A 72,089-nucleotide genomic window follows, 5' to 3' on the forward strand; every position below is an offset into this window, starting at 1 on the left:
TCTAGCTGCACACTGGAGATGGTGGCAAGTGGGGAAGGGAGGGTGCAGCAGGCAGGCTGCTACAGAGTTGGGGATAAGGCTTGGGGACTGAATTTGGAGGGGTAGGGGCAGAGGTGAAGAGCATCAGCTAGCCTACCTGCTTCCCTGGCTGGAGTACAGTATTTAAAACATTTTATGACACTGTGTATATGACCTTAACTTGGGGGAAAAAAAAACAGACTATTTGAAACTTCTGGTGTAAAATTAATGTCATAAAAATTACTACTGGGATATTTCATAATCTAAAGCATTTTCCCAATTTAATAAGCCTCTATGATTTATTTTAAATGCCACATACTTCAAGAAATCGTTTCCACGTAGCCAGTCTGACAGCGAGGGGAATAGTCTACAGAGATACTTGTATCCTTCCCTTTGGCTATCAGACTGTTGAAACAGTAGTCCCCAAGAAACTAGGGTCCCCTGCCCCCAGCAAAGGCTGGGGCATGGTGTCAACCAACACGGGAGACTGTCAAGAGGTTTCACACAGGGCTAACGACTCCTCAGAGCAGCATGCAGGGGAGACTGGAGCCATGACAGTGACCCGGAGGTCCTCTATTTAAACCGGAAACCCAGGGCAGGGTTTGCAACGAGAGTTTGTGCCAACCATGCCTCCTTGTCAGTCTTATCCCCGCCCCTGCCCTCATCCCCACTGCCACAGATTTGCGCACACAGAAAACCAGTCAGAATAATGTTGTTCTCAGTAGTGCACCATATTGTCTGAACTTTGGTTTGTACCCCCACTAGGCTCATAGGACCCTGGGACATAAGTCGACACAAAGTTATCACATTGGTTGCTCATTCTGCTTCACACTTGCTTAAACTCTTGGTTGTTTCCAAATTTATTTCAGTCATAAAGTACCTGGATATTATGCCTATCTTGTTGGAGTACCATAAAATATTGATATATTTAATACATCTTATAAACCAGGGACAACTCTACTAAAAGAAAATATGGCTTTGTGCTTGCTATAAAATATAACAGTACAGTCAGGGGCACATTTCCTCCAAAATAAGGAGCTATGAAATGAAGTGCTTGGCGATTTCATACTTTCGTCGGTACATGTTTGCTTCAGACGTGCATCTTTTTGTCATCTTATGAAAGGCACTGAAGGGGCCGGACAAGAAGGCTCAGATGGTAAAGTGTCTGGTGCACAAGGATGAGGGACTGAATTCCCATCCATAGCATCCTCATGAAAGCTAAGTGCAATAGGACAACAGTGATGTCTGTAATCTCAGTGCCGAGAAAGGAGAGACGGGCAGATCCCTTGAGCTCATGGGCCAGCCAGCCTAGCCAGCTAGATGACCTGAGGATTCATTGAGAGACCTGGTTGGGGGAAAAAAGGGAGGCATGGGGAGGAACAATCAAAGACACTGGATACCGACCTTTGGTCTTTACCTTGGTGTATGCCCAGAGTGTCTGCACACCTGCACAGATCCAGATGAACATATATGTACCATATGTATGCATAAGAGTAAACAAGAAAATGAATAGTACTAAACACTAGTAGCATAAGGAATATGTGAAGGATAAAAATTAAAAATGCAGAGAATTTTAATAGCTATTTTTCCCTCTTTTAATCGTTTATAGAGAAACAAGGAAAAAATAGGCTACCATTGATTATTTTTGACAGAATACCTCATTGGTGCTATTTCTGGGGCAAAGCTGAGATACAAAAGCATGATTTAAAATCACCTCTCTAGTCCTGTATGTGTATGCGTGTGTGTGTGCATGTGTGTGTGTGTGTGTGTGTGTGTGTGTGTGTGGGTTGTCCCAAGAGCCATGGTGTCACCTCTCAAAATAGTTCCTGAGCCCTGAAAGATCGTAGTAGCTCAGTGCCGGTTATATCCCTCGCTGGTTCCTGTCCCGAACATCCAATGTTGTGGCTGATGGACTCATTAGCTATCTTTCTAACTATCCCATTCAATCATTCAAAGTGATCAAAATGATTTTGTTTTAAAAATAATTTTCTGTTTATTTTTATGAGGTCTAGTGGTTTCTGGGGGGCGGGGAAGCACCACTGGCCTTCTACTGACTTAAAAGCCAGAGACTCAGAAAAAGCTTAATGGTAAATAGTATACCAGCAATTTTGGTAAACCATCATCTCCTCTGCTAGCCAAGGGAGATCTTTCTGTCTCTCCCTGTGTCTGTCCTTGTTTCTCTCTGCCTCCCCTTATCTCTCTTCTTCATTGTGATGGTTAATATTGGTTGTCATCATCATTGAATCTGGAATCACCATGGAGATAAACCTGCAAACACATCAGTGAGGGATTACCTAGAGTCTCAGCCTCTGGGCATGCCTGTAAAGAATCCTCTTGATTAGGTTAATGGGAGTGAGAAAACTGATCTAAATGTGAGTGGCGCCATTTCTGGGCTAGGATCTGGAGGTGTAGGAATGGAGAAGGAGGCCAGCCGAGCGCTAGTGTTTGTCACTCTCTGCCTCCTGGCTGTGGGTGCAATGTGACCGGCTGTCTCCTGCTCCCTGACCTCTCTGTCATGACAGACTGCAACTGTGAGCGGAAATAGACCCTCCTTGTAGTTGGTTTTGTTGGGCATGTTATCACAGCAACAGGAAAAGTAAGATATTTGTGTATTCGTTTTTCTCAGGGGTCCCCCTTATGCTTGCACAGTATCATCAGGATGAACAAAATAACAATGCAATCACTAGTCATGACAATGCTGAATGTTTCCTGTAGGCTGTCCTGTGAAAAAGACAGCAACCATTTAGATCTTCAGTCCACACACTTCATTCATCTCCTACCACATGCCAGCTACCTCCCCTCCATGCGGAGGATCTGAAGGCCCAATAGCCTGAGTTCTGTCTTCAAGGACTTCTCTGTCTTAAGAAAGTCAGGCAAACCTGACCGACAATTTTACCAATATATACTGGCTATGATAGAAGCTACTTAAAGGAGATATGGCCAAAATGGTGTTTCAGTTGCAGATATAATTTGCTTGTTTTGCTAAATACAGGTATTTATGGCATTAAATTAACTCTATTTTACAGAAATCAAATGTTTGGTGATGTGACTGGCTATAGAGTTAATTTTATTCTCTAAAGGGAATTTTATTAAAAATAGTTTGAAAAGAAAGCATGGTGGCTTAGTTTTGACTTTTCTGTTTAAGCAGAAGGCATGAGGGTCTCTTCTAGGTGAGATGTGTATTTGGAAACACTGTGAGCAGATACATGTGTCCACTTCAAGAAAGAGATAAATATCACCTTCCAAATGGAAGGAACTCTTGAAAAGAGAGAACTTGGCAACTCTCATATTTCTTGTAAAACAGAAAACTGACTTTGAAAAAAACACATTATTTACCATAAACTGTTTACACACACAAGCACATAACACACATACACACACATATACAATATACATATATAACACATACACATAACACACTCATATACACACATATACACAATATACATATAGAACACATACAACTGCTGTGGAATATTTCTTTACACTGTGTGAATATATGTCACTGTGATTGGTTTAATAAAGAAGCTGACTGGTCAACAGCTGAACAGAATAAAGTTAGGCAGGAGAGCCAGACTAGGAGAATGATGAGATGAAGGGCGGAGTCAGAGAAGAGTTGCCAGCCAGATGCAGAAGAAGAAGGAGATGAATTGCCATGCTAATAAAGGTACCACCTTGTGACAGAGTGTAAATAAAGAATATGGGTTAACATAAAAGGTAAGAGCTAGTTAGTAATAAGCCTGAGCTATTGGCCGAGCATTTATAATCAATATAAGCCTCAATGTGTTTATTTGAGAGTGAATGCAGGACAGGAAAACTCTACCTACAGCACTAGATACACAATACACACAACACTCTAATACACACATATACGTAACACACACGAACACATTTAAGACATATACACACAACACATACACACATACAAACATGCCCAATGCACTCATAAACACACACACAGACACACAGATACACAGATACACACACACACAGACACACACAGACACACACAGACACACACACACATACACACACACCGTTTCTATTTCTATTACTCAGAATTTATCTCCCTTCTATCTGCTACCTCCAACTCCCATCTTCTTATTAAATCTGTCTGTGGAGATGCTTCTAGGTTAGGTCCCCTTTGGTATGGATTAAATTTCCAAAGCACATTTTCATTTCAGCCCCCATGCTGAAAGAAGCCAAGCACTGCAAATCACATAGGTGGGGAAGTGCAGGAGCCGAGGCAGAACTGAGAAACCACTTGGAATAGTGTCTGATAGGTTAAGAAACTGCATGTCATGAGATCAGGGAAGTGGCTTTCTATCCATCCTTGCCCTTTGGGAATTATTCTCATCCTTGTGCTGTGAACCAATTGAGGAGATATAATTGAAATGAGTCTCACTGAGCTGTGTAGCACAAATCTCAAACCTGTGCAGCAGTGAGGCTTTCTTGACAGGAAGGGCTGTATTATTAGCATATTTCTCAAGGAGTAGCAAATACGCATTTTGCTTTTTTTTTGTGCACAGAAGAAAGAGTAATCCCTTGTGGTTCTTACAGTATGTTATTTTTAAACTGTAGTGAGACAGTTTTCTCTATGGACACTTTGGGGTCAATATAGTAATAAATCAATTTTTTTCCTGAGGATCTTCCATGGAAGAACTTTGAGTTCTTCCATGGAAATTTTCTTAATTCTCATGAGAAAGGAACAACATCTAAGGAGAGATATTGGGCAATAGGAAAACTACTGAGTTAAATCAGTCTGTGTACTATAAAGATGTGTTGACCTCAGAATGGAAACCAGGATGTGTGTTATGTTGGGGAGGGGGTTCACTTTTGTTTCCACAGGAGAAAAAAAAAAAGCAATGGATACCATCAAAATTAATAAAGATTCAATTCAAACAGGAGAAATCTCTTAATAAGGAGAAGTGACAGTTCATCCACCAATGTGACACTTAAACAAGTTGTAAGAAAAATTCACTAAACAAGGGTCAGGGCAAGGTTCCATTTTTGTCTTTAAAGGAAAATAGAAATACCCATCTTCAAGAAATAAAAAGACCTTGGACATCTAGACTTCTAAAGAAGAAGGGAAAACTTCCAGAAAAAATTACCAAGCAAAACCATCTGACCTAATGGTACCCTATAGAGATATAGGGTAAAATCTCACTACCTAAACATTCGTATCTCTTTACTTCTAAGAAAAGTTATAGTCCTGACTCAATTATAAATCAAAGCTGGTTTGGAGTTGGAGTGTGGCTCTCTCCTTCTCTAAATCCAAGCATGTTGTTAAAAGAAAAAATTAAGAGTTTCTGTCTCATATCAGAAGAGCCACCTGGTGTGAGGCAGAAGAAAACCAAAAATCTAGGGACTATTGTCAAAATTCTATTTCTCCCCATACTTATTCTTGACTCTTTGGAACCTTTCTTTAGATATAGTGCTATCCTAAAATTTAAACTTTCTGTTTTGATATTAATAATGTTTAAGTTTTCCACAGTGAACAATGAAATTTGTTAACAGCAATCTCTGAAGTCTCCAGAAAGAAGATGGGGCCCCACAACAACAATTTTACCTGGTTCATAGTGATACCATTGAGTTGATAAACACCACTCAAAGACTTTGGGCTACAAACTACTCAAGACTATTCCAAGGTGGCTAGCTGAGATGGTCTACCATCTTACACCTCTAGCCAGAACTTCAGATAAGCTTTATCCATTACTGTGTGACTGGTTACAAATGCTACAGCTAGTCCTAATGAGATTTAACCATTGTTTTAATTTATTTTTTACAGGACCCCACAGAGATACCATCACCTCCTAGACAGCAGGAAGCAATTCTAACAAAATGACACCTCCTCTCCTAACAGGTTTTTATTTTCTCAGGGTTATGAATAATTGTCATCTGTAAGGAGTTTGTTATAAGTTGTAGTAGGGTTGGGGGTGGAACAATAGTTTAGACTCAGGAATCAGTAACAAGAATCATAAAAGATCTTATTAATAAAAAAGCCAGAGCCAGATATTGGGGTGAAAGCTGAAAGATCAGGGAAACAGAACAAGCCACAGCCAACCTCACCTTACCAGCTTCTCAGCCTCCAGAGTGAGACTTCCTGTTTACTCATGCCTTATATACCTTTCTGTGCCCTGCCCTCTTCCATCCTTCCTAGTGCTGGGATTAAAGGGTGTGTGCTTCCCAAATACTTGGTAGCAAATGCATGATATCTCAAGTGCTGGAATTAAAGGTGTGTGCCACCACTGCCTGGCTCTGTTTCCAGTGTAGCCTTGAACTCACAGAGATTCAGAGATCTCTGCTTCCTGAGTGATAGGATTAAGGGTGTGTGTCACCACTATCTTGCCTCTATGTCTAATCTAGTGGCTAGTTCTACCCTCTGGTTCCCAGATAAGTTTATTAGGGTACACAATATATTGGGGTACACAATATATCACCACAGAAATCTCTTTTGGAAAAGAAAAAAGGGAGATAGGATAGGGTAGGAAGGTAGATTATTGTATCTACTTGTAAACTAATTTAGCAACTATCAGCTTTAGATAATTTACATTGATATGGATTCTTGTCTATTGATAAAAATGTAAAATTATTTTTCTATTCCTGTTTAAGATTATTTATATATTGATACAAATACAAAACTATATTTGTCATATTATACATTTGTTCCTACTTCTGTTTAAAATATTTTTGTATATTGATACAAATTAAGGTATTGTTGTCATATTGTACTATACATTTGTACCTCAGATTAAGATGCTTGTGTATATTGTCATAAACTCAAGGTTATTGTCTTATACTGTACATCTGTCTAGATTGTTTATTTTTATATTGTGAAGCCTTAGTCTTTGAGCTATTTATGTTGGTAAGAGTTACAGGTTAATAATCACCCATGCTTGTCATACTTATAGTTATGTTAGTTAGGTTTTCTAGATGTACAGAGATATATATTAAATGAATAGGTAATCTTCAAACACTTCACAGAACCAGAGAATATGACATTTAAATGTTTTAATAACTTAGAATTCTGTTGACATGAGACACGATTGCTTGTGGCAGCACTGGTCTATTCCTGAGAGGATGTTGGACTTCGAAGACACTCCACATGGAGTTTGTCTTCGTGGCAAAAGTGGTCTGCTGGGCAAAGAACTGCCCTTGCCTTGACTGCTGACAGTAAGAACACTGTCCAATCTGGATGAGCAGGACACAAGGAAAAGCAACTGCCGAGCCTTGCCAAGACAGGGTAGGACAGTCTTTCAAAATTTCCTGCTTCTGAAAATGGTCTGTCAGATATTCTAGGCCTGTAGCCAATAGTGGTTGCCCCAACACTGCAGAGAAACACTGCGTGACTGTCCAGGCAGCCAGTTGTTTCTGTTATACCTTGCATGTTTCAGAAGTTGCTTGTTTTCACTTCCTGTTTACTCAGGTAATATTATTTTCCTTCTCAGGTCTTTGATGGGGTTGAAAACTAGATAGTTACAGTTACAATCCTCTTGTATTTTAGGTAAGAGCATATCAGGTACAAGACTTAGATTCTTCAGGATAGGACAGCTATTGGAGTAATCTCTGTAACTCGCCAATTACCTTTGGCATGGGCATTTAGTACATGTTTCTTGCTCAATGTTTTTTTTTTTTTTTTTTTTTTTTTTTTTTTTTTTTTCTGAGACAGGGTTTCTCTGTGTAGCTTTGGTGCCTTTCCTGGAACTCACTCTGTATCCCAGGCTGGCCTTGAACTCACAGAGATCCACCTGCCTCTGCCTCCCGAGTGTTGGGATTAAAGGCATGCGCCACCACCACCTGGCTCAATGTTGTTCTTGTTGGTTGTGGTTCCATTTTTGTTTATGTTATTACCTTTTCTTTCTTCTAGACAACACTTGATAATTGTTCTTATTGTATATAGTTTGTAATATTTAGAATATTAAGGAAGTTTAGAACTTCCTTATTTAGACAAAAAGGGGAAATGTTGTGGGAATTCACTCCACCAATGACTTTGGGGTATCTTGCCCAATAGAGGTGTAGTTTTTTCTGGGTACACGACTGCTTAAAACTGAGGAGGGGGCATGTGCTCTCTCTCTCTCTCATGGGGTGATCGAAGACCAGACAGCTGGTTCCATTCACCCCCGGGCAGAATGGAGGAGGACAATGATGGTTGTTTACTTTGTCCTGTATCCGTGAGTGTACTTCTCCCCATTTTATATCTTAATAAATCCTTGATACCCTTTAACAGACTCTTGTGGATTCACTCACAAGTGGCGCCCAACCTGAAGTTCTTTCTAGGGAAAACAGCAATTGTTACATACAAGAAGAGCTTTTCAAATAATATGCAGATTCTAGATGTCAACTAAATTGTTTAGGTTTAGGTTTTTAAGTTTGTGAGGCTTTTATGAGGCTTTATTTGTGAGAAGGGAAATAGACAGGGAGAGTCTCACAGACTCAAGAGTGTGCTTCTGCAAGAAAGATTCTGAGGTCTCAGTAAGGCTGTCTGGTGTGTTTTGTAACTGCTGATATCATGAGGAATATAGTATATTATATGATAAAACTTTTCATTTGGCCTAAATTTTTATTTTCTCTTTTCTTCTAATTTAAAGAGGAATAAAAACAGTTTTGTGACTCATCAAAAGTACTTTAGGGCCAGTGAGATGCTGAGGGGGACAGAAACACTTGTAGTGTAAGCCAGATGACCCAAGGTAGCTCCTTAGAAGCCACAGGGGAAGGAGAGAATGGATCCTGAAAGTCCTGTGACCTCTACATGTATGACATGGCATGTGCATGTCCACACACACATACACGCACAGATCATACACACACCACACAAATAATAATAACTACAAAACATTTTAAAAGTATTGTGGACCCTGGACATTAATTGCCAGGTTCTCACGAGACATGGGCAGAGTGAGTTATGTAGAAATACACAGAATGGAGTCTTTATGGGCACAATATGGACTGCACCAGCAGTCCTTAGATCATGAGACACAGGCTCATTTGTTTCCTCCATGTTAAAGTAAATGAAAAAACAGGAAGTTCTTTCACACATACACTACAGCAGGACGTACACTGCAGCAAATGTGCACATTAGTGACTCTGGGAACGCTAGCCGTCCACCATGTTCCCTTAAGCTGAGATGCTGTTTCCTGTGTTGAATGATTTCCTTGTAAATCTATATACTGGCTCGAAAACAAGATTCTTGCTCACTTCTTCATATGAATTGAAACATCTATTTGTATTCACTGTGCCTTTGAAAAGTTCTATAGTTTAGACCGATTTGACCAACCTGAATTATATACGGTACTCTCAGGTTACAGTCCTGGTCACCTGTCCTGGTGAATTCACTGATCAAGGACATTGAGAGATGAACATTATTAATTTAAAAAATCAGAGTGGGGGGGTAAAGAATGGTAGATAATAGTCATGTGGGCTGGGGAGGGAAATGAATTATTAGCCATGTTAAGATATCTCCAATGACTGAGGATTCATTTTAACAATACCGTAGGGAAGAAGTTTGCGTGTTGTGCAGAGATGTTCCATTATGTAGTGCAGAGATGTTCAATTCCAGGACAGCAGTATTTTAGTTCTCTAGCAGAAGAGTGTTCATGTACATGAGAGAGAGACCTTGCAAGGTTAAACACTTCAACATGTATCTATTGGTCACTTAAATGTCTTTGAGAAATATCTATTTGGGTTATTTGCCCAGTTTTAATTGGAATATTTGAATTCCTGCTATGAGTTGACTTCCTTATACTTTATGAATATTAACCCATTATCAGTTGCATGGTTTCCAAATATTTTCTGTCTTAATCCACTCAGATACAAAATACCATAGGTTGGGCGATTTATAAATAATGCAAAATATTGTTCATAATTTTGGAGGCACCAACAGATTCCGTGGCAAAGGGTCCCTTTCTGCTTCAAAGATGGTCCTTGTTGCTGTGTTCTCATGTGGTATAAAAGCAGCCAGGTTCTCTCAAGCCTGTTCATACTAGCACTTTCCAGATAATGACAGCGGAACTGTTGGAACACACTTGATAACTATCTCTCGAAGGCACTACTCTGTAATACCATCATCTTGGTGGTGAGATTTGTGAGACATTTTCATTCTGTAGTCTGTCTCCTCACTAGACTGGTTCTTTTGATGACAGGTATTTTAGCTGTGTGTAATCCCACTGGCCCGTTTTTATTTTGGTTGTCTGTGATTTCAGGGTTATATTTGAGGAAAAAAAAAATGCCAAAGAGCTCTCACTCCATCTTCCCTTTAGCAGAGTCCAAGTGATTGGTTGAAATCCCTAAAATGTTTGAGTTGGTCTTTGTCTATGGCTCGTCTTCTTACGCTATGGTGGGTGTCAATCCCTTGTGGGTTTATGTAACTGAATATGGGAAGTCCCAACAGTGAGAGGTTTCAGAATACGCAACAATCAAATGGAAATCAAACAAGTAATGAATCCTGTGTTCCTGCAAAGCTTGGTTGGGTTTCATCGAACAAGTCCACTAGACTGGGGTCTGAATCACAGCTCTGCGCTGCAGAGATCACCACATCACATTGAGCTGACCAGGGATGCCTCAAGCAAGGCAGCTCAAAATGGAGTCCACTGTGCCTTTTACTGAACACACAGCTCTCTGCTCTTTAGAAACAAGTTTATTTACAGAAAACAATGAAGTTTAATATTTCCTTATCATCATTCTCCTGCATGCAAGTTTGGAGTTAGCATATCTTTGGGTTGTATTGTGTCAAAAAGTTTGATTTAAAAGAACTTTTACTGGAATTGCTGACTGAGATTTCATTAAAAAAATTTGTTGCCGGGCGGTGGTGGCGCACGCCTTTAATCCCAGCACTCGGGAGGCAGAGGCAGGCGGATCTTTGTGAGTTCGAGGCCAGCCTGGTCTACAGAGCGAGATCCAGGAAAGGCACAAAGCTACAAAGAGAAACCCTGTCTCGAAAAAACAAATAAACAAAAAAATGTGTTGAGTGAGCACCAGGCATGGTCTCACCCACCAGCCTGGTCTACAAGAGAGTTCACGTCAACCAAAACCAACCAACCAACCAACAATCCTACCTACCAGAAATGAAATTTGGCTTTGAATTGGCAGGGCTTGAGAGCAGCTTGCCAACAGCCATTATGAACTCTAACTCTCTGGAGCTGTGAGTCAAAACAGGCTCTTCTCTAAGTTGCCTTGGCCATGGTGTCTTATCACAGCAGCAGCTGATCCACATGCCATGTACAGTAGCTCTTAGAGTCACATCTAGTCTCTTAGCATCTGTGACAGTATGAAGGTGAGAATAAGCATGTCTTTGCAGAAAAGCAAATCTATTATTTCTTTGATTTTGTGTACTTGGTTGTTTGTTCCATATCATGGTTCATTTAAAGTTGTCTTTAGGCAAGGAGGTCCTCAAAGTTCCCCTTTCCATGAGGACACAGCGTTAGGTATCATTTAACTTGCCCAACAAAATGGCTTGGTGCCTTGGTTAGGAAAAAACTAAGAGAATGTCTACAGGCCTATTTCTGGACTCCTGTTTTGTTCCACTGTTCTTTTTATCTAGTATTCTTATGCTACCATAGTTTAATTATTGTGCCTTTACGGTGAGCTATCTCTTTAACAAGAAACTTTCAGCTGGGGGATAGAGAGATGGGTCAGTGGCCAAGAGTAATAGCTGCTCTTCCAGAGGACCCGGATTCAGTTCCTAGCACCCACATGGTGGCTTACAACCATCTGTAATTCCAGTTCCAAATCTGCTGGCCATGGGATACTGCACACAAGCAGTACATTTACATATATGCAGGTGAAACACATAAACTAAAAAAAAATTAGAAGTTTGTTACAGCTATACTAAATCTTTTCTATTGCTATATACATTTGTAAACATCATTGTCTATTCATTATCTACTTTACACAAACCATTATCAGTAGAATATTTATATTATTTTTACCAGCTTTATGGTATAACTGATATATAACAAATGGAGCCAAACATATTCACAATATAGTTAACAAGCCTTTACAAATTTATATACTTGTAGAACCAATACCACAATAAGGGTAGTGAATGTATTCATATTCCCATATAACTTGCCAATGTCTGTGGGAAAAAAATCCATTGGAGCTGATATAGTACAGAATCTATAGAGCAAAACACTGGAAAAATAGTTTCTACATTGTCTATCTATGTAGCTGTGTGTATGTAAAGATGTTTTCACTGCACACATAGGACACAGAACCCAGCCAGCAACCCGTGTTTCTCATCTTGCTCCGGACTCGGTCAGGGTTCCACTATCTTCAGGAATTTTAAATTTTATTTCTTTTTGTTTGTTTGTTTGTTTGTTTTCAAGACAGGGTTTCTCAGTGTAGTTTTGGTGCCTGTCCTGGATCTCACTCTGTAGACCAGGCTGGCCTCGAACTCATAGAGATCCGCCTGCCTCTGCCTCCCAAGTGCTGGGATTAAAGGCATGCGCCACCACCGCCCAGCTAAATTTTATTTCTAATTACGTGTGTGTGTAAGGCCACAGGCTATGTGCACCTGAGTGCATGGACCCTGTGGGGCTGGAGTTACAGGCAGCTGTGATCGCCCTCCACTGGGAATCAAGGTCAGTGAGCTGTCAGCCATCCAGCCTCCTCTCCAGCCTGTTTCTCCAGCCCTCTTCTCAAATGTCAGCATCTATTTTTAAGGCTTTACATGAACAGAGCTGTGTGTGCATGTGTGTGTACACGTGTCTGTGCACACATGGGTGTGTGCGCACATATGTATTTACCTACAGTCCTCAACTTTTTTTTTTGTAATTCTACATTATCAATTTCATTATCTTTGAGCACATCAATAATTTCAATGTTGCTGTTCAAACGTGGTTTTTTTGCTCAATCCTTTTTCTTAAGCCACTTTGAAGGCCTTTTCCAACAGTGTTCTGGTTTAAGTAGGATTTCCTACTTACTTTAAAAAACAACCCCCCCCCCCAATAATTTTAGTTTTGTTCAGCAAGTTAGTTCTGTAATGACTGGAAATAAAATTTTAAATTTGTTTAAAAAATTAGGATCTTGCCGGGCGGTGGTGGCGCACGCCTTTAATCCCAGCACTCGGGAGGCAGAGCCAGGCGGATCTCTGTGAGTTCGAGGCCAGCCTGGTCTCCAAAGCGAGTTCCAGGAAAGGCACAAAGCTACACAGAGAAACCCTGTCTCGAAAAACCAAAAAAAAAAAAAAAAAAAAAAAAAATTAGGATCTTACTTTATATACAGCTTTACAGTTTACTCCAAAAGTTAAATTGTGAGATATTTTCCATGCAACTATGCATTCTTCTGTTTTTGTGGGTATATAAAAAAAGAGCAATTTACTCAGCCTGATGTTGGTTTTTGTGATTTCCTACTCTAGTAAGTGCTATACAGAATGCTTTCATTATTTGCCCCATGGCATCACTGAATTAATGAATGTAAATCAGATGTCTTCAGAGAGTTGGAGATTATTTCCCCCCAAGGGACCTAAGCAGACAGTAAAATCACAACATTTACTTGAAAATAAAACAAATGGGTGATTGATGCTTTACCAACCCCATTTATTTAATAACCTTCTAATATTCTTTCAAAATTGTGGCTGTTGAGATCACTAGCAACCTAACAAAACACCAGAACATGACAGACCATTAGCTCCTGAGACAGGAAGTAGGGCTTTCAGTGTGTGCAATTACTCCGAGAGGAATATGAAGCCTATCATGCCAGCCTTTTGTGAATCTGAGTATTTCAATACTAAACATGTAGATTCTCTCTTGGAAGCTAATATTAAGTAAGAATCTTTATGTGGAAGAACATATGCTGATCATTACTTTCTTCTAAAGCTTAGAGGAGGGAGCAATCGGCCTTCAGTTTCTGCTATCCTTAAACACAACACACGAGATAGATAGGATGTCTCTCATGCAAGAACACTGTTGCTTAAGCTGATGCCCAACCTGTCCATTTGTGAAGGGGTGCCAGGGAGAAAGGTGCAACACCACTATGTCTTGTTAAACATGTACTTGCTTTTCTTTTTAAAACAGCACAATGCCAAAAGTAAAACTTTGAAATTGCAGTACGAGGAAAATGGTGTGTCTGCAAAGTGCAGGCCAATGGCAAAGGACCCTTCTATTAACTTAGCTGGCCAGATTGCCACCACATCTGTTACTAGTGCTAATCTTGCATTTGGAGAAGCATGCTGTTAAACAGTATGACTGTCCAGAGAAGCACCTTTCTAATACCAATTTTATCATATTCATACAGTCTGTCTATTAGTCTGCATTAAGATTGTCTTTAATAAGTTACTTTCCCTATCATATTAGTTAAAACAAACACTCTGCATTTTTAAGTAGTTTGCAGCTCTTTGAAATGATGAAAAAAACAAAAAACCTCTACAGCCTGTTTCCTATAAAAATATGCATAGATAATTAATAGTCTATCATTGCTAATGAAATTTTGCTGTTAACAAAACCCTTCTCTACAAAAACCCCCTTCATTTTGAAATATTTAAAATCTGAGTAAAAATAGTATTTACTTCACTGACTACTTTTCTGGGTCCATCTATAGGCTTCTCCATCAAGTGTAAGTTATTTATGGCTTACAGCATACAGAGACAAGACAGGGTAACCCTAGTAATGCCTCACTTTATACCTTCATTTGAATATATAATTTAAAGACAACTATGCAATTTCTCTAAGTTTAATTTATTTTAATATTCTATTCTTTCTATGTATTAGATAATCAGTTACTGGCTTCATTCAGACAATACTTCATCCACCTAACACTATCAAAGCAGTTCAACTGGACATCTTGGGAGATGGACACTGCCAAGTTTACCATGCACAGAGATAAATCACACACAGCACTTGTTTTAGGAGAGGTAAAGTTTACTTAGACATCAGCAAAGACAACACCATTTCCATAGTCTACAGAAATACAGTAATTTACAGCTGGTTTGGTACATGGCCCCATGTTAAAAAACAAAGCTAATGGGAAAAGAAATGGTTCATCCTATTTCTCTGCCATTTATCATAATTTAATAGGTACATCATTATGTTCTGGAAAATGGCTGCATAGATTAGAATCCTAGGGCTGCTGGTTAATATACATCATCAGATAACAAGAAGAATAGAAAACAAATAGGTCCAGATACACAGTAAGCATGCAACCTAAGCTATTTGGAAGAAACAGGATGGAAATCAGTGAAAACTGAAAACTCTGTTGTTATTGCACCGCCAGTACTTAATGTCAGTACATATGGTATTTTACATGGCACAGAATTTCCTCTTCAAATAATGCTTGGCAAATTGGATCAGGTTGATCCAATTTCTAGAGCAAATTTAAATTCAACTGAAGGAAAACTCCATTAGATATGTTCCTAAATATTCTACATAATCCATAAAGTACTGAAATTTCATGTCTACTTGTCACCTCCAAATTGAAACAGATTCATACTTTGTACCCTATAAATCTGCATCGCTGCTGTAGCAGCACCCAGCCGCATGGGAAGCCTGAGGACAGGACACATGGGCAGAGTGGAGGGCAGTCTGAGTGTAGACGACGCAACGGTGAAGACTAAAGAGAAGAAGGAGATAGGCAACTCCTTAATTTTGCTATATTGATTACATGTTGAAATAGTATTTTAATAGATTAAGTTAAATAAGATATTATTAACGTTAATTACACTTCTTAAACATCGCTACTAGAAAATTATAATTCCGTTTTGGCTCACATTACATTTCCATTGAACACTACAGTCATAAACAATACATGATTATGTTACTCTTAGAATTTACATTTAATCTTAGCCAAAAGTCCAAGTGATAACCTTAGAATTTAGCATAATTCCATTAGTCCAGGATACTAAGCCCCCAAATATCATACGTGTACTTTGCACATACCTTTTTACAAGATTTATTCTTATTTCCCTCCAGGGTATACATCACAAGAGATTTAATCCTTTAAAAACTGTGGATTGCTATGCATAAGAGCTAAAGGACTTCAATACAGACTGAGATAGCAGGAAGTACTATCAGTGAAGACAGTGTCTCCCAGAAAACAAGCTAGACGAACACACACTTAATGCCTGGGATCTGACGGTGCACCTTGAATCACAGGAACGCGCCCAGTGTTAACTGCAGCCTACTGAATGCTCTTTTAGGGAAATCTACGAGCAATGTAAACTTAACACAGATGGCGACTTCTAATAGTAGAATATAGTATCTGAGATCTATCTCTTCAGTGGAAGTCCCTCAGTTTTAGAATGTTAAACTAAGCAATTAACTAGCATACAAAATCCCGAGTTTAGAAAAAGTCATTGCTGTACTTTTAAAGTCTTTCTTTTTGTTTCTGTAACAGTATAGAAATATTTGGCGTACTTAGAATATCTCATCTTTTATTTGTTTCTAGCTCAGAAACAGTAATGTGATCTAGTCTAGGGTACACTCCATTACTCTCCTAGAACAAAATACACCAAAATCAGTGCTGTCTACAGCCAGTGACATGCTCATGCATCAGCAAGCTCACTGGAAGGCAAAGCCATTGACATTTGCACGACACACATGCTTCCTCACAGTTCAGGTAGGAATGCGTGTTTCAAAACTGTTTAAATCTTTTGCATCAGGTCATCTGAATTGGTACTCAAACTACAGTATCATTGATAAAAATTTCTTCCTCATGTCAAACACAGTCTGAGAAAATTAGGTGAAGTTATCCAGCACAACTTCCTATTTATCATTATCACATTTACGACACCGAAAGCAACTGGGAATTAGGGCAAAATAAAGAGCCTCTGCCAGAAAGTGCTGGATAGGCTGATACATCCGCGGGCTGCAAAAGATGGCCATAGCTCTTTTAAGAGTTCTTCTGCCAATATTTTAAGACATTTATTAAATGTGTCTTGCACAAGCTACTGCTTAAACTTTTTATAGCTCCTATCTTCATACCATGGTTTTATTAAACAATATTTTTATGTTTCTAACTGCAGCCTAAACAAACATGTAATAATTCATGTCATGTAATAACATTTTTCAGGGTTCAACACATCACTCTACAAATATATTCTCCAGTGAAGAGAGGGCAACAGTCTCTTTGGTGAGAGCTGTTAGCTGTGAGAACAAAAGCTGAGTAAGTACTTCATATCTGCACTCCATCTATACCACTCTTTAACAACAAAAAGCTGCCTGCTTCAAATACATGACATTGGAGGTGGGAATAAATGAGTTTCCAGGAGAGTCCACATTAGCATACTTCCTCACGGCACATTAAAAAAAAACACCTCGTATGTATTATCCATCACTTTATGAACATGAACAGCTATCTGCTGTATACTGCACAGTGCTGTGAGCAAAGTGACTGCTAGGCATGAAATGAAAGCTGATTCCTTAAAGAGATGGAAGAAAAGCAGAATAATATGGTTTATAAACCACCCAACCCCAAACTGTTTTCACAAATATTTAAATAGGGCAAATGGACACTTAGGTCAGTTTCCAACTTTGCTAGAGGAAGTTGTCAAGAAAATTACCTTAAATAAGAACACTTTGAGCAAATATAAAAATAAAATTCATGGGATAAAATCTTTTGTTAAAAAAATCATCATGTATGTCTAAGCTTCAGATCTCTTTAGATATGTGTATGTGCACACACATAATTTAGATACCTAAAAAGAACCTCAACTCTGGTTGCAATGTTATAAAATCTTGCTTTTATATTTAAACTTGATAATGTATTTTTCATACAAGACAGTATGGTTCATTCACAACTAAGAATGTGGACAATAATAAGAGAGAGAAAGTTGTTAATACTCCTTCTCCAGTATTTATCAGCTCTGACTTGTTGGTTTCCCACAACATGGCAGGCATTATGTGATGCCCTGAACATGTCTGGGTCTTGCATCTCACACTCACAGAGAAAAAGAAGTCTTAGAATCAAAACAGCTGTCAATCTGCAAAACAACAGTAATTGTTTTCCTCAGTATGATTTCTAAAGGCTGAGAATGTCAACTGAAACAAAACAGAATCTTCTCCACTTCCCCAAAGTGGAAAGAGAACACAGAAATTCTCTTCATGGTCGACATTTATGATAACATTCACAATACAAGCAGCAAGACAGTATGTATTAGCTTTTACATACTAATGTTCAATAGCTAGCAATGTACTTAGCATATTTTGCCTTTTTGTTTTGGCCACAAAATATAAAATTTTGTTCTAAATTGATGAAATCTTCTACACCCTGAGGAACAACAATGAACTAATAATGTCAGGCTCAGCTTTGTGACTTGTGCTGTTGTTCAGAAAGCACAAGCTTCATACAGTTAATAGCCTTTGAAGCATACTATTCCATCAGCGGAGCAACTTAACTGCCCTGTATTCGTAAGTGAACAGTCTCTAGTTGTTCCACGGTAACAGGGACAGCCTAAGAGGGTAAAGAAGTCAAAGTCGAGAGCCTGAGAATTCCCCTCACACCCTAAATCCACACAAGATAGATACATTGGTTTCTGCATCAATTATGAACACAATAAGAGATATATTATTCAAGAATTCTCTGCAAAACACTTTGGAATCTTTAAAGAAAAGTTATTTGCTATCGTGAAATATGATGGTCCTACCCTCCCCTTTCACACACAAATACATAAAATTTGAAAAAATCATTTTAGTATTTACCACTTTTCTTTTGGTATTAGCAAGTCCTATTTTTCCCCTTTTAACTGACCTACCCCATGCCTGGATTTGGGAGGGAGAGAGGGAGGGAGGGAAGGTCTTCTGAGTAAGGCGAAGGGTCCCTTGGGACAAGCACCTGCTCTCTAAGGTGCTCCGGGTGCCTGCTTCCTTTGGAGCACAGGTGGTACAGCCTTTGTGCACACACTGCCCTGTAATCATGATGCCTCCCAAACTCAAAACATTAGTGGTCAAAGGGAAAGAACGAATTCTAAGTCTCGGTGTTCTTGGAAGGGCACTCAAAAATTGTCAGTTAATGAAATATACATCACAAGATCCTGTCTTCTCCAGTCAGTATCCCACTGCATCACAACGAGCTGTCTGATACATTTCTATCTTGTTAACTAGCTAAACAAAAGAGTTCAGTGTAAGACAACCTTGTACCCACATGGAGGCAAGAAAGGCACTCAAGTTAACATGATATACAGTTACTTTAAAGAAGACACTGCGTGACAGGATGTGGAATTCTTGGGGTGGCTTTTTCTTGCTCACTGCTTCTATGAGACCGAGTTTGCTGAAGTTTCCTGGTACTCCAACATGCTTCTTTAATAAGCAAGAGCTCATTACAGATCATGTGTGTCGGGGGTGGGGGAGCATACATATTGCTAGGGTTTGTAGTTTTATTTAAGACAAAAGATATGGTTTTTACAATGTTCAAAATTTTTAGAATAAAGCATTTAAAAAATTTAGAGTACAATTTTCTAACAGCAAAATAACAGTAAACCCAAGAAGCTTTTTTGAAAATAAAAAAAGAGGATTATTCATTTTACAGCTGAATCTTCCCTAACTTAGGGAGCCAACTGGGATGCCTGTATGGTGTTGGTTCCACGCCTAAGTTACATTTGGCTCATGCCAGACACAACCTTGTGCTGTGTAAGAGAAAACTGCAAGACTGATAATTTGTAGTAAGCTCTACATACATACACACACACACACACACACACACACACACACACACACACACACACCCCGCATGAACTGAGAGGATGTGAGCATTAGCTAAATGACAATGTCTACCACATATACTTTCTATAGACTGCTGCATATAAACTCAAAAGCTTGCTTCTACATTGTATGTCACGTAGCCCTTATTGGAAACTATAAGTGGCTTTTGGTGATAATCTGTACACATTTAATTCTATGACTGATTAATAAATCTGAGCCTGATCCTCAGCACCAGCAAAAACAAAGGGAAAGAATTAATAAAGCGTTTAGCTTAAGTTAGAACTGTGCCATGAGAGTAAGAAATGTTAGGGCCCAGAGCTTCTATAGAAGTAACAGGGGTTAGTAATAGATATAAAATCCTTAGGTTTAAAAAATGGCTCACACAGGTTCAAGGAGTACCTAAAAGGTCCACAGTTCAAGTTGGGGATCGGGATGACTCCTGTATAGATACAGACTAACAATTCTCTAAATCCAAGCCTTATTCTAGCTGCTCAAATGTGCCTCTGGCTCTGTATGCAAGATCTGCTCTTCAACATCATCTAGTGAAAGAAAACAATATTCTTATCAAATGGATCTTATTGACTCTGAGAGTTTTTAGTGTAGACAAACAAACAGTTTAGAGAATTTTAGAGCTCTATCTCAAGGCTGAGAGTTAACAAGTCTAAACAAGGTAATGAAGACACCAAATTTAAATCTCACTAATTTTACATGTGGGAGCTCCCCTTAAGTATTAACGAAGGTAGCCCACATCACTCACTTATAATTAATTAATTTCCTGATCATGATTCCATCATTCATGACCAATCTTTCCCTTCTTCAAAGAGTGAATTAGTCAACTTAATAGTATTAAGTCCTTATAATGTGCAAGGCATATGATACAACCTGAAAATACATTACCAAAATACACAGACTTAAGAAAGGCAGGGCGGGGCTGTGGCAGAAGCCCGGATCTTACCACTTTTTGCGCATCAGTAGCTTTCCTGATCCATAGGATGGTATAATGGCCTGCTAATTTCCCAGTAAAAATCAGACACAATGTGTCAGTCTAAACCATCTTTTCTTTTTAGCAACAACTTATGTCCAGAAGAATATGACCACACAAGCCCCTAGATTATACATGTTCTTTCTATTGCATTAGTTCATTTGGTCAAAGACACAGTAGCTTGTTAGAGAGGGTAAATGGTAAACGCTCAGGGAAAATATACAGGGAAATCCTAAGTCCTGTGAACTAACTCTTGCAAATGCTGACTTCAGAAATAATGTAGCACAGAAAAGCCGCACACAAACAGGATCTTTTAGATATCTGTATTTTTACTACCTACTTCCAACCATACTAGGAAGAAGAGACCATGGTATATTAGAGGACTCCATGGCTTCTGGGAGGGGTGGGCTGAGCCTTGGCAGACATAAGAAGGCAGCTAACACCAAAGATGCCCAAGACGCTGAGTAGGAGATATAAAAAGGCATGGACACTATACAGATTTAGTTGATGTTCATATAGCATAGCCTATGCTCATGTCCTGACACACTACATCAACTATAAGTCCTATAACTTGGGAAACTAAAAAGGATGCTGGGGGAAAAGGTAATACCGAATAAAGACAGGATTTGGCAGCAGGAACTGCTGGGTCATTTCTACTCAATCTCAGAGGAGCTAAACATCATGTAACTGTTTTCCTATAGAGACCCATGTAGAACTTGAGGTATTTGATGATTCAAAATATGCTTTGTATATAGAAGGCTGTGGAATTATGTTCACAATGTCGAGTATTTTATCATCTAAATACTATAAAACAGTAAAAATAACTGCTCCAAGAGAGTAAGATCTTTGTACTGCTGTCAGTAGAAATGTTTTTTTTAGTATCCTAAGTGTGTCACTCAGCTCAGCAGGCTGCCACCCAATAAGACCATTATGCCCAAGTTAAAGTTTTTTTTTCCCCTCTTAATGAAGTGTGCCTACCTCAAGTGCAAGTTCCCACTAGGGTGAGACAAGAGTGGTTTGCCTTTCCCCTTGTCCTTCTACCTACACTGCACAGTACCAACTGCCAAAGAGAACATGCCAAACGTGAGGGCTGCGCTTATTTCTGTAATCATTGCTTACATTCTACACACGCAGACGAGAGACAGCTTCTACCACTGTGCAGGCTTAGTTTCATGTCAATTTGACACAAGCTACATTCATCCGAGAAGAGAGAACCTCAATTGAGAAAGTGCCTCCTATAAACAAGCCTATAGGAGATTTCCTTAATTAGTGATTGATGGGAGAGGGCCCAGATCACTGTGAATGGGGCCACTCTGTGAGCTGGCATTCCTGGGTGCTGTAAGAAAGCCAGATGAGCAAGCCATGGAGAGCAAGTCAGTAAGCAACACTCCTCCATGGCCTCTACATCAGCTCCTACCTATAGGCTCCTGTCCTGCTTGAGTTATTGCCTCAGTGATGGACTATTTGTTACCCGGAAGTGTAGGCAAAATAAACCCTTTCTTCTCCGAGCTGCTTTTATTCATAGTGTTTCGCCACAGCAATAGAAACCCAAACCAAGACAACCATTAAAAGGGAGTATGAGAGTGACATCTCTTATTCATACTTCCTGTGTTTATAGACAGGTATTAAATTCATTGACCAAAGAGAGATAATAGCTTCAGTGGGCATCCCTGAAAAAAGGACACATGAGAAAAAAATATGGACCAGTGAGTGATGGATAAAGAGAAGGGATGCACAGGGGAATCACAGCTCATCCGAAGGGGTGGATGGAGAAGAGAGACGGAGACGGTACTTGACCCATTTCCACCCCGCTTCACCAACGTGAAAAACACAGCCCTTGTTATTGAGATATAGCTATATGGACTTTGGTACTTATCCCTGATGATTTTAGTATCAAAGTGTTTCGTTTGATTTTAAAAGTAAAAATTGAATTAATGCTCAAAACTAGTCTTCCTCCCTGGATTTTGCCAGTAAACTCTGACTAGCCACTTGACAAAAACTTTGCAGTTTATCCAGTATAACATCAGTAACTTAAATTTTTAAAAAGGAAGCTTTCTAGGACTACATTTCTATGTAGATTTCTCCCACTTTTCATGAGTGATTTTAGAAGGAAAAAAGTAGTAGTAACTAAAAGTGGCATTTCTGTTTTTTTTTTTAAAAAACAATTTATTTTATAAGGGCTGACTTACTGTTTTGGCATATACCAAATATGAGGTAAAAACAATCTATCAAAACTAGTAATAAAAATAATTTTCCAGTACTACAATTACATAAACTCTTAAATTAGTTTAGTTTCTTTTAAATAATCATTTAAAAAATAGATTACATTGGAAGCATTTTTTTTTTTTCTATATAAATTCTAACACTCCTGGCTTTGGTTCTCTGAGTCGGTAACTGGAGAACATGCTTGAGAAAGAGGTGGCTCACAGTTTCACATATCCACCCACCTAGCCATTTTATTCTCAAAACTGCAATTAGATCAAGTCCTTCTGCACAGGTACTAATATTCTTAAGCTGAACTGCAACTTAAATTGTCAATTTCTAAAGAAACTGCTTATGTAGCAACGGAACTGAGGTGGGTAAAGGTGTGCGAACCAATCTCAAGAACCAAATGAGAAGCCCAAATACTGAAACAGAAAGGGCATGGAATCAAACAGAAAAAAAAAAAAATTAAGACTCATTGTGTAGCAAGAAGGAACTATACAGTTATTCTGTACCCAAAGGAATGCCGGCTCTTAACAAAATAAATAAAACAAAAGGTTTCTCACAGACTTTTAAGCTCTAGATGAAGAATACATAGTTAGCCAGTCAGTTCATGCAACTATGGCATTGAGAAAGGAAAGCAATATTGCACTAAAAGGGGAATTTCTTAGGATGAATCCACCCCTTTCACTGACTCAAAGTCACCAGCCATTTCCTGTATGCATTGGCATACCTGGCTTGCTCTACATTCCGACAAGTGGATAATACTTGATCAATAAACCTGTGCTCCATCTCTAGGCCTAGAGAGTCTGGAGCTGGGGTCCGTTTTAGGCGCTTGGTTTCCTGGGAATAGCCTTGTTTGCTGGAGTCATTCAGTCCGTCCACTTCCATTGCCTGAGATAGTTGAGGGCTTGCGGGAATCAGGTGCAAGTCATTCAAAGCCCCCCCAGAGCAGTCTGCAGGTGACAGGTGAGTCAAACTGGGAGGAAACCTGCCATTTAAGTGATGTTGAAGGTAGAAAACATGCCGCCTGTGATGGGGGATGGGGGATGGGGATGGAAGAAAGAACATCATCACAAAACTGAAGATTTCCAGGCAATACCTTAAAGTGGATAATTTAAAAATATACAGTATTCGCTCACACCCAGTTCATAATCCAGAGCTGTCTGGGAAAGGAGACAAGTGACTTGAAAGCTCAGGGTTCAACCCTCACTGCTGATCTGTGGGAAAACAGTCTTGCTGTAAAGACTTTTTAGTAAACATTTACTCAGATCACAGTGAGTTTTCAGTTCTAATTCTAACATGAATTAGAAACAATAAAAGCTCAATATTCTCCATAAATAATTACATAAAACAAAATACCAATTTCATTTACAATCTTAGAAGGAATCTTCTATTGCATTTATTTATGCACATGCGTGTGTGTGTGTGTGTGTGTGTGTGTGTGTGTGTGTGTGTGTGTGTTAGATGTGGGTACAGAAGTCAGTTCTCTCATCCTACCAAGTTCTATGTTCCAACTTCTAGGGATGGAACTTAGGCCATCAGGCTCGCTGGCAAGCGCCTCTAATCACTGAGCCATCCCACCAGCCCCTAGTCTTTTTTAAAACTCGAAGAACACACTTGTGGCAGTTGGTCTTATTTAAGCTCTCTCCTAAACCTCCACTTTAGTCTTACATATCAGTATTCGGTGGAGATATGCTAGGCTCTGAGCAAAGCACATAAAAGATACCACTCCGGTTTTCAATCTACGAGCAGCCATCACCTGGAATTGCTTATTAAAATGAAACCTGCTCTGCATGATCCCCAAACAGTTTTCACGGGGCACACATCTGCTACACAAACTCTGACATGACAGATGAGGTTCTAAGCTGTTATATCTCATCATTCATTCAATGTCTGAAGTCTCCAGGCCTTGCTACTGTGAAGAGGAGGTACAACAGAGCAACACTGTCGCTAACAGCAGCCTCATGTCCTGTCTCTCTTAAGGCGGCCTTGCTGTGAAGAGAAAAGATCACTGTCTACTCATGAAGGTCTACAAAAAGGAAAGATAATGTCGGCCTTCCTGTACTTAGTGTGGATTAGCAGCTAACAGACCAGCTAAGCAGTCCAGGAGAAAGACTAGACTGGAAAAAGGGGTGGGGACTCAGTAACTCAGGAAGTACAGACTTTACAATCTTTATCCTGCCTAGCACAGACAAGTCTTTTGTTTCTAGACTGAATCCTACAACCTGAAGTAGACTGGGGACTTAGATGGAGATACTTCCAAATAGATAAAGATCCAAAATAAAGGAAGCAAAGTGTTAACTCACCTGGACTTCATTCCAGGATGAAGTTTATAGGATCAACCGTACTCATACCCAGGTTAATACAACTGCTGGCCTTTCTGATTGTTGGCATGCTTAAGATAATTAATGTGCAGACCACTAGAGTAGGGAAAACGATAAAGCTTACCTTCTATCCATGGTCTAATCATTAGTCTCAATCATGACTGCATCAAAATGGTCTGGAATATTTTACTTTTCTTAAAAACCCATGGTAGCACTCCATCCTGATATGCTAATTGTCAGGCTTTCCAAAGAATTATGAAATATTTTTATGTTTGTTTTGTTTCTAGACTATTTTGGAGGTAACACAAGTCATTCTGTTGTATACTTAAGGGTGAACCTAAACCACAGGTAAGCAAAGATGTGTGTGAGAAACCTCATATTAACAATGGTAATGATATGAACAAAAGCCCTTTCTCAGTCAGGAAACCAGATGACCATATTTACGTTCACAGACAGAAGCCAGCTATAACAGGGTCTGCAGTCTCATAAAGACACACCCAGTTAATCATAGGAAATGGATTTTCTCTTCTCTTACCTATGACACCAAAGGGTTTCGTGTCCTGGATAGGAATCAATAAGATCTGTGCAGAAATCTACTTCTTCTTCCAGGAGCTGGGTAAGATTTACCCTCGGGTCCTCTGTTGAAGCTGTTGCTTCTTCATCTTTTGGCTCATTTTTCAAAGAGTTCTGCTGCAGTACAGAAGTGTCCATCGCAGTCTGGCTAATCAAAGACTTCAACAAAAACTGGCGATAGTGAAATCCACTGTGGTCTGAGACATGCATGGACGCCCAGTGTTTAGTAGAAGACAGCTCATCAAGAAGGATCTTGTAAGAAGAAAGAGGGAAGTGAGGAGCATTACAAAGGCTTTTCCTTCCCATCACCACCTGTGCTTTCTTTGATTCACTGTCACCAATCTCTTGTCTACAATGTCCCACATGATGTTCTCTTAGAAGCTCAATGCATGCTAGCATCCCTTGTCACTTACAAAATGAACAGCATTTTTTTTTTTGAGCACAGAGTTTAAGGACTTGTATTCTTTCCCTTCACCTTACTACACTGTAAATGGCCAACAAAGAAAACCAAATTCGAAATTAATGAATTTTTGGTTATTTATTTACAAGTAATATTATTAAAGAAGGGAAAATACACAACATAAATTCAGAGGTGATTTTGATTCTTATTACATTTTATATTTACATTCAACTGTATGGATAGGCACTATACTTTCAGAAAGAGACTCTAACTGCTTTTCACAATAAATGACATAAAGGCAGAGACTGTGTCTGTTTGTTGCTGCTTCTTAATTCGAAGAGCTAAGCACAGACTATGATGCACAAAAACTAGGATTTCCCAGGGGCTCACAAGTGGGGCTCTTTGCCTCAAACTGATGGTAATGAATAAATGGAATGCAATTGGGTTCTAAAGTATTTAAAACACTGTATTACAAACTGATGAATTTCAAAAGGAATTTATTATTTAACTTTGAGGCAAGAGCAACACATGGATGAAAGTTTTTCAATAAAACCAACTGAATTATTTTAAAAACAATCTTAAAGGGGTGGGGGTGGGGCGCGCCTGAGTTGGTGAAGTGCTAAGTTGAGGCCCCGAGGACAGATCCCTAGCACCCACAGAGAAAGCCAGGCACAGGGAAGCAGATCTGCAACCCTGTGTTCGGGAGGCAGAGACAGGAGATCGCTGTCTGTTGGTTAGTCTAGCCCCTTCAGTAAACTCCAGGTCCAGTGAGAGACGCCATCTCCAGACGGTGGGGGCTGCTATGTGTCTCCATGGGAAAAGCATTAGCTTCACAAGCATGAGGACCTGGGTTCCAGTTCCCAGTGCTCATGGAGAAAGCCCCTGCACATGCCTTTCACCCCAGCACTGGGGATCAAAAACCGGTAGGTGCTAAGAACTCACTGGCCGACCAGCTAGCCAGAAAGGTAAGTTTCTGGTATATGACAGATCCTGCAGCCAGGCACTAAGATAAAGAGTAACAGAAGAAGACACTTGACTGCTTGCTCTGGTGCACACAGACATGCATACCTGTCCACTCACACATCTACAACACACACACACACACACACACACAGAGAAAGGGAGGGGGAGAGAAGTAATTGGAATGATAGCAGAAAGCAACTGAAAGACCCCCAAATCAACCCCTGGCCTCTACATTCACACATGTACATGTACATGAGTATGTCCTAGATTAAGACTTTTTAAAGGAAAAAATAAAAAACCTACTCTATCCTTTTTTCTATGTGTAAAGATGCATATTAATTCAAGAAGAAACAAGGAACTTCAGGGCATTTTCTTATTTTAAGTTTTTTCCTAAAAAAAAAACAAAAAACAAAAAACTAGAATAAAAAGTGTATAGGGAATGATTCAAAAACAAAGACAGTAATTACTTTTAAGTGACTTTAAGAAGACAAAGGAATGGTTTAAAGTCAGGCACTGACAAAAATGAATGTTTAGAATATACCTTCAGTGCCCTTATTCTTTTCCAACCTCCATATAAAAAGGTGGATAAGTAAACACAGCAGCAGGACTATGGAACAGAGGGGTTGACTGGTTTAAAATGAAATACTGAAAACACACATGCCAGCAGTCATACATTTCTAATCATTTTTTGTTCACCCATTATACAGGTGATTGTCCTGGTTAGGTTTTGTCCACGTGACACACACTAGAGTCATTTAAGAATGAATCTTAATGGAGAAAATTCCTCCATAAGACTGGCCTGTAGACAAGTGAGGTGCCCGTCTTGACTAATGATGGATGTGGGAGGCAGTGCCACTCCTGGGAAAGTGCTCCTGCATGGTGTAAATAAATAGGCTGAGCCAGCTATGAGGAGTAAGACAATAAGCAGGGTTCCCCCAGGACCTCCGCTTCAGTTTCTGCCTGAGTCCTGCCTAATTTACTGGGTTGACAGTATGACCTGAGAGTTATAAGATGAAATAAACCCAACCTTAACCAAGGCAGTGGTAAAAATGATCATTATAGAAACAGCAACAATATGGGAGAAGAGAAAATCACATCACACATTAGCCCAGGGGAGATAACTTCTGAACTGATTCTATTCGGCTTACATTAAAAGCACACTAGTGATGGGTGATCTTCACCAACAACAGAGCTGGATTTCTAAACAACATGGAAGCACACTTCTGGGTATGCCTATGTGGGTATTTCCACAATGATCTGACGACGGGCAGACCCATCCCGAAGGTGGGCAGAATCATCCTGTGGGTTTGGCCCCAGACCTAAGAAGAAAGCAAGCTGAAAAGCAGCTTTCATCTTGCTCTGCTTCCTGACCAAGGACACCATGTGGAGCTGCCTCAAGCTCCTGCTGCCCTGCTTTCTCCTCCATGGTGGTCCAAGTCCCCGACACTGTGTGTGAGGTAGAACCCTGCTCCCGCACGCCCCCGCTTGTCAGTGGACAGGACGGCTGCGGACTGAGCCTTCTACAGCAGCACCTTTCACTATCACACAGCATCTCACCCTCAAGACCGGTTTCGACTCTTCCCTGCTTCTATTCCCGTCTGAGGAATTCTTACACGTGACACTATGTGCACGCCCAATCATGTATTTAGGAGAAATGTTTAGAAGTTTATTTGTTGGGACAAAGAGAACAACTTTATAAGATTGATGACATATATTATTATAAAGTGCCCTCCTGAAAGGCTGTACAGTTTATCTTTCTATTGGAGGTACATTATTAATGCCTATTTCTTAAACTCTTATGAAAACTTTAATCACTACTAATTTATTAATACTATCTAAAAGTGGTTTGTGTTTAGTTATAAGAAAAGCTAAAAGCTTTATGTTTGGTTTTCTTTTGTTACTTCTTTATGACTAACATGCTTGTCTTGTTCTCTTCATTTATGAATTGCCCAATTTACTATCAGCAAGTCATCTATTTTTCTTATGGGCTTTTTAAAGATATTTATACATGAAGGAGATATTAAATCTCTACTTTTATGATACATGTTGTAAACATTTCTCAGTATATTATAATATGTAATATACTATTACAATTAATTTTTCTTTTTTCTGAGTTTATTGAGGTGTACTTGATAAAAATGTATGCTCTTTTGATACACACTGTAATCACAGGCTTGCATGTGTACACTGTGATATTATACAAACCAAGATAAGGAACACAGGCATTACTTCACAGAGTTTTCATTTTTTGTGTGAGACTATTTTTAAAAAATCCCCTCAGTAAATTTTAGCTACATACATAAGGCACTATTCTTTTTAAAATGTATTTATATTTGTGTCTGAGTGTATGTACGCACACCATGTGTGTACTTGTGCCCGGGGCAGTCAGAAGAGTGTGTCAGATCCTCAGGAACTGGTATTACAGACAGTTATGAGTCACCCTGTGGATGCTGGGAACCAAACTCCAGTCCTATGCTAGAGCAATGAGTGCTCTCAAACACTGAGCCAACACTTCAGTCCCTACATATGATATTATAATTCTGGTCATTAAGCTGTGTGAGATCTTTGGAGCTTATTCGTTCTACCTAACTATAATTTTGTAACTGTGACCTTTCTTTATCCCTCCCTCAACTTTTCCAACTATCATTGTACTCTGCTTCCAATGAATTCAAACTTTTCTAGATTTTACATAAAAGTGAAATCATACAATATTTACACGGCACATTGCCCCCCAGGTCTCTATTTTCTTCTCAGATTTTAAAAATCTATTTACAATTCAGTTTATATATAAAAAGATCTAAATTATTTTTTAAAAAGTCAATCCAACTTTTTCCAGTCATCATAAACCGAGATTCTTTTTTTCTATGTGACATGCTATATTTAATGGTTATTAATGGACTCTTCACATAATTATATATACTAGGATTTATTTTTGGAGTTTATTATATTTTTATTTTATTTTTGAAAAAGTTCTATGTTTTAATTACTTAACATAGTTAAATATCTAATGGCATAGTGTCTAACTTCTTAGCTGTTTTCTAAGCTTTTCCAATCAATTTCAAAACCAAACTTTGAAACTGATATATAAACCAATATTTAGAGTATATTCAGAACTGTGTAGACATTATTGCTGATTTCAAATGTTTTTATACACAGACACCTGCAAAAAAAGCCCTCTATTGCCATGGGGATTCACTTCCCATTCCCTCCCTAGTCTCAGACACTTAATAATCTTTGAGCATCTGAACTTACTAGATCAGTAGAACAAAATGGTATGATTTTGAATCTGGTTACTTTAAATCATGTTTTGAGACTCATCTACATCACACAGCACTCCAGTATTTCATCCCATGATTATGGTCAACAGTCCATTTTATCAAGGCTCACCTTTGGTTTTCCTTTTTTCATATGATACACATTTGAGTTGTCAACAGTTTGGGGCTAGGAACATTCTCACTCACAGGATTTAGTATGAACATGCCTCTAATTCTCCAGAATGGGGCTGTAGGAGCATAAATAGCCATTTTTCTTTCTTCCAAGAATACAACCTACTAGTTTTAACTGTACCTGGTCTCTCCCATATACAGTAAATGTATGGTTTTCTCCCTCTCTCTCTCTCTCTCTTTTTTTTTTTTAAAGGGAATGTTAAGCTGCTTTCCAAAGTGATGTCACTAGATTACATTCCTACCAGCCATATTAAGGGCCACTTCTCATATCCTCAGTGACATTTGCTACTATCTGCCATTACTGTTACCATTCTAGTTGGTAAGAAACAGTTTCACTCACTGTAGTTATGATTTGCATTTCTATCCTTTGTTAATGATGTAAAATTATTTTGTATCTTTATCAGACATTTGCACATCTCTATTTTTTTCAGTGACATAATAACAACTTTTAATTGGCTAGTCACAATACATTTTGTTAATTTATATTATTCTACTCCCCTTCAAAAATAATTTTTAAAATATCATGTTTCTACTCCATAGTACCATTAATCATCCAGTACTCTCTAACTTTTCTTCATACTAAAACATTATTATGCTTATTACTAAAAAACAAACAAACAAACAAAACAAAACCATAACACTATTGTACACGTGAACACGTGGTTAGCATTTACTATGTCCCAGGCACTGTCCGACCACTCATAAGTATTTTTGTTTCAGTAAACACCAGTATACTAAAACTGTGTAGTCTATACTATATTTACTTTTATGCCAATAACCTACTATAAACATTTTTGTTTAAATAATCTAATACAGTATGATCTTTAGTAGACTAAAATATAGACTGTAACGTTAATGAATCCCTTACTCCCGACCGAGGGCAAGCCTCTCTAATTTTCACAATTACAAATGCTTGCACCTATCAGATCTTTATATTTCATAGCCAGTGTTTACTAAGTAAGAACACTATGACAATCACTCGATGGGGATCCTCCTGTTCAGCGTGTCCCACTCCACCGGATAGCTGTTGAGGAATTTCCACCATACTCCTTTCACAGGCAGGAAAATGAGGGTGAGAGAGGCTGGGTAGCTTCCGTGAGGGCACACGGCAAGTTGGTAGAACAGCTAGAGTACACATTAGGTCTGAATGATCACTGAGTGGCACCTTTAATCACCATACCATACACGCTGTCTCTGCCATTGTTTCTTTGCATAAGATCAAGTCCACAAACCACTACTGCTATGACTCTACCTACTTTGAATGTGATCTTGTTGTCTTTTATTAGAACAGCAACAACTTTTCCAGAGCTCACTGCCAGCCTCTCACCAGGACTGGACATCAGGCATTTTAAGATACTATTTTCAACTTTCTATCCTTGATAATGCTAGCTCATTTTATCTACTTTGCTTTTAAAATGTCTTTATTTTATTTTTTTTATTTTGCAGAACTAGCGCTTGAGTCTGGTGCTGTACCACTCAGCTATCTGTTCTCTAACCCACTCACGTCTGTTTTGAGATGAGATTTCACTAAGGTGCCCATCTGTATCACCTTTCAACTCACTATGTGGCCCAGGTTGCATGCTGCCTGCTCTCCCGCCCAAGCTTCTGCATAGCTGTGATTACGAGTGTCACCACACTCAGACTTACATGCACTTCTAAGTTGGTCTAGACAACTGGTACTTTTGTTAACTACTTCCTCTCAGAGACAAAGCACAGAGCATGTTCCATCTGAGCCCAAGGACTTATAACAACAGAAAGAGGACTAAAAAATAAAAATAAAAAATTCAGTACATTTTACTGAGAACAGAAAAAGGGAAAGAAAGGCTAGCGGAGGGTGTCAGTGATGGGAAACACAACAAATCCTCCTAAGTGCAGCTCAAGGAAGGGTGACTAGATGTGAGCTCAGAAGTAGATCCAGGCAGCTGAGTCAAAACCTCACCAATTAGCTATCAATCTAAAATAAGATGGTCTCAAATAACCAAGAATTTCACCTTGGCCTGTTGCCTCTGACATTATGAGAATGGGCTAGCAGGAAAGTTTCCAGTAACATCTCATCTGCCAATTCTCCCCCAAGGCCCCGCCCCCACCATCACACCACAGAGCAGAGGTGAGGAGCTGCGGTACTCCATATCCCTGACAGCACACATGACCTGTATGTCTCTAGACTCAGCAGCTGTTTCTAAGGAACCATTTCTGGTGCTCCTGACTGGACCCAGAGCTCCCCAGACCTTCCAAGGGTTACACTACTTTCTAACTGTGGATTAACTCTCTCAACTAGAGCTCCAGATGGTATAAAGATCAAGTAGCCCAGCACAGCAGCTAGGAATGATAGCACTTAAGTATTTCTCATGAATAAACTGCACTGAGCCAATCAAGCACACTAGCAGACATGTCTGAAAGGAACCCAGCACTCTCTTCACAGTAACTCAGGCAATCCTCACACTAACCTCCAGGCAGAAAGTAGAGTCCTTATTTGAAAAATAAAATCTCAAGGACTTACTTCCCATGTCGAGGTCAAACATGACCTCAGGCTGATGCGATGCTAAGCCTCTGCTCTGGCGACTCCTTTGGGTACCTCCCTCCTGAAACTCACAGACATAGGAACAGAAATGGAAAGGCCTACTCTTCCATAACTGCTGGCCTAAACTCCCTTTAAGTGACAACTCTATTTACCCCGGAAGACTCCGGACTAGAAGGAGGGAAAGGGCACTAGGAAGGAAGAGAGGACATCGCGGGTGAGTCACAACTGCAGGAAGCTCTCTGTGACTTTAAATCACCCCTGAGGCATGTTGACATTCAACTTCACCTTTTAATTGCCCTGGCCTTGGAAGTTTTTTAGAACAGCGTCATATATTGTTACAGATTTCTAATACAATAACCAGCAAAGGAAAAATGAAGATGATTTTGTAACGGAAAAAGAAATACAGGGCTGTCAGGGTATCACTCTGATGGATGAGAACTAAATGTTCCAAATGATTCAACTGTGGCCAAGTCTAAGCCTTGAAATACCCTGGAAACTGCCACCTCCCATTTCTAAAGACAAAAAAAAAAAAAAAAAAGGACAGGTTCAAGAGCCACACTAAACCTATGGAAAAGAGCTTATGTGTGGATCCCACTGTCATTCTGACGTCACAGGCCTGTAGAGGGCCTCACGAATCCCAAGGTGAGCTATAGCCTCTGCCAAGTCTGTCCCTGCTCTCTCCTTTCCTTTCTGAGGGTGAAGAGTATAAAGAATGTCTGCTGCTTCAGCTCACTGACATGTGTCCAGAGAATGTTACAAGCAGTTGAATAATCTTAATGAGTCGTACTGACTCTTTGTATTTGGTTCTGCATGCCTTTGGTCTAGCAATCCAGGGTCCCAAGCTGCCCTCGTGGGGAATGCAAACCCTTCTGTAATTATGAGGATTTCTCTGGAAACCACAACTGTCTGGATCCTCTGGGGCTGCTGGAACATTACCTTCAGGGATAAATTACTACAGAGATTTAAAGGGTGGGTGGGCAGTACTAGCCATGGAAAAAGAATAATAGCCCTACCTTGAGATCCAGCTTGGCCACATTCTGTAAAACCCAGATGCGATGGGACCAGGCATTATAGTTGCTGGGGTACCTTCCTGCTGCCTCGCCACAGACTTCCATCTCTTCCTGTATTATTCGCTGGGTCCTCTCTGCAGGAACTGTTCCTAAGTTTCCTTTGGCCACAGAGGAAGGCGAGGAAGTTTCCTGACTTAACTGCTGCAGCACCCAGCGCCTGTTAATACAGCATGGGGGAAAGAGAAGGGAAAAACACAATCCATTTCCGTGTTCTTAGTTTCCATGTTCAGAGTGCAAATAATAGTTATCTATAAGCTCAGGGATGGGGATGCCAAGGGGCTGCTGCTACTGCGCTCTGGAATACAATTCAACTTAGCAATATGAGCCAGAAGGGACACGTAAAAGACAAATGGGAAAGAGAAACTTTTCTAAATTTAAAATCCATCAAAAAGAGAAGGTCATCAGCTCCAAAATGACAACTTCCAAACTCTCCTTGGCCAAGGAATATAAAGGAGCCAATCTATGTGCCTGTGTGTGGCAGGCTAGGCGCAGGGCTGACTGTGCACTATGGCAGGAGAGCGCAGACTCACATCTTCAGTTACACGTGCATGCCTCACCCACATTTGTCTGCAAACAAAAGTTTTGTTTTGATAGCTTTCACTAAGCAAAATTTTGATATTACAGCGTAAAATGTGAAAAGAAACAAAAGACACTGAAGCATCAAGGTTTAAAATGTCCTCAATCAGACTCTCCTTTTGTCTATGCGTAATTTGCATATATTTTAGTCAAAAGCAACAGAAAAGGTTTCTAATCAGTTCATATTTTTATAGACATACTTTTGAACTAAAAAATTTCCAACCCAAAGGTACAGAAAAATGAGTAAGAAAATTCATTTTATTTTTAAACAATGAAGTTTCACAATAAAACATTTTTGTTTTTAGCCAGGTGGTGGCGGTGCATGCCTTTAATCCCAGCACTCGGGAGACAGAGGAAGGCGGATCTCTGTGAGTTCGAGGCCAGCCTGGGCTACAGAGTGAGTTCCAGAAAGGCCCCAAAGCTACACAGAGAAACCCTGTCTCAAAAAACCAAAAATAACTAACTAATTAAATAAATAAATATAAAAAATAAACAAAATTTGCTTTTAAATTACAGACCCCAATAACCGAGATGCTTATTTAATAGTTTCCTTCTGGCATCTCCCTCCCCTCAGCCTAACACCAGCACATGGCTTTCTGGGGCAAACCATGCCAACTTCTGGTAAGGAAGAAAATACAACTGACTGTAGTTTGTTAGAGCTGACTTATCATGCTAGCCAAAGTCAAGGTTACAGTCATGACACCTTAAACCCACCTAAGAACCCAACAGTGTTCATGACTGAGGACTGTTAGCGGCATAATGAGGACCAACTTCCTGATACTAACTTCTCCAGGACACTGTGACCGCAGACGACACCACTGCGTTTCAGTGAAGGGAGCACTTACATGAGATCTCAGAAAAGCATGCTTTCCAACACCAAGGATTTTCAGAGTCCTACTTGTATTCTGGCTGTCTCAGGTTCTCACCCTAAAAATGCTCCTTGCATTTATGGTTTAGTCCATATACCAATCACCTCAGTTACCCTTATCTTCCTTTTAAAATTTAATTTTAATCATCACAACCATCAGACCACCAAATTTACTAGGAACACAAGCCCATGTATTATAGTTAAGTATCTAAATGCACTCTCCAAAATTGCTATAGATAACAATAACAGCCAACATTATTGGGCAGTCAATTACTATGTGCAAGGCACTGTAGTAGGGCTTGTATACATGATCCCAGGAGCACTGAACTACGAATTCTATGAATCAGGTATAACTATTGCTCATGTTTTATGAATGTGAAAACTCAAACTTGGAAGGGCTTGCTCCCATGGACACTCAGGTAGCAAGTGCTCATTCTTAGAATCAAATGTAAGTAATGTGACTTTAGAATTCAAAGTCTGAACAAAAATCACATAGTAATGAATACTGAATACTGAATACTTGCATACTGAACAGGGATACAAAACTGCCTATCAATCACACCTGTGAATCCATGTCTCAGGACTCTTAGGAAACTTAGTTAATGCTAGTTTTCCCAGATGCAGATCCTTAATTGGACTTAGAGTGCCAGAAAGGATGAGCTCTTTCCTGTAACAAAAAGAAAAAAAAGCGTCAATTTTCTACTCAAGCATTTTTTATAGCTTTTAATAAAATCTCAAGGTGAACCACCAGGAACTATTAAAGAATGGACAACAACCGAGAGAGGCTGAGGAGAGAGTTCAGTCAGGAAGTGCCTGCTGCACGAGCGTAAGGGCTTGAGTTGGAGCTGCAGAGCCCACACAGAAACAGGCACTGCAGCAGGGTCTGCAATCTTGGTGCTGGGGATGGGAGGACTGGACTGTGGGCTGGGGCTGCGCATCTCCAATCAGCACACTGACACCATCTGTAACTCAGTAGATAAGCGAATCCTAAGGTCTTGTCCCAGAGACACTAAACTGGAAACAGTGTAAACCACGTTACAGTTTAGAATCCACTGCACAGACTTTATTATCACGCTGCTTAGTTTTCTGTCAACTTGGCAAAAGCCAGGGTCATTGGGAAGAGGTCTCTCATCTGAGAAAAATGCCACCATGAAATTGGCCTATGGGCAAGTCTGTGGGGGCTTTTTCTTGACTAATGATTGATATGGGAGGGCCCAGCCTACTGTGGGCTGGCTGTGCTACTCTTGGTCCTGAGAAGTGGTGTTCTTCCATTTCTTCTGCTTCAGTTCCTGCCTCCAGGTTCCTTCCTTGAGCTCTTGTCCTGACTTGCCTCAGTGATGGACTGTGACCTGAGATTTCTAAGCTGAAATAAACCCTTTCCTCCCTGAGTTGATTTGAGTCATGGTGTTTTAGCCCAGCAATAAAAACCTAACGAAGACAATAGTCAACCATGGTTTGAACTTGTTAAATGGAAAATTTCAGAAACAATTCCTAAATTTTAAATGACAAGGGGCTCTGGGCATCTGATGAACTCCCACGTTGCAGGATGCGACTCCTTCGTCCAGTGTGTTCATGCTGTCTACAATGAGCAGTTACTCAGCAGGTCTGAAGGCACAGGGAGGGGCCTTGAACACATCTTCTTCCCAGGATAAGAAGAGAGTACTATATGTATGCATTTTGCTACTCGGATCATTCCAGCTTCTGCTTCCAGAAGTTCTCTCAGTTGGTCCCTGGCCCCTTCAACAGCTCCCACTGCGTTTTATTCTTAAAACCCCTTTCTTTACTTTCTTGCTCCCAGATGCTCCAGGCCCATTCTGTATATGCCTGCTTTGGGCTATGATTCAGCCATTTCTCCAGAAAGCCCAGTTCCTTTTACTAGGGACCGGATAGTTTCATTCTGTTCAATCAGATATCTTAATTTTACAGATGTGCTAACTGAAGTTTGGAGAGGTGAAGGAACTTGCTCAGAGTGGCAGAGCCAAAGCCATCTCAAAAAATGTCTATAATAGAAGTTACCTAAATTCTTAAAATCACTTATAAATACAAAATCCAGTATAATGTGACCTTGTTTAAAACACACAGAAAGTTAAATAAAATATGATTTAAATTATCTCTAATGATAAAGAATTGTAATATTTATGGCTCTATCCTGTGGGAAAATTTAAAATAATTCAGAACATTCAACAGACTTTACTTTTCCTAACATTCACATTCTGCTTTCCTTCAAGAGAATTTGTTTTAGTCTAATGAGCAGCAGTTGATTTACGCTCATACATCCATCTGGGTTATTTAACTGAAAAACAAAACAAAACAAAAACCCCTTCAATAGAAATGGTTCTTGTCTTAATTAATCAAATGTGATCCTTCCTTCAAGTCCTGATCATCAGACATAATAAGTGGCTGTCTCACAGCACCACACTGGTTATGGCTACATGAAGACTAAAGCCTGTGTGGCCTTAAATCTCATCCCATACACTTCCCTGCACCCCAGTGTAGCCTAGTGGTCCAATCCTCACACAAAGTGCCTATAACCCCCAAACAAGGGAAGAAAACACAAGCAGGCACCAAACAGCACACTGTAACTCAGCAGGGATGATCTATAGTTTATGGAAAAATGCTTATTATAGAAAAAACAGTTATAAGGGGCATAGCACATGTGTTAGAACTGTCATGGAGATATTATGAAGAATCTGTATAAGAAACAAACACAGGATGCTATGGACAAATGGTTTATATTTGATCTCCAAGTAGCTAACCAAGTCACAGGGTTATAAATGTCTTCAGAAGTCTGGGCAAGCTTCATCTCACTACTGACGAAAATGACATACCTCACATTCCATGCAGTGGTGAAGTCTGGGTTGAGAAGTAGCAGGGTGCAGGTGACATCTATCAATTCTAAAATAAAGAGAGCCACATTAAAAACACAGTCCTGCCTGTCAAAGCCTGCTCCCTTCAAAGGTCCTTGTCCACTCTCATTACAACCTGTATGCAGGTTGTATTAATTTTAAATGTCAGACACACTTTTAGACATCAGTGGTGTGACTGTTATCCTCAAGATTTTATTCTATTTGTGATTTGTACAATTATTTTAAAAGTTAACAATTTTATAATATGCCCATAAAGAATAATTCATCTTCCATTCTTTTAGTAGCTCTGGCAGTAATTTAATTTGCACTAAGAAATAATTTTGAAACCACCATTTAATTAATTCTACTAATGTCTCAAGCAGTAACTATATGGAAGTTTTCAAAAGAGAGAAGAGAAAAATCACCCACAATCCAATTTATGTTCTGCTGAAAAAAAAAAAATCCCCTTTTTTCTACACATTTCACACAATGATAGCAATGATAAAAGTACAGTAATCATTTCTAAAGACTTACTGTTCTATTTTCTTAGGATGTATTTCCTGAAAAAGAATCTCCATGGCAAAACAATACAAAAGTCAAATGTGACTTGTACCTTGTCCTCTAAATGCACTGTGACTATTTTATACTTCCGAGAGTAATGTGACTGCTTATGTTCCAATTCTAACCTTATTATGATTATATTTTAAAACATCAATGTGATGGGTTAAAAGAAAAAACAATGCTCTACTATGTTTTATCTTATATGTTTATACCTTAAGTCATGTGATCACTGATCATTTTTGTTTACTGTTTTCAGTTCATTGAGGATATGCTATTCATAGTTACTAGATATTTATTCTTTGTGGTCTTAACAACATGTTCATGGGTACAAATAAACTCCATAAACCTACTTTTAAAAGAACTAAATTGATCAAATCTGGACATTTTCTTATTACTAAAATTGAAGAGAATTTTAGAATTGCTATTATCAATCTAGAGACATATTGCAAAAGCAGAACAGCCCCAGCTGTATTAAATACGAAGTGACTATAACACAGAGGCTGTCAGCACACTTCATGTGGCAATGGGGCGGAGCTGGGAGCAGTACTAAATGCTTTACTCACACTAGTTCACTACATTCTCACAGTCAGGATCCGAGCCACTTTTGCTCAACTTTACAGCAGGAAAATGAAACTTAGAGGATTTTTAAGATTATTGTTATTTTACGTGTATGGATGCTTTGTCTATATTATGTCCGTGAACCACTTGTGTGCCTGGTGCCTGCAGAGGCCAGAAGAGGTCACTGGATGCCCTGGAACTGAAGTTACAGACCACTGTGAGCTACCTTGCGGATGCAGGGTATCAAACCTGGGTCCCGTGGAAGAGCAGCCTGTGCTCTTAACCACTAAGGGAGGCATCCCTTCAGCCCTGAGGTTCAGAGTTTTAACTAACTAGTATGTGACAAGGTATGTGACCTGACACTTTGGTCCTATCAGTTACACTGCAGTTGAAATGCCTGGCTATAGGGATAAATGAGGCATGTAAAGTACTTAGTACAAGATAAACTTCAAACATGAAAGCAAACACATAAGTATCTCATGTATATCCTTAAAAACAGTTATGTTAACTATTGACTTTTCTATTACCACACAATCTTAGTAAAAAGATTAGCATTTGTTGGGCACTTATGAATCTTCTACTGATCATTTAAATATTCAAAAACTGAGAAGCAGGAACTACACTCTGACTTGTGCCCCACATTTTCCCCACTGTAAGTTCCTATGTGCAAGCGTGCTGTGCATATAAAGAACAATCTAAGTCATATCCTTTTTTCTTTCATTTTTTAATAGTTTTTGGCACTAATTTAATGTTTGCCAAGGAAACTAATATAATGTTCTATATCACTATTCACTTAATTCCACAAATGTTCTAAGTTATCAACAATGAGCAAAGACTGAACAGGCTCAGGACTCAAAGCACGGGTGTAATTCTAATAAGACCTGATCTTGATCTTACCCTTCATAAGGTTATCTTCTTGTTGGAAAGGGCAAACAGACAACACACACCACCGGGCCTTCCGAAGAAGCAATGACTAATTCTTATAGTGTCCCCGTGGGGACTAGGAGTGCAGTGGTTAGGCAGTGCAGAAGGTGTGGGAAAGCCAAAGGAGTGTGATGTCACACCCAGCATGCTCTGAGACTGCGGAGCACAGCACAGGCGCAGCACAGAGAGGCTGCAATGCTGTCACAGTGAAACTGGCAAATCCCTGACCTGAGAAAACAGCCCTCAGCGCCCCAGCACGACCATAGCGTATGGGAGGTTATATGTGAGAGGGAAGCTGTGGAGTTCTTTGATGTCGGCAACTGTTCCAAAAGCTGTTCCACTGCCTAAGTAAACTGGCTCTCGGTCCCTGTGATTCTTTCTACAGGACAGAAAACGTACACTGAGAGTTACGCCTGTTTGTACGTTTCCTGCGACTCTCCTCCCCTCCTCCCTACAAGTGAGAGAGGAGCCCCTGTGCAGCAGCACAGGCAGAGCTCGTGAACATAGACAGTCGATGCGGAAGTCCCCACGCATCAGCGAGAGGCTGTGGAGGAAGGCTCATCAACGGAGTGCTTCCTTTGCCAGACAGCTAGCTGCTGCTGGGATCACTGCCCTGCTTCCCACTTCCTGGGAATTCTGGGCAAAAACAAATTGGTAAGGAACTCACTCAATCTCATTGTGCTTTAGTGTTTTCTCAATATAAACGCAGCTCACAACAGAGCTACCTCACAGAAGTGTTAAGTGACTAAAAGCATGAGGTATCAGGTTATCTAACATACAGTGAACACTGAATTCTGATGTTAATTTTCATTACCAAGTTTGCATCTCCGAGTCAGTTCCACAGGCACTACTGTGAGTGGATGCCTAGTAGGAAGTGAAGGAATCTAAGAAGAGCAGTGAGCATCTAACAGCATCTAAGAATCTTGGGACTTAGAACATCAGCAGCCTTGACAGCCCTCAGTGGTGTCCAGTACTAAGTACAACCAGGGTTTTCTCCTCCTCACAATCTTCTCATCTTTCCGGATCCAGAAGTCAAGTTCCGAGGCAAGAAGTGTGGGGTAAGTATAATGTAAGAAAACAGGAATGGGCCAACCGAGACAGAGAAAGAGGTTAAAAATGGTAGTGTCAGATAAGCAAGAAAATCTTGAGGTCTCAGTCAGTACTCCCTTTCAGGGAGAAGAAAGGAAGAACGAGATTAAGTAATTGAACCTCAGACTGCTGATGCTCCGGCTTTTCAGGTCCGTCTTCCAGCAAAGCAGATGCTAACACACTTTTGGAAAATGCTTTGTCCTATACAGGAAGGATGAACCAAGCTCTAAAGATAAACACGTGTCAGTAACAGTTGACGGTAATGATTTCACTCTCTAAATGTCACTGACTACAGACCATTTTCTCTACAGCCTCACCCAGAAGATATGAGCTACTCAACATCCTACAGACCTTTGAAATCAGACAAGTCTCTCTCGAGATACAAAACACATGCCCGTAAATACATGCTTACTATACAGATTCCAATGTATGACTAATCCATCATCATCTCACAGGCAGAAAATTAATCTGGGCACATTATACACAGGAAGTAGCTAAATTACAGCTGGAACAAGAAAAGCACACACAGATACTCCTGAAGTCAGAGGCTGAGCGAATACACTTTCTTTGCTGTACTTCATTCTAGCAATAGTTCAGGTTTTACAACTATTCTGACAGAGAATGGTTTCAGTGCATTTAAAAATAGATAAATTCAAGATAGTACACTGGTTACTCTCCTTCCAAAATATACTCAAGTATCATATGAAGAACGGCTTAAGATCATGCTATTTATCACAGTACACAGACCATGAATGGCGGACTAAGCTAAGAATTCTTGCTAATCTAAAAGCGACACTTCGGCACTTAATGGTACTGAGTAAGAGCCATAATCCTTGTTCTCAGTGACCCACAGTCTAGCAGGAAATGATGTTTAAATAACAAACTACAATATACTATGGTGAGTGACAACTATCGAAGTCACCCAGATAAAGGACTCCCACAGAGTCCTGAAGCAGACAGAAAGGCTTCCCAGGGGATGAGTGTGAATCCAGCTTGCTAATGCTGGCTGGCGACCAGGCCGATGACGACAATACAAAGGCAAAATAAGGGAGTAGCACACAATAAAGTCAGAGACTAGAACAGGGTAGATTGTGGCTGCAATAAAGATTAAATACCCTTGGCTCTTTGTATACACATAGTTGTTTCCAGAAAAAAGTTTCAAATTAATGGCATTTTACTAAAAAATTTGGATTTATTTTTCCTTAGCAAGATTCAGCTGCATTCTGAATGTTTTAGTTCATAAATCTGGCACAATATTTTTATACTGGCATTTTCAGACATCAAATCAGAATTTACTTCTTTACTGACAGTACAACATGTGACCTGAGTGGTCTGTGGCACTGCACTGAACCATGCTCCCTTTCCTATGCTGTAGATTATCATAGCTCTCAGCCAGATGATCCAAGATAAAATCAAAACCTGCCTGTGTGTCCTGATGGTGTCCCGTGAAGCTATCAAGATGGAAAGCATGTGTATAAGATGGCAAAGTCTACAGTATGGTGCCCACAAAGATTTGATGGCCACAGGACAGAGGTGGATTGAGCTCAGGTACACCAATGGGCAAAGTCTAATGCTATGAGATAACTTAGACTTGATCTTTAAGATTCTTACTGCTTCTTCTCCCTGAGACAGTTATTCTGTCCAGCTAGTATGCCTTGGCTAAGTCACACCTCTGCACACCAGGGTAAAAACAATACAGCTTCATTTGGCAAAACATAACTTGGTGGAGTCCTATGGCTCTCTGAAGCCTATGCTGCAGTGACAGAATAAAAAAGGAGGTCGAATAAAAGCCAAATCCCTTACAATTGTTTGAAACATGTGCTCTAAAGTCAGGTCATGCCATTAACATCACACCAAGTTTAGGTAGCACTTTGAATTAGAAACATGTATAAGAGGACCAATGAAACGAAACAAGCCACAGGGAAAATAGAAACCACCTCTCACTAAAACTCAGTACTATTAACCTATTTGGACAGCCTTTTAAGGATAATACTGAGAAGAATTCAAGGAAATCCGATGTGCTACAGCTGGTAACACACTTTTCTCCTAAAGAGGCTTTCTGGCACTCAACTTGAAACTTCTTAGCTAAAGGAAGCAGGTATTATTCACCTTTTATGCCCACAGTCTTCGGAGCGGCTTCTGGTAAGAGCAGCCCTGGGTAATGACTCCGGAAGTGACGATTAAAATTGCTTAGAAAGTAAAGTCTGACTGAAAAGCACTCTCCAGGCACCCTGGGCACTTGTCAGATGCTGCTGATGAGGAAGGGAAAGGGCCTGACAAAGGCAGAAGAGACTTAGATGAGCGCTACCCAGAAGTGAGTCCCAAGGTGAGCCTGAAAAGGCTAAGAAGAATTGGTGTGGCCAGAGCAGGATTTGAGGAACGCTGGGAAGAGACCAGGTGGGATATTAGCGACTACAGAACCAGGGAAGAAGTAAAGGCCAAGATTTTCTTTTTCTTTCTTAGTTTTGACTGTCTCATTTTGGCACTATGATTCAGAAGGCCTGATCTCAAGTGAGAGTCAGTGAATCAGCACAGCAGAACCACAGATGGGGTCCCACAGCAGCCATACAAGAGCACTTGCCTAGCTCCTTGAACTGCTACAGAAACAAGTTCTGCCATCCGTAAAATGCTAAGGGGTCAGAAATCAAGTGGTTCCAGGGGACTGGAAACTCTTGGGTAATGCTCAAATTTCTTCTTTTTTTTTAAATTATAGATAGGATGCTATCCTTAAACAAAATCTTACAAATGACCTCCGCATATGAACACATAAATCTGCTGTGGCTGCAGCAGGTGGCTTGAATCCTGCCCAAGACACTTCCATTATAATCACTGTGGTTCCAAACAGGAACACTAACGCTCAAGGCTAAGCTCTTCCTTTGACAGAGGCTGAGCACCTGCTCAGGCAGTGCAGAGAAGAGCCAAAACCAGAATCGAGGAATGCTGACCCCAGGGAAGAGCTCCTCCCTTGGACGAGGACAGACTCATACTCACCATCTTTGTTTAGCCATTGCTTTCTTGTTCTGTACAAAAGGAGCTTGTTGTGGACATATGGTAATAAGAACTTGACACACCAGCTCTCCACACCAAGTTTGTTCTCCACCAGGACTATGGGACTCCGGTTATATCTTGCTTCGGGGCATGGGATCAGGCCAATCTCATCTCTAAATATGTAAGACATAAAAATAAATTGAAGATAATACTGGCTTTTAATTTTTCTAGTTCCTTAAAGCATTTAAAAAGTCTCATATATTTATTTCTCTTAAGAATATAACTAGCCGGGCGGTGGTGGCGCACGCCTTTAATCCCAGCACTCGGGAGGCAGAGCCAGGCGGATCTCTGTGAGTTCGAGGCCAGCCTGGGCTACCAAGTGAGTTCCAGGAAAGGCGCAAAGCTACACAGAGAAACCCTGTCTTGAAAAACCAAAAAAAAAAAAAAAAAAAAAAAAAGAATATAACTAAGAGGGTGGTGGGGATGCACACTTTTAATCCCAGCACTCTGGAGGCAGAGGCAGGCCTGATCTACAGAGTAAGATCCAGGACAGCCAGGGCTACACAGAGAAACCCTGTCTCGGAAAAAAAATAACAACAACAACAACAAAGTTTAATTCTAAGAGGGCGTGGTGGTACACACCTTTAATCCCAGCACTTGGGAGGCAGAGGCAGGTGGATCTCTGTGAGTTCCAGGCCAACCTGGTCTACAGAGTGGGTTCTGGGACAGCTAGGGCTACACAGAGAAACCTTGCCTGGGGGGGGGGATATATATATATATATATATATATATATATATATATATATATATATTTTTTAAGCTCATTTACTGGAGTTGTAGCAACAAATGATTTTTTTTAAAGTGGTTTGTTGGTAACAGTGAAGTACAGGGAAAACAGCACACTGCAATCCTCCTTACTGATAGAAGTGAAAATTCAGCTTCTTTAGATGACAATTTGAAGACACCTTGCAGCATTTAAAGCACAGACTCCAATTGTGCAGCTACCCCACCCTAAACACAACACTGCAGCAAGACAGGAAACAACCCAAATGTTTAACAGCATAATGCAGGTAAAGGAAGCACAGCTCAGTGGTGTGCTAACTGTTAAGGAATGATGCAGGTCTGCACTTACTGTCTACCTGCCAAGAATATGGGAAGAAAGCAAAATGCATATAATGAAAAAGCCTTTTAAATAAATTCTTTAAAATACATATAGATACATTAAATTTTGCTTGGAAAGACACCACAATTTTTTTTTTTTTTTGAGAAACAAAGGTAATGAATGAGAAGTTTATTTTTATAGTTATTCCATTTTTTTTTTTTTTTTTTTTTTTTTTTTGGTTTTTCGAGACAGGGTTTCTCTGTGTAGCTTTGCGCCTTTCCTGGAACTCACTTGGTAGCCCAGGCTGGCCTCGAACTCACAGAGATCTGCCTGGCTCTGCCTCCCGAGTGCTGGGATTAAAGGCGTGCGCCACCACCACTGGCTAGTTATTCCATTTTTTAAGAATGTAAACCAATGTGTTTATATTTGTCTACTATAATAATAAATGCAGAACAGAAACAAATTATTATTAAAGGTTAGCTTGTCCATGAAATTTTTGACTCATTTTCCCTCTACATACTGCTGAGTTGTTTTTTTTTTAAATCATCCTTACGATAAAAATATCAAAATGCAAAATATATTTCAGAATGTGATCAGTCAATCCATCTTAAGTTGAAAACTTGCATTAAAAACAGACTTGATTAATAAACAATGTGTGGAGTGTGACTTCATGGAGCAAATGAAACAAATATTTATAAAACCAACTCATACCTTTCATCTGCAAAAGTGGTTAAAATTCTTGCCTACACAATTTCTTCACTAGGATGTCCTTTATTTCATGAGTAACGAGCGCTCTGTGAGAGGGGCTGGGGAGATGACTCAGAGGTTAAGAGTAACTACCGATTTGCAGAGGACATGAGTTTAGTTACCAGCAACCATGTCTGGCAGTTCACTCTGACCTATAACTCCAGCTATTGAGGGGAGGGGGGAGTGTTGAACACTTTCTTCTGCTCTTGGCTCTAACACTAACAGTAGAGAGTTGGAAAGATGATTCTGCAAGTGGAATGCTTGAATTAGCATGAGGAGGAGTTAGGATTTTCAGCACCCATGTACAAAGTCAGCTTTGACCACACTTGCCTGAAATCCCAGTGCTGTTGGGGGCAAAGACAGAAGGGTTCCAGGAATTCTGGCCAGTCATTCTTGCCAAAATAAAGCGCTAGGTTCAGTGAGAGACCTTTTTTCACAAGAATAAGCTGAAAAATGGTAGAACCAAATAACCAATGCTCTTATCTGGCTTCTATGCTCCCATATCCAAAAACACACGTGTGTGTACCACATACACCACACACACACACACACACACACACACACACACACACACAGAGAAAACTTTTTAAAGCTATCTTTAAAATTTGCCTATTCATTTTTTAGAAAAAGATTGTGTGTGGTGGTACCCCAGGAAGGAGAAGGTACCAGATCCCCCAGAGCTGGAGTACATACAGGTGGTTGTGAGCCATTGGATACGCCATGGATGCTGGTCACTGCACTGTCCTCTGCAGGCAGCACATGCTTGTGACCACTGAGCCATCCTTCCAGCCCCACCTCTCTTTTTCACAGAAAAGAACAGGGTTAAAGATGCAGCTCGGTAGACAGAGTGCTTGCCTAGCACTCTTGATGTTCCAGATTTGACCCCAAGCACCACCCACATCTGCCCTGATAGCACAGGCCTGCAATCTCTGTACTTGAGAGGCAGAAGCAGGCCTGGCACAGAAGGCAGAGGCAGGTGGATGGATCTCTGAGCTCAAGGCCGGGTCATCCTGGGTCATATAGCAAGTCAGAACTATATGAGATGCTGTCTCCCTTCCCCCACCAAAATAAATTTAAAAAGTAAACAAAAAGTTGATCTTTAGAATGTGTAACATTGTCTTTTAAGTCCCTAGAATTATTTTGCCAAGAAGAAAGCTGTATAGATATAAAAAAGGGACAAACCTGTTTAATAAGAGATTATAAGAAAGCCCTCCTCGGTTAAATCGCCACAAGTCAGAAGCACACACCTAAAATAGACCCGTCCAGAAAGACCTCTACACTGGATAGTTCAGAGGCCACCCACTCTCATGTGCCAATAAACACGGCTACTAACATTTCTTCCAAAGTAATTATTGCTCCAGAAGACTTTGGGACCTACAATACAACACATTCAGTAGATTCAAAGGTCTCTTAATACTGATGTACCACACTAGTGCTATCACCATATAAAAACAATTCACAGAATATATGGTACAATTTTACTTTCTGATAATGCAAAAATGAATAAACAAAGTACCACGGACTTCTAAGAGTTTCTCTGTGAGGTGTCTATGTCTACAATAAAAGGTTACCACTTGGCTCTTCCTGTAATGTGAAGGAAGTTCTATGGGGAAAATCCTGAAAGAATACCTCAAGTCAATATTCAATTTTCTTTTCTTTCTTTTTTTTTTTTTTTTGGAGCTGAGGATTGAACCCAGAGTCTTGTGCTTGCTAGGCAAGTGCTCTACCACTGAGCTAAATCCCCAACCCCTAATATTCAGTTTTCAAAGCACGCCTTTGCATCTGTACTTGGTCCTAAGAACCTGAATCGATTTATGGCACTGTACACACAACTAGCCATGCCCAGTCACTGGGCTATATATATGAACCTCTCATGTTTCCTGGTGCTCACATTTTTGCTATATGAAGTTGAACATTTTAGGAAATAAGCTAATAACAGAAAAATAACTCGTTCAATCCCAGCACTTGAGAGGCAGAGACAGGAGGATCTCTGTGAGTTCAAGGCCAGCCTAATCTACATAGTGCATTCCAGGCCAACCAGTGCTAAACAGCAGTGAGACCCTGTCTCAAACAAACAAACAAAAAAATGAATAACCTAAAATTAGCAAAACCAAATGAAAAACCCAACCCCTCAATTTAATTACTCAAGAGATTCTGTTCTCTGAGATCTAATAACTACTTATAACACTTCAAGGACTTTCAGGGCTAAAAACAAAAATGTTACATTAGCAAGAATAAAAGAATCCCAGCTCCTGGATACGCTGTTTGGGAGGAGGTTTTTTAAACTCCAATTCACACTGTTAAAAACAAGTTTTGCTCACTATAGTTGTACTAGATATAAAATATCCAAGTACTAATTTGGTACCTAAATTATAGGACAAAGCCATCTGCAGAATAAAAAAAAAAAAACACTACTGTGGCTGGCTACACATCCAAGAAACTTTCAAAAAAACAAAGGACCTTGGGGACAGAGGTGCTCAGGAACTGAATTTGAATGGATGGATGGTCATCCTTGCTCCTCAGTGACATTTACTGCTTTCAAAGGTTATTCCAGGAGAGTAGTACCTCTGCTCTTTGTAATACAGTGAACTGAGAAAAGCACAGGTCATCTAACATGCAACTTGAGCCTCGACAGACCTCACTCTCCCCATCTGTAAAAGGGCAGAACTGTATTTCATCTCCAGTAAAGAAAACGGGCTAGCATGTACTCAGCTTTCAAAGTATATATAGTGAAACTCGACACCTATTCCATGTAAAGAGAATGAAAGAGTCATAAGGATGCAAACCTTTGAAGAAAAAAAAATGAAAAGATGCAGTATTGAGAGACAACAGCTTCTTGATAACAGCTCCTGGCTAATTAGTCTCCCTTCTACCACCAATGGCCAGTGTGATGCGTTAGGTCATTTACCTCGGGACCGCTCATCTGAAATATAGGAATCTACTATCTTCCTTGCTTGTTATGAAAACCAAAGGTGAATAATGTGGTAAACTAGGAAGTGCTGGGCAAAGATAAAGGTTATCAATTCATTTAACAGCCTGAGGTCATCCAATGTCAAGTTTCTTGGTTAGAGGGCAATAGAAAGCTGAGGTGGAAATGTTAATCCTTTGTCAAGTTATTTGACCCTAAGATAGTTTTGTTACTGCTAAAACATTACAGCATTTTCTTTAGAGAGCTATGTGCTCCATAAGCTTCAGAACAATAGAATGCTTCAATTTAGGTTTCTGTATCTATTCTTTTAGATTACTAATTTTTTCAGGCAATTTAGAATTCTAAATCATTTTAAAACAAGCAGGAAGCTCATTCTTCTGTGTCTCCTTTTATCAGATGAGCTCCAGTGAGCTTTAAGGGATTGCCTGAAGTCAACATTACTAGCAGCTATCTTAAGAATCTGGGTCTCCAGTTTAAGTTATAATCTCATACTCAAAATATAGAAAACTCAGGACAAATAAAAACTAAAAGCCTGTCTCTACTGCTACTAATGTTTGGGTATATGTCTTTTTGCCCTCCTCAAGTATTTTTAGAGAAAGTGAGATCACATCGTACATAAACTTGACAAAACTTAGAAGTTAACATCTAAGATTCCCTACATAATTGATATTTTAAATGCTTACAATGACTATAAGCATCAGATAATTTCCAATTATTCCTCCCAAAAAGTCTTCATGAATTTTTTTCCCCATATTTTTAAGTTTCTAGAAATTTAGAGTCCTGTACTTAACCATTTGCTCAGGTAAATATTCTGTGCATGACCAAGGTCAGGGGTTTTCAAAGAAACCCAAACCAAGGGCAGCAAAAGTTTGAATCTTCTCACACAGATCCAACAAGGCTCAATGATTGGGTGCCTTGATGGACAGACAACATGGAATGGACCAGCACCTTTACTTCAGGTCCCACACAGCATAGTGTTCGGGTGGAGACAGTGGAGACCCAATGGAGTTCAAGGTTCGTACCACACGGATGTCAACTCTGTTCCAACGTGTAGCAGCTTCTCTTGTCTATACGGTACAGAAACAACAACTGTCATCTACGGCTTACCTTTATCTACGGCTTACTGTTCTGCTCACAAAAGCTATGTCAACCAAGCTCCCTTCTAGGCAGGATGCACTGTGCCCAGTACTAAACATGAACTCTGGGAAGTGTCACAACTGAACAGAAAGGGCCCAGATTCAGGAAATTTATAAATATATTTATTGAATAGTTACTTTTGTTATATATGCTGCAATTATTTCTAGCATGACCAAAAAGGAAACTTAGTAAAGTATCTACAGGAACTGACACTTGCATATTAATAATTAAAACCTGACTGGTATTGAAGATATTTCAGAGACCTAATAGGCTTCATTAATTTTCAAGATTACTTTTTGTACCACTGAAACTACATTACTAACATTATTTCAAAAACAGGAATTGATGTTTATTGTTTATTGCATGCCACATTCTGCGTTTACTCTATGCAATAATTTACAATAAAAATCTGCCTCGTTTTATATATGAGAGCCTTATCTAAGTATATTGGGCTAGCAAATAAAATGACAAGATTCAACCCAGGACTCAAATTCTAAACAAAATTTTAAAAACTATACTATCACTTAATGAGTAAACCACATGTATAAGACCACTGTATTCTGTGGTTTCATATTCCTCAACCTACAGACAACTGTGTTTCATTATTACACCCTTACTTAACAATTTTCTGTGGGGCCTTCCTATTGATTAGAAGTGTATCATCACTTGTGTCTCTATTAAAATGCTAGTCCCTCTGAAAGAACTATCTTGATCTTGTAATCCAAAGAAAGTCTCCTAGGTATCACTGTTCATAATGTCTTCTTAACCTTTCTGCCTACTTTCATAAGCTGCGTGTTGATTGGTTTGACGTTCCATTAAGGATAGGGATCCTTTCTCAACTACGCACTAATCTATATGCTTAGCACCCAGTACAGTTATCTCCAGACTAGCATTTTACCTGTCAAATGGGAGTGTTCTTTTCCTATCCACATGAATGCAACAATTAGGCCAGAGAGTGAAGGACTTCTATAACCCCCTCCTATGAAATCTTTTCGATTAACCCATTCCCGTGGAATCTTTTCAAACACATCTTGCTGCTTTTGATCAATGTACTGCTCCCAGTTTCTTCTGACACTGAAGTCCCACTCAAGACTTTGATGTACATGTTAAAAGCTGCCTCCGCTAAGATACACTTGGCCTCCCTTCTCTTACACTTACAATACTGCTAACAAATCCTCACTAAGAACTATATTGTATGGTTAATTTACTACTCAGGCAGGTTCAGTCTTAGGTCTCTCCACTAAACCCACACTACACAACATAGAACTCACTTCTTATATGATAATCAATCAAAAGTTCAGTTCTCACTAACATTAAGTACACTCCAAGTGTTCAATAATACACGTGGCCAATACAGCAGATGTACAATTTAATCACACCAGAAATTTGGCTTCAGTACAAACTATATTTTTGCACTTCTTCTTGTCCCATATAGTGAATATGGTACCTACTGCTCCTCAAATAAATGTAGATATTCAATAAAAAAAAATACCAATTTGCTGGATAAAAGAATACTAACATGATGGCCTAATTAGGCTGCACAGTAGATAGCTGTATTCCACATTAAGGCACAGTCTATACCTCATGGTAATAAATATTCCTGGGTCAAACCACTAGCTGAAGGGAACCCAACAGGATTCCCAGTCTCCTACCAAACAGTATCTATCTTGTGTTCTGGCAAGGAGTGGAGGGACTGAGATTAAGTCTAGTGCTTTGAATTCTCATTAGCCCTACAAAATTGAGAAGATATTGAGCCTGGGGAAAACCAGTTTATACCTATAGAAACACCATTTCTAGCTCTTATTGAACCTTCGACTGCTTAAGGTAGATATTTCTACAGAAACAAAGTTAATATATTCAAGGGAGTAGATGTTAACAAATAAATTGACAATCTATCTCACATTGGAGAAAAAGGGGGAAAAAGGCAAATAATGCAAAACTTATAATACTGTTATTGGAGACTAACTTAAAGGCAGATGTCTGTTTTGTTTTTTTTTTTAACTAGAAATATAGCGTTTTTGAGTCTAAAATGGCTAGACTGAGCAAAGACATACCAGCACTTCTAACAGGCCCGAACTACAAGACATTTTAAAAGATAATAGCTAGAAGACACTTCTACTGTAGGGAATGTGTACTAAAATGCAGCTGCTGACAGATGCTAAATAATGAACTGAGCTATTTAAATGCTTAGTTTACATAACTCATTATTTCAAGAGCCCAACTTAGCTCAAACTCTCAGATCTCAAATGACCCAAATACTTACAGATAATCTTAAGTTTTGATGGAGTATATATTCATGAGACTGCAGAGTAAAAACTATGAAGAGAGAAGCATCAAAGCCCTTTAAGAGTCCTGTTAAGTGTGATCCAGAAACACAGGCACCTGTTCCATACTGCTCCATACTGTACCCCGGTCAACCTGCCTAACCCATTATCCTAATCTTAAGTTTTGCCTAATATATTTTTAGTCTACCTCAAAGATGAGAAACTAAAGTGACCACTATATTAGACCTCTAACCTTTGCCACAATTTCTTTTAGAAGAAGAAGAAAAAAAAAAACCACCCCATGATGAAAAATGAACCCTTCATTTGCCCAACTTTTTTTTTTTTTAAGGATGTGTCTTTGCACTGTGGCTGGAATTCTCAAAAAGGGCCTCAAAGACCGACACGCAAGACATCAAAGCATTCTTTAAAAGGCCCAGCAGCCACTATGGCTACTGCCAGAAACTCACTCCAAACATTCATTCTGAAAAAATCAACAGTCAAAAGAGGACAGGAAGAAGACTTAGGATCTGTCAGAGCTGGCAGGTATGTTTTGAGGCCAGTAGTCTTTTATCTTTAATGAAGTACAGTTTTAAGCCCCAATTGCCACAAGGGAGCAGGCCATCCGAGGACTTCTAAATTCTTTTATGAACACCACCTTGAAGAAAAAGAACGTTTTGTTAAAAATGTAGGTTTGGACTTTCATTTAGTCGGAAAAGCTAAGGAGGCTGGGATGTTTTAAAATAATTCACATGTCCTAGTTTAAAAAAAAAAAAGATAAAGAATATTAAAAATTAATTGTAGAACCAAAGAGAAAATAATACAAAACTAGACTCCATGTTTGTTTCCCCCAGGGGAGGGGGGATGGGAAATGGGCTACACTCTGGCTTCTTTCTGATTCTTTTGTATACTGATGTAGGTAACTCTTTTTGTAGCTTTCTTCTCATTCGTTGAAGGTAGAGTGCCGGAAAGAATAAAAATTTGAGAGTATCTTCCCAGAAAATAACAAGTAACTGGAAAGGGAGGAGGAGGAGGAGGAGGAGGAGGAGGAGGAGGAGGAGGAGGAGGAGATATATGTTGTCAGTCCTTCGGTGAACTTATAGAGGGCAACAGTGCTGGATAAGAATGCCTGCCGTTAAGGCGCTAGGCTGTAACTTCGGACGCACTTCCGATAAAAAGTATCCAGTTCGCTACAGCTTTAGGAGAGATCCATCCAGGTCACCTTCAAAAATTGTTACATCCACTAGCGTTGCAATTTTGTGACAAGTGAGTGGAAAAGTCAAAAGCGGCCTCCAATCACCTCTAGTAACCTGAAAGGGGGTGCGGAGAGACCGATGGGGTGGGTAACCCTCTACAGTCACACACGGGATGCAACCGAGAGCCGCCTCCGAGGCACCGAGACCCACAGCGGTGGCCCGCGGAGCAAGCGCACCCGGGCGGAGGGCGGCCGGGCGAAGAGTTGTCACAACTCCCAGGACGCGCCCGGCAGGGCAGGAAACTCTACGCTCCGACGTGGCTCTCCGAGGTCGCTTCCCAACACTGTCCCGCCACGCGTCCTGGTAACGGCCAGCTGGCCCGGCGCGACCGTCCCTGCCGCGCTCCGCCTGTCGGAAGCGCGCGTGGGCCCCGAGCGGCAGCCGCGAGTGGACTAGAGCGCGGCACCGGCCCGCCCCCGACCACCCCGGCGGCGCAGGGCGCGCGACTCACATGTGCGGGTTCCTGCGGAAGGCGTTGGTGATGTCCTTCACCACCCTCTGCACCAGCACCGCCACCTCCTCGCTCGTCTCGGCCATGTTGGCGGCCGCCGCGATCCGGCGCGCCTCCGGGAGAACCCAGCCGCCGGCGGGAGTTCCGCGGGGGCGCGCGCGCGCTGGCTCAGGCGCGCCCTCGCCGAGGCCGCCGAGCACTTCCGGGTCAGGGAGGGCCGCATCGCTGCCGAGATGGGCTCGCTCTCTTTGCTCCTTGGCTTTGATTGAATTTTGGTTCGCTTGGCGTGGAGGACGGAGGGTCCCTCGCACCTTCCCGAGCAGGCGCGGGCCAGGGTGGCCTTTTCCCCAGCGACCTCCAGATGGCAAGACCATGCCAGCCCACCCCGGGAGGAGTCCTGTTGCTGACCTCCTTTTGCACCCCATTGCCACTTTGTGTTTCTGAAATTTAAAGTAGCCCTTTTAATTAGAGCTTTGTAATTCATTAAGCAAAGAAAAAGAGTGTAAAGGAAAAAATTACCCTCCAGATCTAGGGGGAAAAGTTTTAAAAAACAAAACAAAACAAAACAAAACAAAACAAAACAAAACAAAAACTCGCCTGTTGTTGATTTGCACAATGTTTGGTGATGGATGCGTTAATTTGGAGTATAAAAGAAAACAACAACCAAGACCCTGGCAATGTGTTCCTGATGTGGTTGCCCCACAAATAATTTGTATAGGATCACTCTGTTCCATGTGGATTTTAAAATAACTGTAATTAAATTTTTATATAGCGGAGTGTTTTGGTTTGGTTTGGTCTCTTCTGAGTGCAAAAATCTGACTCTTCCCACTGTTGGTGGTAGTTGTTCCTCTTTATCCTCCTCTTCCCCCTTCTGTTCTTTTTTTCTCCCATGCTTTAAGTTTATCATAAAAAAAAAAAAAAATTGCCTAGCAAGATGGTGCACAGCTGTGACTGTGATCCCAGCACGTGGGAGGTGAAAACAGGAGGATGTGAAATTCAAGGTCATCTTTGACTGGCTAGGCTATATGAAACTTGGATCTCTAAAAGCCAAAACTTTTACAAAGCAAACTATGGGTGGTCGTTGTCCTGGTCAAGAAACAAGGAAAAGTCTACAAAATTGTAGAAAGCAAGAAAGCAAGACAGACCTGTTGAAGAAAGACACCATAAAATCAATCTACCTTTGCTCTTTGACAAGTTCTAGGATGAAGCAGTGAAATGAAGGAGTATGTTAAGATCTCTGGGCCAAGAATAAGGTCAAGAGGCCTATTGAAGAGTAGGATACCAGGGGCTAGGGAGATGGCTCAGCAACTAAGAGAATTTGTTTCTAGCAATCACAACCACCTGTAACTCCAGCTCCAGATCCTCTTCTGGCCTCTCTGGGAAGACACACACACACACACACACACACACACACACACACACACACACATTTAAAAAAAAATAATATAATGCAGTCCTCCAATAGCTTCAGATAAGTCTGCTTCTTCTCATCAGAACCATTGATCCTTCCCTTAGTGGCACTAGGGAATAGCCTAGAGCTATTAGAAGAGCTAATAGAGCAGAGCTGAAGGAGCACACTGTGAAGCATTAATTTAATTAATCTTTATCAATAAAAAATCAGGAGTCAAATATTGGGGTAAGAACCTGAAAGATCAGAGAACCAGGAGCAGACGCCAGTTTCTTCCTATCTCTTTTGTTCCTCAGTACAAAAGGACCAAGATCCTCTCTCAGCCCTGCCTTACTACTTCCTATCTCCTCTCTACAGTCCTCCAAACCTCTTTGGTCAGTTACTGGCTAGTGCTGCCCTCTGACAGGTGCTTTATTTGTCAGAACACAATCAAAATATCACACAACATTTCCCCTTTTTTCTCTAAATAAAAAGCAAGTTTTAACTAGCATAGTAAAACTAGATATAATAAGTAAAATAACTATATAAAATATATACAGGCAAGAATTACATTAACAATGTCTAGTCCATTTGCATTCAACAAATTCAGAGAAAATACTCCATTATCTATTCTATCTTGGTGAGTCCAGAGTGTTGTACCTAATTCACTTTCTATCCTAACTTGCATTACCAACCCAAAACTATCTTTTTTTTTTTTTCTTTTTTTTTTCTAGAGCTGAGGACCAAACCTAGGGCCTTGCACTTGCTAGGCAAGCACTCTACCACTGAGCTAAGTCCCCAACCTGAAAACTATCCTTTTAATTCAATTTCTATCCTAACTTGCATCACTAATCCCAAAACTATCCTTTAATGTCTCTCAAATGATAGGAATTCCAGCCACACCCCCATGATTGTGCATGCCCTGGCGGGACACTTAGTCATTTCCGCCTAGTCATATGTCCTACATAACCCATGCACTGTGTGGTCACATAAATTGTGTGCAGTGTGAGCACGTGATCTATGCGCATGTGTGGAGTAGCCAGGTGGGCCCATGTGCACATGTGTGGGGTAGTCCTTAAAAGGTGGATCCCATGTCCCCTTCCTCTCCTCTTCACATGTCATTTCAGCAGGCCTGGACACATCTGTCCCTTTCTCCTTTCCTTAATAAAACTCTTGTTAGTGGGTTTTGTTGTGTTCTTTGACTTTTCCTTGCAGGGTAAGAGTGCCATTAGAACCAATATCAACCTTATACACTTTACACATCTTTTGTAAGTTTCTTTTCTGAATTTGGTAACAAGAAAAACTAACTATAACTATCTAGTCTTCAACTCCATCAGAGACCTGAGAAGGATATAAAATTACCTGAGTAAACAGGAAGTGCAGAGCAAACAACTTCCAAAATTAAAAAATGACAGAAACAGCTGGCTGGCTGGTCAGTTACCCAAAGTTCCTCTGTAATTTGGGGGCATCCATCTTCAGCCTACAGGTCTACAATATCTGACAGACTTTTCTGTGAAGCAGGATTTTTGAAAGACTGTCCCACTTTGTCTTGGCAAAGTTTGGCAGTCACTTTTTTTGTATGTCCTGCTTGTCCAATTTGGACAGCATACTGTCAGTAGTCAAGGCAAAGGCAGTTTCTTGCCCAGTGGCTAACTTTTGCCACAAAGAAAGCAAACTCTATATGAGTTTCTTCAATGCCCATCATCTTCTCTGAAGCAGAATGGTGCTGACAGGAGCAGACAAGTCTCATTGTCATAAAAAAAATAACCTTATATTATTAAAACATCTTAAATGCTATATTCTGTAGGTCTCTGAAGTGTTTGAAGACCACCTGTCTATCTAAAATATAGTTGTTTGACCTTGAAAACATACCTAACATGACTACAAGCTTGATTGTAATAGGGGATTAACTACTAATCTGCATTTTTTTATTATCCTAATTAGTTTGTAATAATAATTTTCAAGGACTAGAAATTTATATTACATTGTTAAATGAGCTGTATAGGTACAATACCTTGAAAAAGAGTAGAAATGTATGTACAGTATGTTCTAACAAAAATAACTTTAAATTTGTATCACTATACAAAAATATCTTAAACGGAAGTAGAAACATACAATATAACAAAAATAACCTCAAATTTGTATCAATATACAAAAATCCAAATCAATGTAAAATATTTAAGACTAGTAGTTGCTTTTTTTGGTTTAAAAGTAGATTCAATAATCTACCCTTTTATCCTATCATTTCTTTATCCCCCCCTTTTTCTTTTCAGAACAAGATCCCTGAATCTAATCTCCTTTGTTCAGCTTTTTTCCTGACCATTACCAATAACAACTTGTAACTAATCCCCCTAAATGATGACAAATATCCATAACCTACTGAACAACCAAAAACCATTCACCTCACCTTTTGGGAATGTGGGTATCATGTTCTTAAAATTGCCTTCTACTATCTGGGGGTGACTGCATCATTAGAGGATCCTGAAACTAAAGCCTGGAATAATTGTCAAGTCCTAGGAGAGCTAGCTGTATCATTTGTTGTCCAGTCTCTCTGTAACGGGAAAGTACATGGCTTATCTTAAGTCCTGGCTAGAGTAGTCTGTGAGACTGGACCATCTCAGCTAGCCACATTGAAATTGTCCTGCAGTGTTTATAGTGCAAAGCGGATCTTTGAGTGGTGTTTGTCAGCTTAGTGTTGTTACCATAGTCCCTGTGGAATTGTTGTGGGGCTCCATCCTCCTTTTGGAGACTTCAAAGGTCACTGTTAGGCATGGTCATGGTTCGCTACAGAAAACTTAAACATTTTAAATGTCATATGCAGCAGATCTCAAAGAGGTTAAAGGACCATAATTTGTTATGTACATTCAGAGTACAAAAACTTAATTCCTAGTTACCTGATAGAGCCTAAAACCCAAAATCACATACAGGAGCTAGATAAATCCTTTTTCTAGAATTAGTTAGTACTCTATGTGACCATTAATATCATGACAAAAAGTTTAAAAATATATATTAATCTTATAAATTTTGAGATAATATTTATACCTTAAGAAAAGTTTTAAAGAATCAAAATAAAACCAAAAGATTATGAGATTAGTTGCAATAGTTTAGTCCCTTAATTTTGTTTTTTCTTCTGTCCCATATCAGGTGGCTCTTCTGACATGCAACAGAGATTTTGGATTTTCCTTTTAATGAGGATGCTTAGGTTTAGAGGAGAGAGCCATGCTCCAACTCCAAAGCCAGTTTTAATTTTCAATTGAACTGGGACTATAAAAAGACCACTTGTATTATATGTCTGTAGAGAAAAGCAGAAGCAAACATTTGGGAAGACTTACAAAATTTTATCCTGTTAGTTATGTGAAATATCAACAGGCCAATTTACTCTTTTTCTTGGGACATTTTCTCTGGATGATTTATCCTTTTTCTTCAGATGTCTCACTTGTCCCATGGTCTTCAAATTCCTTAGCTGGATGCCTTCATTCTCCTGAAAAGACAAAAACAAAACCCTTCCCCAAGCCTAACTTTGGGGAGTTTCCCTTTTGGCAAGTTATATCTGATCAAATGAAAAGCATTTGTTAGTCTTATAAATTAGTTTAGATTGAATGGTCATGATGGTTAATGAACTATCACCTCTTCTAATTAAGAGGTCTCTCTTGTTCGAACCTAATCTTTATCAATTTTGATGGTATCCATAGATTTTTTTCTCCTGTGGAAACAAAAGCAAAACCTCTTCCCCAATGTAACACACATCCTGGTTTCCATTCTGAGGTCATCATATCTTTAAAGTATACAGGCTGATTTAATTCAGCAGTTTTTTTCTACTGTCCAATGTCCCTCCACAGCTGTCATTCCTTTCTCATTAGCATTTAGAAAATTTAAAGTTAATAAAGCACTGTGCAATCTGTCTCTGGGGGTCTTTATTATTCCTTTCTGTTTATTAAGCATATATTTTAGAGTTTGATTTGATCTTTCTATAACTGCTTGTCCTGTAGGATTGTGTGGTATACCTGTAATATGCTTTATGTTGTAATATGCAAAAAACTGTTTCATTTTACTAGAGTCATATGCAGAGCATTGTCGGTCTTAATTTGTACAGGTATATCCATAATGGCCATAACTTCTAACAAATGTGTGATTATAAAATCAGCCTTTTCAGAACTCAAAGCAGTTGCCTAGTGAAATCCTGAGTATGTATCTATGGTGTGGTGTACATATTTTAATTTTCCAAACTCTGGAAAATGAAACACATCCATTTGCCAAATTTCATTTCTTTGAGTACCCTTTGGGTTACTTCCTGCAGATAGTAGAGTTTGGTTATACAAAGAACAAGTCAGGCTTTCGAGCAGCAGTTCAGCTGAGAGCAATTGGGATGAGGACACAGAAGCTTCCAGTCTGAAAAAACAAGGCCAGCTGAGAAGTTGGCCAGAACTTTTAAGATTCATGATACAAGGACATTTCCTTGGCTTGTTGCAAAGTGATGGAAAAAACCTTTTTTCAAAACCTTGCTATTGACATGGTGTTTCTTATGAAGTTCTGAGGCTTCTAGCACATTTCCTAACAATAGTTGATTACCTTGTGCTAGAGAGCCTGGCAGACCCTTATGGGATCTAATATGTGTTTTATGTACAAGGCATAATTTCTATTTCTGATTATTTCCTGTAATTAAACAAATAACAAAGTCAAGTTTGAATCATCTGGAATAAATTCAGCAGCTTCAATATGTAAAACAACTCTTTCTGCATATTGACAGTAACTATATGAAGAGGTTCTGGAAAATCTAATAATACCACGAGAATAGCATAAAAATTCTAATTCTGACTTTTGAACAGAATCATAGGGCTTTGACCCACTTTACTTAAATTTCCTGACTTATAACCTAGCTTTCCTGATTTGTTTGCATCAGTATAGAATGTAGGGGCTCCAGAAATTGGTGTTCCTCATATAGTTCTATATAAACTGAATTCTCCTGCTTTGGGGATATTTGTTGCTATTCTCTCCCAAAAAATTACTGCAAACTTTTTACCAACATTCATTTTCTGCCCATAAAGAGGAAATTTCAGCATTAGTAAAAGGTACTATGATGTCTTCTTGGCCTATTCCTGCTAATTGATGAAGCCTCAATTTCCCTTTTAGAATCAACTCAGAAACCTTTTCTACATAGGTCTTTAATTTTTTACTCTGTTTGTGTGGTAAAAATATCCATTCTAAGATATTGTCTTCTCTCTGCATTAAAATTCCTGTAGGGGAATACATAAAAGGTAAAATAACCAGGATGCAATCAAGCTCTGGGGCCAAATGATCCACATGTGCATCCTATAATTTCTTTTCTACCAAAGCCAATTCTCTCTCAGCCCCAGCTGATAATTTTCTTGGACTATTTAGGTCCTTATCAGCTTGTAAGGTTTAAAATAAATTACTTAGTTCTTGAGTTGTTAATCCATTGCGGGTCATAGCCAGTGGATGTCTCCCAGCAATTTTTGAAAGTCATTAAGAGTCAGCAATTGATCTCTCCTGATTTGCACCTTTTGGGGTTGAAGTTTTTGTGAACCTATTTTATAGCCTGGGTAATTAATAGAATCTCCTCTTTGTATTTTTTCAGGAGTGATTTGTAATCCCCAACAAGGTACAATTTTCTTTATTTCTTCAAACATTTTTTCTATGGTATCTACATTTGAATCATTTAGTAAGATATCTATATAATGGTAAATTATTTAGGTACAACTTTTGGATTCACCAAGATAGGCTAGATAATGGAGTATTTTTTTCTGAATTTGTCAAATGTTTATGGACTAGACATTGTTGATGTATTTATTGCCTGTATATATTATATAGTTATTGTACTTATTGTATATAGTTTTTCTTATATTAGTTATAACATTCTTTTTTATTTTAGACAAAAAAAGAGAACTGTGGTGATATTTTGTTCATGCTTTCACAAATAAAGCTTGACTAGAGATCAGAGTGAGGAGCTAGCCACTAGAGGCCAGGCAGTGGTGGCACACACCTTTAACCCCAGCACATGGGAGGAGGAAACAGGAAATGATATGGATGGAGAGAAGAAGTGGTAAGGTGGGGTAGAGACAGGAGCTTGGCCCTTTCAGGCTGAGTATTCACTAGAGATAAGAAGTCTTTCTAGTGGCTGGTTGCTCTGCTTCTCTGATCTTTCATCATTTACCCCAATATCTGACTCTGGGTTTTTATTATTAAGACCAATTAGAATTAATGCTACAAATTATAGATTGAGGAAACCAATTACAAATTAGTTCCAATGTCTGTCACACAAAATATTGGGGAAGGGTGGGGCTGTTTAACATCCCTTATGGGAGAATTTTCCATTGATATCTTTTAATGAGCTGAGAATTATTATAAGTAGGTACCATGAAGGCCAATATTTCTCTATCCTATTCTTGCAAAGGTATAGTAAAGAAACAGTCTTTTAAATCTATCACTATTTTGGACCATTCTATAGGTAATAGAGAAAGCAAGGAAATTCCAGGCTGTAAAGAGCCCGTTGACTGAATCACCTAATTAACAGTTCTTAGATCTGTTACTATTCTCCATTTTTCAGATTTCTTTTTAATAACAAATACAGGAGAGTTTCAAGGACTGGTCAATTTTTCAATATGTTGAGCATTTAGCTGCTCCTGTACCAGCTGTTCTAAGGCCTGCAATTTTTCTGATGTCAAAGGCCATTGTGCCAGTCAGACAGGTTGGTCTGTTAACTATCTTAAAAGTAGGGCTGCTGGTACCTTTGCAAGATCAGCAGCTGTTGTGCTTTGTTTATGTACAATCTGAATGGTCAGTGATTGTTCTTTATAACACCATTTAATATTTTCCCAGAAACATATGTTAGTTTATGGTTTGTTTCTGAGATTGGAGAAATGTTAATCTGAGTATTCCATTGGTGTAACCTATCACATCCCCATAAATTCCTTGCTATGTTAGCCACACATGGCTTTAATTTTCCTCTCTGTCCTTCTGGCCCTATACATTCGACCCATCTTGTGCTTTGTTTTACCTGAGATAATATTCCAATCCCTAAAAGCTAAACCTTTACCCCCTGAAGAGGCCAATTTAGATGCCAAGATTCTGGTGCAATTATTATTACATCTGCCCCTGTCTCTACATTTTCAATTACAATGGTTTTTTTCATATTTCTAACTTTGTTCTTTAATCATTTATAGAAGTTTGCCAAAATATTTGCTTTATAATTTCTCCTGAAATTTTTGTTTTGTCTTCTAAAGCTGTTCTATCATTCAGAGCATTAGGGTTTTTTTGTTTGTTTGTTTTGTTTTGTTTTTTAACAATAGGCATTGGGTCCATTAATTGCTCTGTGGAGAAATTTCCCCCAGAGTGACAGAGAATAATTGAACCAAGTTTGACATGGGGGCCTGCAAAAGAGGCCCCCAAAGGTGTTTCCCAATGGCACAGGGTTACCTTGTCTGTTCCTTGTTGATCTGCACTCAATTGATCCAGTGTCAGCCTTTGCTGCACTTTCCGCATACTCCAGAGGTAGGGGCCTTCTTTTGCATTATTCCTAGAAAAAACATTGTTTCTAGGAATGCCCTGCCTACAATCCCTTTTTAGGTGACCTTGTTTGCCACAAATAAAACATCTGGCATTTTGATTTTTCTTCAAGCCTCTGGAAATCACCTCTTTTATCCAAGTATCATCATGGTTATGAGATTCAATATTGACTGTATTTCAGATCCATTCCTCTATGGGTGCTGATCTTGCATTTAAAGGCCTAATTACCCTATTGCATTGTGAATTAGCATTTTCCAAAGCCAAATATTCAATTATTGTTTGTCCAGCTTCTGGATTTGGTATCATTCTATTTATAGCTGAGGCAAATCTCTGTAAAAAAAATCAGTGAAGGTTTCTTTTGGGCCCTGCATAACTTTAGTAAATGACTCAGTTCTCTTTCTGACTTCTTCAACTCTGTTCTAAGCATTCAAAGCTTCTGTACAGCATAGAACCATAGGTGTGGTCATCATATATGGACTGTCTTTGTACATCAGCATAATCACCCTCTCCAAAAAGTTGCTCTTGGGAAATTTCCATACTTCTAGCCCTACTTCATTGTTCAATGGTCCTAGCCTCATCTTTCCACCAGCCAGGTCCTCTACTGTAATTGAGGACCAGGTTTCAATACTGCTGTAACCAAGTCTTTCCATTCTTGTGGGACAACTCTGTTACTAGTTGACCATGAATTTATCATCTGCTTCACAAAAGGTGAATGTATACCATATGAGACTATCACTTCCTTAAATCTCCTCAAATCTAACATCTCCACAGGAATCCAGTCAGTTCTTACATAGCCTTGGGGATAACTGTCATTTGGCAGTTGTCCTTGTAGGGTGACTGGATAAATTAAGGGTTTTTTTTGTTTTTTGTTTTGTTTTGTTTTGTTTTTTTGATAACCTTGGGCTGTTCCTCTCTAATTTTTTTTTTGGGGGGGGGGGTTTCGAGACAGGGTTTCTCTGTGTAGCTTTGCGCCTTTTCCTGGAACTCACTTGGTAGCCCAGGCTGGCCTCGAACTCACAGAGATCCACCTGGCTCTGCCTCCCGAGTGCTGGGATTAAAGGCGTGTGCCACCACCGCCCGGCTGTTCCTCTCTAATTTTATAATGTAATGGTGAGGTTGGTTCTCCTTTAAATTCCTCTGTCTTTGTCTGAATATCTCTATCATCTGTTTTAGTAAGTTTTTTGTAAGGCTTGTAACTTATCAGTCAAAATTGCATTATTTTCTTTAGTAACCTTTTGTAAGGCCTGTATCTTGGCACTCATATCAACCAACTGGTTTTTTTTTTTTTTTTTTTTTTTAGGAATAAAACAAGAATTGCCAAACTGATAATGTTTATAATTGACATTATGTAAATCACAGCTAAGTTAATTATTCCCTCATTTAATTGTTCCACTTTTAAACCATCCATTGTGGAATCATACAGTGATCTAACTCCCTCCATTGTAAATAGTGTTTCCAATTTTTTTAATGGGAGAAAAAACCCCTCTCTCCCCCCCCTTTTTTTTGAACGAATTTTCCCCTTTAATAATTCCAAGTTGTCTCACCAAATCTGCTGATGATGACAGTGAAGGGTGAGGCTGGTTGTCACTGTGTATCTTGTCTGGGTGGAGAACACAGGTGGTGCACAGCCTGGCTGAGCACAGCTGCCACTGATCCTGTGTCAGCAGCCTGAGGAGGTGGTCCAGGTAAAGCACACAACCTACAGGGAAAAGAAGCCAAGGAGCCAGCCATCTGAAAGGTAGACACAGAGGAACATGCAAACACACCACATCACATGCGACCTGCAGGAAGTGAAAGCACAGAACTGTCTGAAGGCAGAGCTGGCTGGTGGTGAGGGACTAACTCCATCAGCATTTGGAGCTCAGGCTCTCTGGGGAGTTTGGGACTTATGGAAATGGCTGTAGAGAGACTGCAACAAGAAAATCCCAGACTTGTAGTGGGTAGCCATTCCAGCTTTGAGCTGGAAGTTCCAACCCCCATTTAGGCTTTGGTAACTGTCACGCCTACAAGGCAGGGCCAAAAGAGGGCCCTGAAGACCCGAGATCTGGATATGCCGGCTCTCTTGGTTCCTGGACCCTGGATGCTGGAGGTAGACCGAGCAGAGTTCTCCAGAGAACACTGCCGGATTGCGCCACGCCTTTCCCAGACTCTGTAAACTATCCATTCACTTGTAAGTTACCCCACAAAATAAACCTTCCTTTTAACTACGTGGAGTGGCCTTAATAATTTCAGCAATACAGACTGGATCAGAGGGTTTGGGGAACAAAAGGAAAAAAAGTCAGTGGCATGGTGACTCCAGCTGGTGCAGCTCCAGCAGGAACAGTGGCTGCAAAGCCGTGGGCAAGCAGCTATTTTGTGAATTCATGTCCCAAAAGCTGGGTGCCAGATGAAGCACTAAGCTAATTAATTTTTATCAATAAAAAAATCAGTAGTCAAATATTGGGGTAAGAACCCAAAAGATCAGAGAATCTGGAGCAGCCACCAGTTACTTCCTACCTCTTCTGTTCCTCCATCCAAAAGGGCTGAGATCCTGTCTCACTTACCACTTCCTGTCTCCTCTCTGTCTACATTCCTCCAAACCTCTATGGTCAGCTAGTGGCTAGCTCTGCCTTCTGACTCCAAGCAAGCTTTATTTGTCAGAATACAATCAAAATAGCACACAACAACACTGAGAAATAGGAATTTTCTAATATACTTGCATTTAATTAGAAAAATCTAAGCTTGATTCTCCCCAAATCTTGCAATAAAACTGATATCCCAGAAAGATAATATGTCTGTATGGTTCTGTATTTGTCCTTCCTCCACCCTCCGTACTCAGATGAAAGCTGTGAATTATATGCCTCGTGGTTCTAAGTGTTAAAAATTATCTCACCTTGTTATTACAGACCTAATATGTATAGAACTCAAATGGTTAGAACTAGAATGTGTTTGAACAATGATCCAACTCAATTTTATCAATAAGGGTTGAAATCCTAAGATGTTTAGAATTGAAATTCATGAGCCCTTATTAATGATATATGGATAGTGTGTGGTTAAATTTAAGAAGAATTTGTTTAAAGATTTACATTGAGGGTCCTACTAATATGTAGTAATGAAATATATAGCAAATAGTTCAAGTGCCCAATGATAGAAGATTGATTGAATTCTGGTGAGGGGCCAGGGAGATGGCTCAGCAAGTAAAAACGTTAGTGATGCAAGCCTGAAGACCTGAGTTCTATCCCTGAATCCAACAGTAGAAGGGAAAAAAAAACCCAATTAACCAATTCCAGTAAGTTGTTCTCTGGCCTGTATCACAGTCACATACACATACTCATACAAAATTCCTAAATTATGATTTAAGTTTCTAATATTTCTTCATCATCAAAAAATACATCATAACTAAAGAACTATGCAGTTGGCCCCCCTGTGTCAGCAAGCTCCACAGATGGTTGGCTGAATCCAAAATAAGTAAAATTATTTGGCAAAAACAGTACATCTGCAATAAGCTTGTACAGGCTTAACTTTATTTAAAACAGACTAGAAGAATATAAGCTAAAAGGTTAATAATGATTATATCTGTTTGATAGAATTAGTGGAGATAACTGAGACCTACAAATATATGTTCTAGGGGCTGGAGCCCTGTTGGAGGCCAGCTCCCACCTTTTAAAGCGTTCCTATGAGGAGGAGAGGAATAAGAAACTTTTAGATAGAAAGATAGCGGAGAGGAGAAAGACAGAAACACAGGATAGCTTTGGGAGGACCTGGATCAAAATCCACCAGCCCCTTCTGTCTCTTCAAAGGGGCTTTTTCTAACAATGCCAAGGGGCGGGGCAAAAGACCTCCCCTTGCAACATCAAAGGACTCCCACAGCCAGGTGCAGACCTTCCAAACACCTGGTAACCCATGCCCTGGTCAAGTCTTCCCCTTATGCAGCCCTGCTGGGTAAAGCAAGCTCAGATTCTTGGAAGCCTGAGTAAGTTCTCACTAGGAAACCTCTATGGGTCTCTACAGAGCTCTTTAACTATTTGAACGTCACATGGCATGGTATTCTGCTGTAATTCCATCTCTGTAGAGTGGAGACAGAAGATGCTTAAGGCAAGCTGGCTAACTTGACTACCTGAATTGTAGAGCTCTGGGTTTAAGTGAGAGACCCTTTCTCAAAGAACACAATGGAAGAGCAATTGAAGAATATTCCCAAGTCAACCAGGGACCTCCACGTACATTTGCAAACAAGTACATGTGAACATACACATAGCACATCACACACGCACATCACATACATGAAAAGAAAAAGAAAAAATACACATATATACATTTATGATCTAAGCCTTAATGGATACTCCAAACTCTATAAAACAAAAATCCTAATGATTATGTTGGGCCCTAGAAAAAAACAAGGGTGGATACTAGACTAGTTTTAATGACTTTGGGGAAGAGATGATGATGACTTTGTAATGTGGTCATGTCTTTACTCTGTATTGTTCTACTTACATTACTCTGGTTCTTTGTATATGTACTCCACCTTTTTTTAGTTGAAGTCTACATTGTGATAACATTATAAAAGCTCACATAGTACTAAATGTGGTCCTATAATATTGCTAGATATTTTTATTAACACAGGAAACTTATTTCATCACCTCAGCAAGTAAGTGTTGACCCAGGTGTGGTGTTGCACTCTTGTAATCCCCACACCATAAAGGGAACTGGAGGATTGTGTGTTCAAGCCCAGGATGGACTACCTAGTGAGTTCCAATCTACCATGGGCTACACAATGAGACCTTGCCTAAAAATAAAATAAGTAAGTGTTGGCTTGGAATATTGTTCATCTATACAGTGCTTGCCTAGCATGTGTGAGGCCTTGGGTTTACTCCTTAACATTGCCCCCATGCCTAAAAATAAATGCCCAATTTTAAATACTTGATTATGATATACAGTATTGTCATTGTGAATACAAGTCAAACCTCAGCCCTCCTCAGTATTCCAGAATCTAAAATTTAAGAACTTACCAGCAAAGAAACAGGAGAAAAACAAGAAAATATCAGCAAACAAGGTACAATATCAATTATCTGTTTTATTAATACATAAAAAAGACAACAGGAGCATTTTCTGTCTTCATGGGCTTTACTAGACTTTAGAGAAAAGGAAGAGAAAAACTACATTTTTAGAAACATAAGCATTAAATGTAGAGGTGCTTGGTAGGTACCCTTCGTTTGAGCATGTCGGTTTATTTCCTCAAACACAAGATTTCACATAAAAGGACTACTTTTTTTAAAAAAAAAACCAACACATTAATGCCAGAGAATGCTAATGCTATCTACTGTTATCTTTAGTTGACACATCTTTAGAGCAATTGTTGGAATAAAAATAAGATAGACATGTTAGCATATTTAAGCCGAGAGGCACTGTACAGATGATCGTTTAAGTCTATAAATAAGGACAGCAGTTTTATTCATCCATCAGTATTAAACAGAGTAATAGTAAATGAAGACTAAGTGAAATACTTTTAATATGAAATCGGGTTAATACATGAAAAGGATATAGCACTTCAGTGTAAGCAATCTCGTAGAGTGTGAACTGCTTTTAACCTGAAAAAGTAGGTAAACGCTACCAAGGGGCTAATAATGATGACTTTAAAAGACCAATTTATGCTGATGTTAGAATTCACGATGATACGAGAATGAGAACACTAGGAACATGAATGGCTTTGTTGCCAAGAGATGGCTCTTTTTCCCTTGGCATTTGATAGTTCCAAATTACCCTTTTCCTTTGCTTTGTTCCTTTTACTGCAGAGCCCCTGGGGGACCCCTGATGTAATCATTAGGAAAGAATAGGGGAAATGTCTGGAGAGAAAAAGCCAATGCAGGACTTGCATGTGGACACAGCTAGAGAGAAAGGTTCCTCTCCTAATGCAATGCAATAAATGCTTCTGGCATATTAAAGATTCCAAATTGTCATAGGATTTTTCTTAGTAGTATGCTTTTAAGTGGATGAGTAAATAATTTTGTTCAACAAAACTGACAGATGAAAACCATAAGTCACAACTGAATTTTTTTGTAAAAGCAATTAGGAGCTTCATTTTATTGTAGAGGAAGCTCAGTATCTCTCGTAGTAACTTTTCTGTTGCTGCGATAAAACACTGGGACCAAAGGGAACTTAGGGAAGAGAGAACTTATTTTGGTTCATGGTTCCAGAGGGTAAGAGTCCACGATGGCAGAAGGAGGGCATGATAATAAGGGGTGGGCACGCTGGCAGAAATGGGAGCTGAGAGCTCACGTCTTGAACTAGATGTGGGAAGCCGAGACGGTGAACTAGAAGTGGTGTGCGGCTCTTCATCTCAAAGCCCACCCCCAGTGGTGTACTTCCTCCAGCAAGACCGCACCACGTAACCCTCCCCTAATAACACCACACCCGGAAATCAAGTTTCAAATACCCAAGACTATGGGGGGCATTTCTTATTCAAATCACTACAGTCTTTGGTATCTGACTAAAAGTAAAGAGTATACTTCCTCTTTCAAAAAGACAATCAGGAAATATTATAATAAAAATGTACCTTATTTCTCAGTTCCATTCTATTTCCATGTTTTAAACCACCTCCGAGACCCATCGACACTAATATCAGGCCAAAGTTACCTATAAGAATGACTAATTTTTCCCTGCTAGATGTTGAATTATGCCTTGTAGTATAACATTTACTGTAGTATTTGTTCATTTTATATTATTTATAGTATTTATTGTAGTATAACATTTATTATAGTATTTCTATATTATAGTATAACATTTATGTTTAGTCTGAGATTTAGGAGGGAATGCCAAAGACTAATCTCCTACTTGACAGCTGCTAATTTTAAGCACTATGCTTTCTATGGTCCCATCCTCCAAGTCATTAGGATGAAAACCAAAACCAAAACAGTGGCAAAGACAACATATAAGGCTATAGGTAGAAAGGGCTAAAAATTGTCCCTGAGATGATGTGACTCAAAGTAGTTTTACTTAGTTGTTCCATAAGTTTTAATGGAAATGTTCCTGAATTTAAAACATTGTAGTAGCTGCTGGGTATTGGATGGTGAGACAAACAGGTGCTCAGCCCCTCTGTGGCTCTTATAGTCTCATGAAGAGTTAGATATAATCAAGAACCAGACACATTTGTAAGTAAAAATTGTAATATATGACACAAAGGCAAAAAAAGCAAGTTATATATGATACTGGTAAGAATAAGTGTTTAGCTTTTGATGGTGTTATTAGAAAAGCCTGCTTGGTGATGTACTACTTAAGCAGAAACCCGAAAAAGGAGAAAGGACCTGGCCTGTGAGAAGCAGGGGAGGGGCTTCATGAGGGGTGTGAAGACTGTGTGAAGCCTATTTTCTCATCCTTTTCTTGTAAAATGGGAGCTTTAATAAAAAAATTATGTATCATATTGTCTATTGCTGTGTAACCAAAGAACCTCAGCTTTGTGATTTGAAAAACATGTCTCACAGGCCTGCGTACTTACTGGGACCAATTGGGGTGGGGTTTAGTTAGAGTTCTGCAGTTGCAGTCAGATAATGGCTAAGACTACAGTCAACTGAAGGCTCAACTAGCCTGGATGTCCAAGATTTACTTTACTCGGTCCTGCGCCTTGGTATTCTCTGTGTGAGCCCAGCTTCTCAAACAGGGAGTCACAACTCCATAGAGTCACAAAACTGAATGTAGGGGTTGTGAAAAATATGTTAAAAGTAGAAGGTTTCTTGACATACAACAACCAAAAATTTATTTAAAAACAAATGTGCAATGAGCCCAAGGTGTTTCTGGTGGCACTTGTCCATGCTGTATTGAGTGACTTCACTCTAGCCTTCTTTCTGAACATATAACACATGTACTTTGTAGGGCGCATGCCAATGCTGCCATGCAACAACAGTGTCTGAAATGCCCCAGTTTAGATTCCAGACTAGTATATGTTATGAATTGTGGTATTTGTACTTTACAAATGAACTTTTCTGCTCTTACAGAAGCATGATGATTGGATTGTGGAAAACAAAGGCTTTTAATATTCTTCTCCCATTATTCTTCAACACATACCAACTTTGTCTTTGTGTTATATTATGCAATAGTGTTTGATTTTAAAAATTGATGTTGGGATTTCTGACTTGAGTTTCATTAAAAATAAATTGGTGAGTGAAATTTGGTTTGTGATTAGGATAAAATTTCTAAAAATTTCTGAAATTCCTATAAATATGTATTTATATATTTATATTTTATAAATTTATACTATATATTTATGCAAAGCCAAGGTCTCAGCATTGATGGCTATAAGATCAAAATACTGATCAATTCTGAAAAATCTTGAAGATGTTCTACTATTTTCATATCAATATTTAGCAAAGATTTTTAAAATGTTTTATTTATTATTATTTGAGGGAGAGAGAGAGAGAGAGAGAGAGAGAGAGAGAGAGAGAGAGAAAGAGAGAGCGCCATAACACATGTGTGGAGGTCAGAGGATAAATTCTGGAAGTTGTGCTTCTTCTTCCACCATAAGTTCTGGAAATTAAGCTCAGGTCATCAGATTTGTACAGAAAGTGCCTTTACCCACTGAGCCATGATGCCAGCCTTCAGCAAGATTTAGTTCTTTATGTAAAAAACAAAACAAAACAATAAATCTCATTAGTATGTAAATTTACTTTCATCTTTAAGAAACAATAAAATCATATGTTTATCAAATTGTTTTAAAATAAGACGTGATTTGTTGTCAGTAAATGTTTGCTTTTTAAGGATTTATTTTTATTTACATGTGTATTAATAC

The 72,089-nt window shown here is 39.5% G+C and overlaps 1 protein-coding gene and 1 long non-coding RNA gene across 3 annotated transcripts; one reads left to right on the forward strand and one right to left on the reverse strand.

Annotated features, from left to right (window-relative positions):
* The first annotated feature begins 2,285 nt into the window (after positions 1 to 2,285).
* On the forward strand, positions 2,286 to 22,501 carry LOC131908566 (uncharacterized). 2 transcript variants are annotated; one of them, XR_009378621.1, is made up of 4 exons: positions 2,286 to 2,390; positions 5,807 to 5,881; positions 17,020 to 17,112; positions 22,247 to 22,501. It is a non-coding gene; the product is annotated as an uncharacterized LOC131908566 (long non-coding RNA). The 2 variants fall into 2 exon arrangements; XR_009378619.1 differs by having other exon boundaries at positions 2,290 to 2,614.
* An 807-nt stretch (positions 22,502 to 23,308) lies between these two features.
* Ptar1 (protein prenyltransferase alpha subunit repeat containing 1) lies at positions 23,309 to 54,566 on the reverse strand. The gene is made up of 7 exons (XM_059259596.1): positions 54,424 to 54,566; positions 44,544 to 44,713; positions 38,403 to 38,469; positions 36,137 to 36,241; positions 34,074 to 34,287; positions 25,693 to 25,982; positions 23,309 to 23,860 (listed from the first exon to the last, which is right to left on the reverse strand). The coding sequence occupies exons 1-7, from the start codon at positions 54,507 to 54,509 to the stop codon at positions 23,518 to 23,520; spliced, it is 1,275 nt and encodes a 424-aa protein (XP_059115579.1). The 5' UTR covers positions 54,510 to 54,566; the 3' UTR covers positions 23,309 to 23,517.
* Between the last annotated feature and the right edge of the window lie 17,523 nt (positions 54,567 to 72,089).

This window comes from Peromyscus eremicus, chromosome 1, assembly GCF_949786415.1.
Source record: "Peromyscus eremicus chromosome 1, PerEre_H2_v1, whole genome shotgun sequence".
NCBI lineage: Eukaryota > Metazoa > Chordata > Mammalia > Rodentia > Cricetidae > Peromyscus > Peromyscus eremicus.

Excerpts from the sequence above, each read along its gene's own strand:
- Ptar1 (XM_059259596.1), bottom strand. The coding sequence starts at position 54,509 with ATGGCCGAGACGAGCGAGGAGGTGGCGGTGCTGGTGCAGAGGGTGGTG. Across the intron at positions 38,470-44,543 it reads GCAATGGCTAAACAAAGATG|AATTGATAGATGTCACCTGC; the intron begins GTGAGTATGAGT and ends TCTTTATTTTAG. Across the intron at positions 36,242-38,402 it reads ACCACTGCATGGAATGTGAG|GAAAGAGCTCATCCTTTCTG; the intron begins GTATGTCATTTT and ends TTTTTGTTACAG.